Source organism: Pleurodeles waltl, chromosome 2_1 (assembly GCF_031143425.1).
Source record: "Pleurodeles waltl isolate 20211129_DDA chromosome 2_1, aPleWal1.hap1.20221129, whole genome shotgun sequence".
Taxonomy (NCBI): Eukaryota; Metazoa; Chordata; class Amphibia; order Caudata; family Salamandridae; genus Pleurodeles; species Pleurodeles waltl.
Window position 1 is genome coordinate 652,693,892 of NC_090438.1, and position 72,089 is coordinate 652,765,980.

Here is a 72,089-nt window from a genome sequence, read left to right on the forward strand (position 1 = left end):
TTTATTATGCCTGTCTTCTTTGCAAACAGAACCAACTCTTACAAAGTTTCTTGCTTTGCCTTGAGGATGTTTGGGGGTCAGAACTTCTAGAGAAGTGCTTTTCAGATCAGCTGCCTTGGTGTTCCTGTGTGTATTTTCTCAATTGCTAACAGGGCTTTAAATGTGATGAAAAAGGTGGGGGTTTCTAAAAGGGACATGAACTATGTAATTAAGGGAATGGTTGAAACACACACAATGTCTATGATTCTCATTATGTACCACTCGCCCTGTATTTTGGTGTCGCTCTGAGTTTCTACCTACTGCATCCATATATATAACACAACAACTGACAGACATCTAATACAAGCCAGAACACTTGACTTTATCAATGATTGTTGGCTGTTTAAGATAAACGAGTAACGGTGATTTTGTTGGAGATATTATGAAAATGTTTACGTTCTGAAACTGAGACTGTAAATTAAGCATTACTTAAGCATGTGAAAGGGGTATTGCCCATCAGAGCGTCTAAATCATTCCAGTTATGTTCACTCTATGTTAGCAATACTGGTCTGTAGAGGAAACTTAGTTCATAGTATCCATTCTACAAGTCTAATATGATACACTAAAAACATACAGAAACACAACATCCTGGAAATAGCTTACTTAATCTTGCATTCGCTAACAGTGTTAATCATGTGCAATACAACCAGAAACTAAATCGCTGACATGGATTACTTTGACGTTATTTACATTTACCTTTCAGATGTCCATCACTGTTTTTGCCAGTTAGGTTACTGACTTGAAAGTAGGACTTGATAGGAACCTATTTCAATGTCTGTTTTTAATTACTACCGGATGTGAGGCCTGGACAGATCCGACCCAATTAGAGCCCTGCCTGCAATCAATTTTCAAAGTTCTGCAGCAGCACAGAAGTAGCCATGGCAGCTTAATGATCCAGATTTTCCAGCTTTGTGGTTCTCAGCACTATTATCTTAAAGCTGTGCACTGCACTTGCCACAAGAAAAGTATCTTTATTCGGTTCAAGGAAGCCAGGCTCATCACCCCTACTTGCAATAAGTGCTTAGACGTTGTAGTTTCTAGAGGGCCTGTTTTTGTGCAGTCCATCATCATATTCATAGGTGCAACCACATACTGCTATACCATGTACCCCGCCATTAGGCCCTAGGTTTGGATTTTATGGTAGTCACTGGAAACTAAATGAACTTCCAGAATCACAAACCTCCTCCCGAAATGTATTGCCCCATAACTCATGTGAATTCAAGTTCTTTACCTGGAAGATTACTTATTCATGTCCATCACTCAGTAGAAGGATTATGAAGCTCTAAGCGCTCTCTGCTTCTGAGTCTTGAACATTTTTTCAAAACCTTCTACCCAAATATTGCAAAGTTCTTTCATCTTTTTTAAGCAGCAGAACTTCCGGTCTTTTCCCTACACCTTTCCCTAGGACCTGCCTACCTAGTGCCAGTAAACTCGACATTATTTCGATAGAACATTTCCTCGGAAAGAATTAAATAGTTGAAAATGTATCTGTATCTCTTGGAGACGTGACTCACTTGTGGTTATAAATAGAACACCCCAAGCTGATAGGCCTCAAGGCATCGAGGACAATGTGGAGTGTTTAGTGCGCAATGCATTCAGGAGTCACAGGGGCCTGCATTTCTGTTAAAACGTAATTCATGTTTCACCAGTTCTGAAGTCAAATCGGAAACTGTGTGGGAAGGCCACATCGTCAGCTGTTCATACTTTCTGTATATATTGCCATGCAGAAAGCACAGCAGAGATGATGATTGTTTTAAGGCTGTCACCTCAGTATTTTTTCTTGGTGCCTGACGTATATATATGGTGGCTCCCCTCACTTATTTTCTGACTATCAGTTTCTCCCTGATGAATGAGAACAACATAGGAAGTGATATAAAACAACGTTGAGTGACTCTGGTTGATTGCACTTATACATTTTGTCTTGGCTGCCTGGACATGTGTATTATCACTTATCCATCACAATCCGAAGATTCTCATTTTCTCCACATTTGTCTCTCCTAACCTTGCTTGCCAAGTGGCTTATGGCCAATCTATTCTTAAACACATAGCCTTTGTTGACCACATTCTTTTAAACAGCTGTGATGTATGGTGTTAAGGACTCTTGTTTTGACCTACTGTTCTTACTATAGATACCTTTTAGCACCACTCAACACTGGCAAATGGTCCAGTTTACAACACCTTTAGAGGTCTATTTACTAGGTTTTAGTGCCATGTTTGCATCACAAAAGTGACTAATTTACACGTTTAGCACTGGAATTTCACTTGAAAGTAGCACAAAGCAGTGCATAGCACTGCTTTACATTATTTACCACCAAGGAGACGTACCATGGGTGGTGCATGGGTGTTCCTATGTAACCACCCAAAGTTTCTGATGCTAAGTTCCGTTTACTTATAAAAGTAGACAAGGTTTAGCATCAGAAAAAGTGCCCATTTCAGACAGGCACTATGAAGGAGAAATGCTTTTTTCCTCCTTTATTTTCCAACTTTGCATGTGTGCTGCACTGTACAGCACACATACCAAGTGGGAAAATGTTTAAAGTTAGTATAAGTATAGTATTTTGTACTGGAAGGGTATCTTTCCAGTGCAAAACCTATGCTAGACTCTCTGAGACACCCTTGCACTATGATGCAAAGGTGTGTCCATGACGCACGTCTGCACATTTCTGCGCCTGAGTTACGGGGAGGGGATATTATGTAAATATGGTGTTCTTCTGCTCTCTCTTTCTCACGCAGTTGCAACTGCTATCTGGAAAGTAATCGGGTTGTAGAACAACTGTGAGCAGGAAGACCAGCACTGTGGATATGCATCCACTGTAATATCATTTCCATGCTACTGAAATTTGAAATAGTTTTCTGAAGATGTTTATGGTTGTCGGCATCACTGTTTCAATGATCTGCAGCAGAGTGTCCGGTGTATACGAAGGGTCCATAGATCCATGCTAGACTTCATGATAACCACTGACTGTGTATGGGAATCTCATGTAGAATCATTGAGAGCTAGTGATTTTTTTTTTGACTATCTTATACTCTGGCATTGGTTGATACCACAAAATCTGTGCTGAATAAACCTGATCTAAAGACAGCATATACAAGAGTCACCACAACGGTGAGGTTTTTTAAGGATGTGGCTTGACAGCACAGCTGTCGCCAGACAGTTATGTGAGAACCACCAGTCTTTGGCTCTGCCCACATGTTGTGAGCCAGGAGTACAGGTTTTGAATGGGCAGAAGTTGTCAGCTTCCACCAAAAAGTGCTTTCCCTCCAAATCTGTGGACATGTTGCTTATTTATCCAGCTACCTGACCTTGAACCTTAAGGGGCACACACATGCTAATGTAATGCTATTAAAATGTCTTGGAAAACTTGATAATGTATGCTGTTTTTCTCTGATAGCATCACGGATGGGTGGAGGCAGTCATTACCATACATAGATTGTTTTGTCTGGCTTGACATTGCATTCATAAACTAGACCTTGGCTTTGGCAATGTTGGTATGCATCGATATATCCGTATTATGCCTCTAAGACATAGCAAGGAGTGACTGTGAATAAACTGAGGGGATTGTCTAAGAAAGTTTATGGCACTCTATCACATGAAGACACTGGAGAGCAAGTAAATATGCCCCCTCTTTTGTTAAAAAAAAAGCACACTACGGTAGCTAAATTCGGTCTGCTTTGCAGGATGGCAGTTTTAGATACCATGCTTTAAATCATGGACCAAGCATCAGGAAAGGCAACTCGCCCAAAAACAAGTTAGCCAAAAAGTGAACTACAACCGTTTAGAGTAGTTTCCCCTGAACGTGGATTCGTTGCCAATACATTGCGCCACAGGTGAACATTTGAAAATGCTGGTTGTGCGATTTTAAAACTGGCATGGATTAAGGGGAGGCCGTAAATATAAACATTGAGGAGAGAATGAAGAAAACGCGGCAGAGAGAAGGGAATGATCGCGAGACAGAGAGAGATATGGAGAGGGGGAAAGCTGAGTTACAGAAAGATGAGAATTAGAGGATGTGAGGGAAGGGAAGGGCTATCAACGAGGAGAGAAAAAGATAGAGAAAGAAAGAATGAAAGAGTGGGTTGTGAAGGGAGTAACATGGTCAGGTGGGGGAGAAGCTGAGTGAGAGAGACACGGTGAGGAGAGATGGAGATTGGGATAACAAGAGGATCTGAGAGAAAACAGTGTGAAATTCAGGGGGTGAACAGGTGGAAAGTTGGGGAGAAAGAATGACAGACAGAAAAGAGAATCAGGGGTGAGAGGACGACCGAGAAAGTCAGTGGGCAGAGAAAGAGGCGTGGGAGTAGAGGGAGAAGTAGATCAAGGAAGTGAAAGAGAAGAGATGGAGAGAACGAGAGATGGGGGAATGAACGTGGCATAAACCATATTCGAAAGCTTCGCGACAGAATGTATGCGCATTTCTTAACAAGCATATGCTTAAAGACACATATCATACAGCTTCTCTGAGCTCAGTTAGTGCTATTTACGATCTGAACTCGGGCCAAGGTCTGGCGCCTTAAAGTTGACCGTGTCAGACACGCCTCGCAGGTTGGATCTGCTTTCACTCAGCTGCAGCGAGCACCCGACATTTCAACCTGAGTCCAGCGAGGCACTCCCCGCCAGCTTCCTCGTGAGCCGGATCCCTGTGCCAGTGCCAAAGGCTTTTCCCTCCCTGGAACAAACGCGAGAGGAATGTCGTCTCTTTTATGACTCCACCGCCTTTTCTTAAATTGGTGTTCCTGGAGGTCCGCGCGAAAGCAAATCAGGAACAAGGCAGCCCCCAACCCTCCTCTCCCATTAAACCGAAACTTGGCTTTGACACACTCCCCCTGCAGTGGCTGCCCGTGTTCTGCATTATTCATGTTCCGGGGCGTGCCTTCCGCAGAGCTCTATATTAAACAGCACTTGAACTGAACGAGCGAACAGATGGAGAAAGGGGTTACAGAGAGTAGAGGCAACAGAGAGAACCAAAGGGAAAACCTAGGAGCGAGATTTTTTTCCCTTCTTAGCTAGTTATTTATTTTTTTAATTGCACATATCTTTCCTCTAAGACATTTTAAGCTATTTCCTCACATCTGCAAAGGCGTCTGCTCGCAACTCGGCGTTTCTAATTCTGTCCCCTTCTTGTTTGACGCCTGTTGAGAGTGACTTGCACTTTGGAGTGTGTGAAAGCTGCGCGACTGCTTTTTTTTTCTTAGAAAGTAAGTTGTTTGTGTTTTTTTTTTTGTTACTTTGCTAGTTGCATTTTGCACGTTTTGACAGCCCGCCGGAAGCCTGCAAAGGGAGCGCCTGGCCGGCCAGCAGCTGTGTGGATCTGTGCGTGCATACGGCTCCCCTTCTCTCTGGTCCTCGGTTTCTCCCTCTGTGCTGGGTCTGTGGTACGCTCCCATTCCCTCTCAAATGCATCAGGTCAGTGGCTTTAAACTGAGGCACTAACAGGCTGTGAGGTGCTTAATCTTAGCAGGACCTGCCACTTCATTTTTTCTACCTATTTTGCTACTTTTGCCTACCGAGTTTTTTCCTGGCAGCCACAGTGTGGCTCTGTGACTTCAGTGTCTTGTAGAGCTGACACTCTCTCCTCTGTAGCGTGCCAGTTTCTGCTGTGTGCCCCTCTCTTCTTCCGTCGAAAGGTCAGCTTCTGCATCCGCTTTTCATCCTAGGTCATGTCTGTCGCGTCTCTGACCCTTCTCTTTCTTGTTAAATGACCCTCGTTTCCCCCCTACCACTTTCTTTGCACGTTCTTTAAACTGTTGTTCACACCTGCCCAGTACTTCTCACTGGCGTTTGTGAAATCTCACCTTCTTTCCCGTCGTCGCGTTCCCCTACAGAGTTCTTCTTGCCTGTCTCTTCTATGCTTTCAATAATACTTTCTAGTTAGTTTGTTTCGGCCCTGCTTTGGCGGGCATTGCCAGTCTGTCTTATTTGTGAGGTGTTTGCCTCTTCCTTCTAGTCGAAAGGTTTGTTTCTTCTGTACCTTCATTTCATCTTTTGGCCGCACTCCACAAACCTATCTTGACCCCTCTGCCCGTTTACTCGTTCCTGTTCACCAATTGCCTATGCACATATTTTCCCTACAACTGACCCTCCACTCTGTCCTTGATTGTGTGACACTCTGTTGCCCTTGGTGTAGTTTCTCTTCCCACTCAGTGCAGCCCCCTTTCTCCACGCCCAGCAGACTCTTCCTCTCTGCCCTCACCATTTCCCGGCTTGTCATGGACCAGCGGCAGTGTGTGCGGCTTGGCACTGCGCTGCCCCTGTGGATGCCACTGCTGCTCGCACTGCCAGCTCTAGCGGTGGGGCCAGTGGTTCGCTGCGATCCGTGTGACTCCCGGGCCCTGGAGCAGTGCCGGCCACTGGCGGCGGAGTGTGCTGAGCTGGTGCGGGAGCCAGGCTGTGGCTGTTGCCTGACGTGCGCCCTGACGGAGGGGAGGCCCTGCGGCATTTACAGCGAGCGCTGTGGCACTGGTCTCAGCTGCCAGCCCGCTCCTGGTGAGCTCCGGCCCCTGCAGGCTCTGTTGGAGGGCCGTGGCGTCTGTGCTAACAGCTCCAAACCCGGAAGAAAGCTGCTGCCATCTACAGGAGCGCCCTCTGCAGGTGAGAGCAACAACACTGCATTGTGTGTATTGGAAGTCCATGAGAGATACGGAGAAGGGGAGGAGATTAGAACTAGAGGGAATGAGAGGACTTAGTTTGTGTGACTGATATGCTCTCCAAGGGTGGAAGGGGATGGCACGGGAGCACTCCAGAATGTGTCCACGAGTTCTGTACCAGGAGCAGAGTATCGAAGTTTTGGTGCATGCGGTAAAACTTTCACAGTCAGTGAACTGTCGGTGGAGAATTATCATAGCAACAGGACATCAAGAGAAATGTTAAAATAGGGACAAAGGGATGGTGAGGGAGAAAACAACACCAAGTTGGATGTTCAAGGGTTAATTGTAAAATTATTTTTTAGCTGTGCTAGAACTGTCATGAGTGAGGTCTCCATGGACAAGAAATGTCACAATGAGTGAATGCTCAGTGAGTGCAAAACACTGGATTGAGCCGGAGTGTGTAGGAATGAATGAGGTGTACAAGAGAGAAGTATTAGAACAAATGCATGTGTAGGAAAGAAATGTCACAATTGGCCGGATGCCCAGAGGGAAAATGACGTAGCCACTGAAAACTGATCTCAAATGCCTGCACCTTCAGCACCACAAATGACCTCCAGCATCTCTAGAATCTCTCACAACCACTGACCAGAATTAACATAGAATAACAAACCCAAAGTGAACCATCACCACTTTCTCACCATTATACCCTCCCTCCTTGCTCTCCTTGCACAGAATTATGGGGTAGTTTAAGAAAAGTGTGCAGAATTAGTTAGTCAATGTCAAATCAGGGATGGAGAAATTCCTTATGTGAGCCCAAATGCCATAATCAGTTGAGCGAATGAACCCTCATCTTGTTTTGCGGTCCCACCAAGGCATGCACTTTTGCAGGGAGTAATCAGGAGGCAATTTCAGTGAGCAGTGTATTCAACAGATGGTGGCATTTGATTTGGGCTCTCAGATGAATGATCACAAGAATCTCATGCTGCATCTTTGAGTGTGAGAGCTTGGGATAGATGCTGGCCAGAACTGGAGTACTGGACTAATGGAGATATGCCTTCAGGAATGAGACACTAGAGGTAGACATGCATGCATTATCAGGTACAGGAGACAATATGACAATAAAAATGGGGTTCTTGAGGGGATATGTCTTCTGATCTACAGAGGGCAGGGATATATGTAGAATTAGTTGAGATAATCCAACTGAAACAAGATGCTTGCCAATTTATGTCACTTTGAATTGAATGCTTTAGAGTTTAAAAGGCCTGGTTTCAATCTTAGCAGAGATCAGTGATTTGTTAGAAGGCTTGGGGAGGACTAGAGCTCAGAAGAACATTTTCTGGTGAAAATAAAGTGATTGTGGTATATTTCTGCTCCAGTAGCTTGAGAAACCCTGGGGCTGTAGAGCTCTAAAGCCCCAAATGTTGGCTAAGCTGCTTATTTAGGTGAACGCTACATATGGGTTACTAGGACTGCTTCAGGTGATGCCATTGCTTCTAGCTTATTTTGGACATTGTTTTCAATAATGGCATTTTTGTGTGATAGTCTACTGCATACTGGGTGTGGTAGAAATCTTGTTTTGCTTCCATTGAATTAATTAGACTAGCTCATTTAACATCTCTCATTTGTAGGTAAAAAGTTCCAGACTGGAGACAGTATCCAGAGAGAGGTGATCGCCCTAGTCTTGCTGAATTGCATGTTGCTACTGAAATAAAAAAATGAACACACAAACACAATTTGAAGTACATTTTAGACTTTGTCACCCATATCAATCCATATAACAAATGTTTCCAAATAACATTAAGCGAAGCACCATGGTGGTAGCATTAGGAGGGCTTGTATGTAACTTAGCCACTCGGGGCTGCTGACTTCCACATAGAACTTTGAAGGGTTAAAGATGCTTGCTTCAGTCTCTTCCTCAAGGAGACTGAGCAAAGGCATTTCAGTGTTCACACTCACAAAGGTAGAGGGGGTGAGAGGGCAGAAAAGGGAGAGAGTTTGTTTTAGGAGGATAATGTTAATGTCACTGCAGAGTACGTTGTATATTTTCAATTTGATGTTGGCCGCTTTCATCGCACACCAAATTAAAATAAGCATATAATATATAAGAAATCTTGCTTGTGCCATACTTGTTTCTAAGCACACTCTAAATTTGTATGTGCAGTTAGTACAGGTTAGTGGGTTAACATCCCTGTTATAGATCTGTGTGCAACCTAGATTTGAATCCTGACAGATTTTCTAACTTTTCTATCCTTCTAAAATTGATAAGAATGTCCATATTAGTGCCCCCACCAACGCGTTTGGCCCCAGGATGCACCGAAGCTTTACTAGATGTAGTAATGCCCATAGGGCTCCTCCCTCCCCCCTAAATATCAAGTGATCTAACTTTGTATGAAGAATAATAGCAATTGAATCCCAGAGCCTGGACGTTCGCCCCGAGAATGCTTGTCAACGCATGCACTTCTTTGTAGAAGTTTGTACTTCCAGGGTGGCAGACGGATGATTGAGTCGAAAGCACTTATCTCACCAAGAAATCCAACATAGATTGAGTCACCGACCAGACAAAGACTGTCTGGCTTCCATAAGCCTCTTGTGTGCAATAGATCACCTTCATTCCCTGCCAAAAGTAACAATATTTGCTCGACAGTTTCCGTGTTAGCCATTTCTGTTAAACTTGTGTTACAAACACAAACTAATCATGTGTTGGACGCACTTGCCAGGACTATAGAAGAACCAGTGTATAAATAATAGGATCATCTTTGCAGAGCAGTGATGGAAGGGATGTCCTGTTGGAAAACGCTGCTGCCTGCTCTCTGAAATGCAGCAAGTATTTCCTGAGCTAGAGTTGCTTAGCTTAGTACAAGGACTGGGGAGTCACTCTACAAGTGCCTTTGCAGTCTTCGTCTGGCTGCGCTGAACAAAAATCCCTTTCTCTGGCAGCAGCAGCAGACGCAGCAGCACACATAGGCTTTCATTTTCCGTCAGGATGACTTCAGTGAGCAGTACGTCTCCTGCAGGTTCCGCATTGAAGCCGAGCTCCCCGAAACGGGACACACCGACGTTTAACGCAGGCCGTTAGAGTCCCTGCAGGGTATGGAGGGCCGGGCAGGTGGGCTCACACGTCAGGGTCCCCATACAGCTTATGACCCAGTAAATCTGCACGATACGAGGGGTCCACTCTTCACATTCTGCAGAGGGCCCCATCATTTTGTGTTATGTCCACTCTGTTCAGTAAGGGCCGTTCAGGCAGCCTTTACACTGACGGGGCTCTTAAACTGTTAATCACTGCATTTGTGGAAAAAACACCAATAACTCTATATATTGAGTGCAATTAGATTTAAGTGGTCCTTGGTTTTGCCTAATTAACAACTGTGTATTCAGGGGGACGCCTAGATGTACATCGAAATTAAACGGCCACATGGGCTTCCCCCAGGGAATGTGAAGCTGGTCCCATTAAGAGGGAATGGGACCCCACTGTTGATTGGTGGTCTTTGGTGTGGAAAGGGCCAATAGAGAAACGTTGAGAATTCAGTACTTCTTCAAACTCAGCAGTCTTTTTAGTATGAGTGGCTGGACTTTTATGTAGAATGTGAAACGGCAGTAACAGATTAAAAGAAAACATTTGTTCACACCTATATGGAATTAGGCGGTTTGGAATCCTCCAAAATTCTGTGTGCTGGTTAAAGACCCCAATCAACTAACGCTCTACCGCCTGTGACAAAGAGCGACTAGAGAAACACAACACCAGCAATATTAGAGCAGGCGTGTAAAAAGCCCATTGCTGCCAAGAGTAACCACAAGGGAGATGCGGTTTTCGAAGCAAGAGACGGAATTATAAGAAATGTCACTACGAATGAGCGAGCCTCGCTTTGACGTGTAATGAGTCCAGCGGTGTGGGATGGCAGGAGGGGCGGATTAAAAAGTGCCCTAGCCAAGACTGAGTTGGAGTTTCTTCAGTGTAGGATTTGCATTTTTTCAGTAGTGAAGGAGCAAATGTTGCCTGACTGACGTTTTTACATGATCTTTAACTTGAGATATAATGTAATTGACATTAATAGAAGTACATTTCTATCACAAGAACACATATCTCAAGTGGTATCTGTCTTCTCAGATACAGCCTTACAGTCTACATATTTCAGTGCACTCCTATTTACATAGTTATTTGTGCTTATAAGTGAAGCTTAAGGAACAGTACTGCTCTGTGGGCAAAAATACCATTTTCATGTTTCACATTTTCATGATCAGCAGATATTTCTATCCACAGATCGGATTTTTTGTTACAGAGAATCCACCAGTGTTATTTATACATTTCCCATCCAAGAAACAATATCTGGTCGGAGATAAGAAAGGGCACTATCCATGATCTTTTGCATCATTTGATATTTTTTGGACGTTTTTTAAAACAACATTGACATATTGTCTTACCAACATCAGTCAAATGCATGGAACATTGATATTTTGCAGTTGAATTTAAATCGCCATTACTGCATCTAAATGAAAAATATAAGGCTGCTTTCTAAGAGCAATAGTGATTTCCTCATGTACGCCTTATACTGTTGTCTATGTTGCTAGTGAATGTGTAGTACACTTAAGGTCTCATTTTGAGCATTCTTGTACTAATTCATATGGGCCGGTAATCACAGTAACCAGCTCACTGAGGATTGTGATAACTATGGTAACTCGGTAGGTCCAGGATTTTTCACCCAAACACGTCAGCTGCTGAAAGCAGGAAAACTGTTCTTTGGAAATTCTTTGGGAAGATGGTGACTAACCAAGTGATTTGAGTGCAACACTGTTAAATGCACTTGTAATTCCCCTCTTCCTTTTGGGGTCATCAGGGACCAGCTAGAACCATGGGGTAACTCTTCCACCTCCAATTTAAATGCAGTTATGATAGCTCCGGTGGGTTTACCAGAAGTTTTCCTACACACTCGCAATGATTCCCCTACCGCTGCTCTTTTGAAGCCACAGTATTGACAAATTTACCATTATTAAGATTATTTAACTGAAATTATGGAAAGGCCACCTACTTTCGATGGAATAAATTCATTTTTTTGAGTTTAGTAAACACAGGTCTGGATTAACGTGCAAGCGATCCAAGAGCAGTCGGCAACAGGATGAGCTAATCTGGCTATGAACTTGGGTGGAGATGTACTATCAGTTCTTAGTTGCACTCTGGTTTTGCTTTTTGGAACTTTAGCATGCTTATTAATCCACAACGTGGGCAACTTGGTGCTCCCAGACAGTGCAATATCACACATGACCCTTTGTTTGTTATATGTGATGTTGTTAGGAATATGGATCACTGTTGGATTTTCCCAAGGTCTTCCATAGACACTCCCATGCCCTGTATCTTCCTTTGGCGACTATTTCCATGCATTCTTTACTGCCCTAGTTACCTAAAGTTCACCCTGCACTCCGTCTTCCATAAGTTGTACTTAACCATGGGAATAAGTTGCTGCCCCTTCCGTAACTTGCCTAACGTGTTCTCTATTACTGTCCTAAAACACTTATAGTTCAAGCTATATTGACAACGTAATAACTACATTTTGTTTGCGGAGCAAATTTATTACTCTGAAGAGTACTTTAGGACCATCCAGGTCCAGTTCTGTTATAAGCAGAAGGCGATAGAGTTTGTAAATGAAATTTAAACTGCTGGGGGATGAAGTGAGAAGAATATCCATTTAGAGTAAACTAAAAACGGAACCACATCAAGTTGTTTCTGTGGATGGTCAAGCAAAAGTGATCTTAAAATGTAATGTGACCATGATATTCCTCAACTCGGCGTCCACTGTATTACCCTACCAGATACCTTAGATTTATACCAACTCCTGCCAATAAATTGGGCCCGGTAGCCAAATTTAATGCAGGTATGTATTTCTGAATCACAGAAATATTTTGTAATGGTAAAGTATAAGTGAGTTGCAAATATAATTAGATGCCAATAGAGGTCAGCCTGCATGGGAAACAAAATATTCTATAATCACTTTTAATTTTCATGAGGTCATACTCATGAGAATGTTAACATTTTATAAACCCTACAAATAAAGGAAGTGTTGGGCAAAGATTGAAGGGTGCATCCTGATTCAACCCCAAGTAAGTGACACTGCAAATCATGAACAGGTTGTCACCCTAACTAAAAAGGGAAAATAACCATAAGCATCATGCTTGATAGAATGGACTATATTACTATTAGTGGTAGGTAAATGATTCTGCTCCGCTGGTGGAGTTTGCAGAGTCTTGCCCACAGCGAGGCGTTCCATCAGAAATCTGCCAACTGCTTGATGGAGTTATTTCTTGTGTGCAGCTCTTCAGCATTATGTTGGCGAGTGGTAGTGATAATTTGCATGACCTACAGCAATTTTTGCGTGCTAGAACGATTCCAGCAGTATTTCTCAACACAGGAGGTTGCAGCAGTTCTCAACTGTTCACATTGAGAAAGTTGCCGCTCGAGTAGAAAGCAGCAGCGCCCTCTGGTGTGCCACATGGTGCCATTCGCTCTGATTTTACAGCGCAGAAAAAGTTCTAGGTACTAAAAAGCAGCATGAGCAGCGCAACATGCCTGAATTCCTCCAGGTCGTGAGAGTCCTTGGAATCCCGCAGGCTATATGTAACCCCGCAGAACTCCACTGAGTGAAACTCTGCAAGTTGTTACCAGGCCTAATTACTATCTTTGTAATACTGATAGTGAAGTAAGACCAATATATTTGTTTTTATACTTTGAAACATATTTTGATCACACACTAGCCTATTTGATTAGGAGAGTCGAAGTTAACACCTCTTTGCCTCACTTATGGGTTGAGTTGAACATCCTGTTTTTTAAATACAGAGGTTCAGAAATCTGACTCTCCTACATTGCTGACTTCAAAAACACTTAGATTGAATTTTTGCACGTTCTAGGTTATCAGAGCAGTGCACTCAAATCTGTATGTCTCTGAATTAGGATGCTAGCTTGTGCACCTGAGTGTAAATACATCTACTCATAGGCAAGTGTTGAGTGAGTGTAAGTGGTATAGAACTGTTTCATTTAGACCCCCTATTTTTATATTATCTAGGGGAATGTGTTTCTTCACAAGAAATCTTTGCTCCATGCAGAGAGGAACGTTGCATGTGCCATTTTTATTATGCTTTCTAATGTAGATGCCATACCGTGTAGTCTATCTAGTTAAGTCATTATGATGGGGTCAGATATTCCATGGAAATCAATTTGTAGATTTCCAGGAGTTCCCCCTTGATTGTTTGTGAATCAAAAAAAAAGCCAGAAATATACACCTGCTGATAACAAAACAAAAACATATGGCTATTCATTTCTGATTATTTTTCTCTCAAGGGCTTAGCTAAGGGGACTCTATGTATTCCCAGGCATCCTCTCCTGATCTGCAGATAGTTCATCTTCATGGTTTACTCCACTGTGACAACTGTTACAATCAAAATCTATTTTGGTGATCATGATCTTGTTTGGTAGTACTTACTTATGCCCAGTACCCATCCTAGGGTGTAGGCGGTCAACCAGGACTCTCCAGTCATCTGTTCTCTGGGCTTTTCTTTCAATCTGACTACAGGTGTAAACCACTTCCTTGTAGTCAGCCTTGAGGCATCAGTGCCAAGTGTTTTTTGGCGTTCTCTTTTCATTTTCCCTTGAAGGTTCCAGGTCAAGGCTTGTCTTGTTTGGTAGTTGTGTGATTAAATTCCTGTACTTAGTGAATGATGACCATTTCCCCTACATTTATGTCCTCTGCCTCTCTACCTCAATCAAGTCTGGTTTCAAATGAACAAAGATGTCAATTGAGTGGCAATAACTTACTTATTCATTTAGAATGAGTTTGTGCTTTAGACCTTAGAGAAGAAATGGTAAATAACGGTGTCTACCATGCTGTTTCCTTCCCGTGTCTTAAAGGGAGCTTCTGTTTGCGTTCGATATACAACATCTCATCCTCTGACATCATTTTGAGGATGTTTGCATTACACTCCTAAAGAAAGAGTTTTGTGCAGATTTAGAACCATTTGTTGAGCGACAGGCCCTGTATCTCTAAAGAAAGAAAAGATCCACCCAGGTAGATTGCATCCCTACAGTGATTGTTTCTCTTTAGGCATGCATTATTACTGCGGGAATTATGTGTTGCATATTGATGTGTTGGTTCCTTCTCATTGTGTGGTACAAATGTGATCATGCTGCTACTTTGAATAGCAGAAATGCATTAGAGAACTGCAGCTTTCAAGAGCTGTGACCTGTCCTGGCCAGCGTCTAGACCTCCATTTCTGGGGTTGTATGATATTCAGAGCCCCATCCACATATTGAACAAATAGATAATATGTAAGAGTATTTGTCAGTTTTTCAGTCAAAATAGGTACTAAGTCCAGGGTACTTTCTGCTATCCATATGGATCAGGCCAAAAGGAAAAAGATTCCTGCCTTAGTATCACCTTACAAACCCGTCATTGCTATCCCTGGATTCCACATTGAATTTGGTACTTCTGTTAGAAGTTGTGTCTTGTCTTCTCTTCCAACGTAATTCTCCTTAAGTTACCAGACAGAATGTAGAGTAGCTCACCCTTGAGTAGCCATTGGTGCAAATCGAGGCAGCGATGCTTAAGGAATCAGATGGTTGCAGCCGGGGAAGAAATAATCATGTATATAATCTTTACATTTACTTATTGTACAACTGTTTACACAAAAGTTATCCCATAATGTGTAATTGTTTCTACATTTTTCTGTTAAAGGAAACTCTAGTGAATCGGACGAAGATAAGAACGCCAGCAGTACAGAGAATACAGCTAATTCCGGTGCACAGAGAGTGTCAAGTCACATTCAACACCACACCAAAATAGACATCATCACTAAAGATCAAGCCAAAAATAGTCACCGCTTTAAACTGACGTATGATCCACAGAGCACAGATACACAGAACTTTTCTTCAGAGTTCAAACAAGAGACTGAGTATGTAAGTATACACGGTTGCACTTTAACTGTGGAGTCATATCTGTCTTTAGTGTTAGTAAACCTCGTGCTGAAGAATTTACTGAACAATTTATAAATTACTGTTTACAAATCATGGCTATCAAAGAGCGTGAGTGATGCTTTCATGATTTCCTCCACTTTGTAAACACTTTGCATAGACATCCGAATGAGTTGTGGGGGCTTGGATATTTTACTGTTAGAGCAAAGGTATATGACTGTGTTCTAAGAGGCAAATTATGTAAGGCAGTCCTAGACTGTAGGATTCATTATAAGTTTTTTGGCTGACTATCAAATCCTTCTGATGAACATGTGAAAACTCTGTATGGAGTAATGCTGGGTGCCCTGGCGCACAGTGAGGCTGGATCCACTCTCGAGATCTGAGTTGCCACTGTTCTGCATTCCTTGGACAGTATCCGCATGCCAACTCTGCAGAGAGGGAATTTGAATAGGCAATATTGTGGTCCATGTACTGCTCCTTGCAGGCAAACCTGGTTATTCTCAAGCCAGCACAGAAAAGGAGCACAAATCGGTGCCCAGAATTCCTTCGCAACACGCTGAAGACTCACAGGTGATACAGATGCAGCATTTATTTCAAGGTACTTTTTTTTGGGAGAGGAATTTTTTAGCTTACAAAGCCCTTGTGTTTTGACCAACAGACTTGTACCAAGCCAGGGTGGCTACCATACTAATGCCACGTGATCAAATACTTTATTAAACTAGAGAAATGTTAAAATAGGATTCATGTTACACATTGAAAGGTATGGTATTTTATAAAATAATAGAAACATGCTAGGCCTTTCAATTCCAATTTGAGTTTTCATATAAAACAGCATCCAACAGCCAGTCAGTCTGTTTTTCTGACTATGTTTCCCAACCGAGGATCGAAAGTACACCGAAGAGAACTCGAGTATCTCTGACATATTGAGTATTTCATAGTTGAAAGAACGCATACTGTCCCATCGAGCTGAAACACTACCTCACCTCTTCTTCTCCATTTTCAATCTTCACTAAAACTTCTTCCTCAGAAACATCACCCATATATCCCTCCTATATGCCCACCATAAGTCTTATGACATTTTCTCCAAAGTCTCGGGTCTTTAAGCTTCCATAGTACACTCCTCAGTAACTCTCCACCTCCATAGCATTTCAAGAGCACAATTTTAGCCTCCCCACTAGCTTAGCATTAATTATTTGACTCCCTAATTGTCTATAATCATAGCCACTGGAATTATGCAGCAGGGTTGAGTAAACTATGCAGCAAAAAAGGTAAATTATGCTGCATAACGGGGCACATTTTGCAATAGTATTACTTCATTATTTTGACATTTATACACTTGCTCGCATTGTCAGGTCATGGGTTGTACCTCATTAGTATCAGTTTAATACCCAAATATATGAATAAGCAACAGAAAAGTGACCAGTCAACCTTTGTAAATGGTCTTCCACTACACAGCAACACATGTTGCTGCATTTTTACTAACTTTTGAACTGTTTGGGCTAGAAGCTATTTTTTTAAAAATCTGCATAAACTGATGATTGATTATGTGGTAAATGTGGCAAATCTTCAATTGTGTGAAAAATGCTGCAGTCGCACAATCCCATAATTCCAGTAGACCAGTTCATAGTGACTTTAATCATTGCATCCTTTTGTCCAGGGGCAACTCCTCCGTTAAGGCGGAGGAGCATTCCCCCGCCTCCCCTGCCAGCAGCAACAGCTGCAAAGTCTTTACAAGAAAAGGATAATAAACTGTGTTTATTATTGTTTTCTCATAAAGGGGTGGGGCATTGGGGGTGATGAACACTGAGGGCCGGCGAAACACACATGCTCAGTAGGCTCTCTCTAGCCCAGCAACACAGTTGCCAGGCTGCAGAGAGCCTGCACAGGCTCCCAGATTGCCAGGGTGTGCCCTGGCTTTCAGCCCATCCTAACGCTGCTTTGAGGAGCATCAGGATTGGCTGCAGAGCAGGCTGGGAGCCTGTGCCTGCAGCCTGGAGTGAGGAGGGTCAGAACTGCGGTGTGGTGGCAACAGAGGAAGTACGTTTTTCTTTCTTTTTTTTTTAAATTAAATGTCCCCGTCCCCCCACATGCTGCACCCGCCTTGCCCCTTCAGAGAGCAGTAAGCCGTGACTGCTTTTGTCCCATTTGGAAAAGCACATTTTCCCTTATGTGTTCTATTATCGCATGCCCTTAGATGTAAATCTGAAAAATCCCATTTTAGCTAAAAAATATCAAATTATTTTGAGGGGTCATAAGGATTTGTGAAAAGAGATTTTTTCACACTAAGTAAACAAATCCTCAGTGATCTAATTACATTTAAAAAGACTAAGCCTGAGAGATGTGACATGACTCTATTTAACTCGCAGGGCGAGCCTATGCCAGAGAACTGCAAGAACCTAGGGAGTCCTTGACAGCCGGTCCCGTGCTGTAGCCACAAGACCACACCTTCACTCGAAGACATAGAAAGCACAGGCATCAGCTCTGCCGCACTAAGAATACAACGCTGTGGATCCCGACAGTCCCTTGTGTACTCAACCATTCCAGAAACATTCCAGGCAGCTCTGCTTCTATTCTGAACTCGGTGGTTTTAGGTACTCCTGACAACCGTGACCGCTGACTTTAGAATAGACCTACAGTGTCGTTTCTGAACTTGCTGTTGGGAAATGACATTTGCAGTCATGTGGTATTCACACCTCATTAAGAGTTGAACCGCCAACTCTAGGCTCTGAGTGACCACTGTAAAAGGCTGTTATGGCATCTTCAGGCTCCTGCCCAAGCAAGGCAAACAATCTTGGAAACCTTTTAGCTCCAAACACGAATATGTAAAAGTTAAAGGAGAAACGATGTGACTTTTGTGGTAGAAGTCTACATTAAATCAATATTTTTGATTGCCCTGTGTTTCCCAGTTGTATATCAGAATGTCATAATAAAAATCCCATCTGGCATACATGTTGTGGCTACGGAATGATATTTTTGTAAACGATATTTATTGCACAATCGTTTTGTCAGACGAATGTTATGCCATGCTATTGTGAATATTGTCAATAGAACATCGTTTTATTAAAACTTTACTCAATCATAGTCAGCTGCATTACCAGAGCAATTGAGCCACACAAATCTTTAATACAAATATAATTTATTTAGGTTTATGTGATTTCCAAAATACAAACTATCACCCTATACGGGTTTCTTAATAAAGGGAGTAGCTAGGCAAATAAAATAATCCCCACTTTGAGCCCTATAGTATGAAATAGAGCAACATGAGCATTCCCAAAGTTATCTATGAGTGCTAATGAGAATGTTTCACCCAAGGACAATTTGCAAAGAATCATTATTAATAATAATGCATGGTTTTACAGGATTTGTTAAAAAACTGCATCTACCTGTATTGACTTCATTCAAGGGAGAGGCTGTAGTACACCGGTCAGAGCGACTGCCTTAGGTGCCGGATATCCGTGTTCAATCCTTGGCGTCAGCGCAATATCTTGTGATTCTGGGCAAATCACTTAATCTGCCCATGGACAGTGCCTTGAGACCCTCACGGGTGATCGTCTTTATTCATTGTTTCCTTTCTATCCATCTTTCATTCCTGCTTCCTATTATTCTTTCTTTTTTTTTCCATTCCCCTTTCATTCATCTTTCAGTCTTTCGTTCCGTCTGTCCATCATTCCTTCATCCCATCTCTCATTCTTTCTATCTTTCTTTCCTTTTTTCTATTCCTATTACATTTTCTTTCCATCTTTCTTATGTCAATTCTTTAATTATTTTCTTGCCCCATCCTTTCTTCTTATGATCCTCTTTTCCTTCATTCTCGCCTTCATTACATCATTTTTCATATTTCTTCCATTTGTTGTTTCTGTTCTTCCTTCCATCTCCCTTCCTCATCTCCCATTTCTTATTTCCATTATCTCAATCTGTTTTCCTGCTCTCATATGTCTTTCCCTCCTTCTAGTTTTCATTTTAGTTGTTTATTCCTTGCATCTTTTCTTCTTGCTGCTCTTCTTTCCATGTTTCATGTTAGTTTGTTCTTACTATCTTTGTTCCTTCCTTTCTTTTTATTTATTTCCTTATTTCTATTTTGCATTTTTTTCTTTTGTGCCGTTTTTCAACCTGCTTCCTTTTTGCTTTCCTTCTTTCTCTTGTCATTTGCGTTCTATTCTCCTTCCTTCTTCGTGCACTCTCACTTCATTTGCCTACTCATGTCTTTACTATTCAAATAATGTATCTTTCTGTTTCACCTTTTGGCTTCTTTGGCAATAAAACATTTTTTTTCTTCAGTGGCACAGCTGCTTAAGCCGATGAAGCAGATGCTTCAATACCCCTTGATCTTAGTGCTTGATCTTAGTGCTCAGATCTTCAAGACATAAACGAACGCCAAAAAACAAACAGAAACCTCCCCACCCCTAAATTAAGGTGCTAGTCGTATGTCCATTAAACTTCCCAAAGTCTCCACTGGAATTGATAGCCATGTCTTGCTTCGAACTCCCCAAGTTCCCCAGTGAAAATGGCAAAGAACATAATGCAGCAGAAATCAGTTTTCATCTATCTGGAAAGGATCAAATGTTGGGAAACTGATTATAAAATGAAAACCAAAAGATACCTTGAGAATAAAAAGAAAATAAATGTAACCGAGAACTGTGATGGAAGAACATGAAAACATATTTTACATATGAATCAGCTATCTCAATGCTACTGGGTAGTCTTGTACTTTAAAGCCCACCTAGAATAGTGTTCAAACACTTACATGGATTCCAACTCGTGTTAACATGTTCAGGGCTCAACGTGCAAGTGTTCTGGCCTGTTGTAATCTCTCTCTGGGATTTTAACCATGCCCACTCTTGCTATTCATTCTCTGTTGTGCTTGTCTTAAATGTTTCATTTTTACTGATGCGTTTTGTGAAATGTCCCTCCTATGTGTGCTGAGTTCCCTCCCAGGCGATTTCACTAAGTGAACTTTTTTGTTGGCCATCACACTATGTCATGCTTCCTCTGTTACAGTGTGTGATGGCCCCTCCTCCGGTTTCGGTTTGCCTTTTCTAGACGTTCACACAGGGAGCCAATAACTCTCACGCTCATGGTGGCTGTGGAGCTTTGAATTGACTTGCTTCTGTCAACTGTTTTACTTTTCATTTTCAATTTATGTGGCAAAAAATGTCCAGTTAGGAATTTACACACTAATAGCTCTAACTCGCAAACCCATTGCATTGCAAATGCTTGATGTTTGTTGTAGCCGCCATTATCAATGGTTTTACTAGTGAATTAGTGGTCTGACAGAATGGTTTATTGCACATTATCATTCCATTTCCCAATAAACCTGTCATATACTCATGTACTGAAATCTTCCCACACCATTGTCACTTTCATGTGTAACCCCAGCCGAGAATACAAGGGTTGTAGTGGATTGTTTGCCGAATTAACATTGTTCCTTCAAAGGTTTTCTTTCAGAACAAATTGTAGGTGCATTACTACATACATTTCTCTGTACTCATTTCAAAGCAGGACATCATTCCATATTACGTAGAAATCACAGTTCTCTGTCACAGAACCTCTTATCTAGGCTTGGCTGCGCTGCCTGGCCCTTCTCCCGGATACCTTGCTCTTCATTTTGGGTGGCATGAGGCTGCATCCCAGCTCTCTCCCAGGCAAAGACATTTGTACCGGGATCCCTCAAAAGTGACCCAGGAGGGTGCCTGGATCTTTCATTGCCCCTGACAGGCGAGCGATGCTCCTCCGCTCTTTCATTGACCCTGTACTAGGTAGTGTTCTGCCATCTGTGAGATCGAAGAACATGTGCAACCCTCTCAAGATGTGTGCACTGGAATGAAAAGTTTGTAATGGAGAAATGTGTGTGAAGGTCCCAACTTGACATGGGTAAATTTTCTATGCAAATGTTAGAATGTCCACTTTTGAATATGCATACACTTTATAAGGACCCTTTCATTTAGTACTACGGACAGGGTGAGGTTACCATAGGGTGAAGTAAGGCTGTTGCCTCCATGACCCACATAGAGGTGGTGTCAGATTGATGAAAGAAAGGCAGAAAACTGTGATTTTGGTCTATGGGCAGTACTCTTTCTGGCAAGATTTTATTTTGCCAATACTACTAAAATCCTTGCATTGTTCATGACTATGAAAGAGGTCTAAGGATCCCTTCTGTAAGGACAAATAGCTATGACAATGCATAGCTGCATTAAGTCACACTGCTCAGTTTTTGGAACGTTGGGGTTTCTGGTGGTTTGGCTGGGAAGTTTATACTACCACTAGTGGTGGCCTGCAGGTTTAAAATATGGTGGGTGCCATGGTGCCAAGCTCACCATATTTGAGGCACTATCCAGTGCAGCACTTCTCCCCTGCATCCATGAGAAGGTATGGAAGGACTTCCTTCCTGCTCGGTGGAACCGGATTCCAGCCAGCCCTGGAGCACGAGAGCAGCTCCAGAATTGGCAGGAGCAGGCTAACCCAACCCTCATTTTGAGGCTCAGGGCCTGTGCCAGCAATCCCTTGGATGTTTGACAGACCCAATATTGCTGGGTCTATAAGTGCACATGTCAGGCTGGCCGTAGCGAGATAGCCAACCAACCCAACATGCACACTTTGTCACTAAACATTCCGAAATTATATAAGCAGCTGTGATGCAACAACTTTTATTTTAATAATTTGACCAAATACCTATAGTAAAATGTTAATTTTGCATTGGTTATTCAATGCACATGACTTTCTCAATCTTGTCATGCATTACAAATGTTCTTTGAGAAGCTGTGGGGAAATGCAAATCTGTGTAACTCAAAATTGTGGTTTCTCTTACACGTTTTGCCACTGCTGGGCTGGAAATTCAATGTGGGCCTTTTGCACAGACAAGTGATACCTTTCACTCGTGGCCAGGTAGCAGTCTCCCACCAGACTTTATGGGCCAGGAAAAGTTTCAGGTTCTGGCTTGTAGCTGATTGCATGGGGATGGAAGAATACAAGTCATGGGGCTTACCAAGCATTGTGCACTTATAAAGACATTTCATGGGAAAGCAGCTCGTGGGATTTGCTTCCTGGTAGCTCATATGACCAAGTGAGCTGAGGTTTATTATAACAATGAGGTAATGACTTGAAGGTTATCATGACTTATGTTATGTTGTTGTAAAAAACAAAACGTATCTTAATTTCCATCGTCTTCAGTTCCTGCTTTTGCAAAAACATGCTACTTTGCTAATCACACTTAATGTGTGCTGCTCAGTTAATAGCTTTAAGATTCATCTTACCCGTTGTCTTCTCTTTCTAATCACTTTGACAGGGCCCTTGTAGAAGAGAAATGGAAAGCATATTAAACCAGCTAAAGATGATGAATAATATAAGCCCGAGGGGGTTTCATCTTCCAAACTGTGACAAGAAGGGATTCTACAAGAAAAAGCAGGTGAGCAGAATGGACTGGCAGCTCTTTAAATGACTTATTGTGAGTTCTTTCTTGGCGATAGATGTAAAATCAAATTCCCAAGCGTCAAATGTTACAATTTCGAGTAGATCAAAATAGCATCCTTTCACATTACTGCGAATTCGTGCAGTGCATCCCCTGCTGCAAATAAACCTATCAGTCCTTTGCAATGATGGGACAAAACGTGATTTTGCAAGCTAGGCAAGTGGGCATGATAATCCTAAAAAAAAAAACTTCGGGCCCAAACACCAAAGCCTTGCCCTCTTTTGCTGTTATAGAACTTCTAATTTACTACTGAATTTTCGGCGTAAGCAAGTAGTACTGCACGTCTAAGTCATGCCTACACCTATATAAATATCTGCAAATTGGGCCCATTGATAAAGGCCACTTTCATATTATTCCAGATTACCACTAATAGATGATCTAGCACTGAGGGCAGTCCAGCGACCATTCGATGCTGGGGCCACTACGAACGGGTTACCGACATACTTACCATTTATTGTACCCCCATGCTGATCACTTAAACTAGGACTGGGATGATACTGAGTACCTGGTTTTAAAACACGGCTTACGCGCACAGATGAATCCCCACGTCATCGAGGGAGCTCCACACACACAAAGGCATAGCAATTCTAGCACCGAATGTTTAAAGATAAGGTACTCCATTGTTTAAGAATGTTACTGTTTTCTATCCATTGTTATTCCAGGATCAGCATTTATATGCAAATGCGCAATAGTGTTCACAGTCAAATAGAAGGCCAAAAGAGCGGCATGATGATTGGTGTTCTGTTTTTAGACCCAGAGATCCATCTATTTTCTATGCGCTATACTCCTACTTAGGCTTAGTAAAATTTCACTGACTCTAATATGTGATGCACAAGCTTGGGTCATTAGCCTATTATCCTTACTGTAATTGTTACACATATACTAACTGTTGTTGGACGACCTACGAGATTGTGAAATGTACAACCGTTGTAATTATCTACTGCGCCAATATTATAATGGCATTAAACTGTATTGATGTAATTGAAATGACAATAAAAAGATCCCTGAACAAAAAAATACAGATTACCACTGATATATTTCAGTCAACAATAGTAGCAGATTTAATTCAGTGTTATTTTCTTATGTTAACATTTCTGGAGTTTTTAAATGTTTTATTGTTTACGAGTAAGCCGAGAATTGGGAAAGATAATAGTTACGGCTTTCATGAGCTGGTGTGATGGAAACAAAAAAGAATAAAGAACGGAAAGAAAAAGCATTGGTAATGTAATAGCCAAGCAGTGCTGACACAACAGTGCACCTCTGTATAGAAGGATGTGCTCATGTGATCAGGAAAAATTCCTCAAAGTGCAAGACTGCCAATAGCTGAACTTGGCTCATGCATTTCTCTATACTGTATTCTGTGGTAGGCAAAAGCAAAACACAAATAACAGCTGAAAGCTGAAGCTTTTAAATGGAGGAAGAAGGCTTATACAAAAACCCTCTGTTTATGTTCATGTATGTGTATTTTAGTAACTTTTTGTATTTATGATGCTGATGGAACACCTATAGACATTGTAGGAGTCCAATTTTCATTTGGAAGGTAGAGCTTGTACAGCGGCACCTGCTGCATTAGATGCTACCTTCTGGCAATAAGCCTGACTTGCTATGTTATGTTATGATCTGCTATGTTGTTATGTGAATTTGTATAGTGAGATGATCACCTGTGCGGATATCTAGGTCCATTGCAAGTGGCAAGGCAGCTGTCACCTTGGTGAGGTTGCTCGAAGAGCCAGGTCATCAGCCTCTTACAGAACTCGAAAAGTGACAAGGCGGCTCTGATGTGTTGAGATCAGTTATTCCAAGCTTTGGGGTAGATATAGGAGAAGGCACGGCCTCTAGATGTGGCTTAGCAGATGTGACTTAGCTATAAGTGAAGTATGATTGCCAGTAAGAGTCTGGCTGAGTGGAGGTGCCCAGGTGTTGGGAAGTGAATGAGGCTGTTAAGGTATGCTGGCTAGAGCTCTGTAGTGCCTTGTGTGTGAACAGTTTTAACTGGGTGCATTTATGGATTGGGAGCCAGTGCAGTTCTCTGAGATGTATGGTGGTGTGAGTCTGACGATGTAGGTTGAGGATGAGTCTTGTTGCAGTGCTTTGAATGGCCTGGTGCCTGCTCATGAGCATCATAGTAATTCTTGCGTAGGGTGTGTTGCCGTGGTCAAGTCTGTTGGTGTTCAGAACATTTGTAACCATTTTCCTGGTTTTCTCTGGTAGGCATTTGAAGATCTTTCACAACATCCTAAGAAAGTGGAAGCAAGTGGAAGTCACTGCATTTACTTGGCTGTCATGCAAAGCTTGTCGACCAGGATGATTCCAAGATTTCTTACATGGGCAGTAGGGGGGGCAAAGTCAGTTGGCCAGCAGGTCGAGTCACAAGTGAAGGCTTTCCTTTCAAAGTTCACCACTTCAGATTTGTTAGTGTTTAGTTTGAGACAGTTTAATTTCATCCATGTGGGTACTGCAATCATGCATGTGGCAAAATAGTTTTTTGAGACAGGCATCTTGTGTGGCAGGGAGACTATCATTGGGTGTCATCTGCTCACAAGAGTATGTTGATGTTATATGATCTGATGAGGTCCACCGGTAAAGTCATGTATATGTTGAATAATGTTGGACTGAGAGATGATCCTTGGCTCCACATATGAGGTTCTCGACTTCTGACATGTAGGGTGGCAGGTTGACTCTTTTTGTTCTTTCCGTGAGTAAGGAACAGATCCAGTTGGGAATGGGTCCTTGTTTGCCTGTTTTATGTAGTCTTCTCATCAGGATGGAGTGGAAGAAAATGTCAAAAGCTGTAGAGAGGTCAAGCACTATAAGGGTCGCTGTTTCTCCACCGTCAAGGATCAGCCTGATGCCATCAGTTGCTGCAATGAGGGCAGTCACAGTGCTGTGGTTGGGCCAGAAACCTAATTGTGTGGTGTCTAAGAGCTGGTGTGCATTGAGATAGTGAGAGATTTGCTTGTTCATGGCTATTCCCATGACATTGGCCGCGTAGGGCACTAGGGAGATTAAGACGTAGTTTGCTAGCTGTATTGGGTCTGGTGAGGATTTCTTTATCAATGCGTTGACATAATGCATTTCCAGGCATCCAGAGGTGATGGAGCTGTCCAAGATGTGGGTGAGGACCTCGCTGATAGGAGTGGTACACATAGTAGATGTGGTGGAGATTGTCCTCATTATGTCAGCTGTTTCCCCCACGGTGAGTGTTTCGGAGGCAGTCAGGATTTTCCCACGGGTTTTATTTGTGAGAAGATTTTGGTTGAGGGTGCAGAAGTTGGGTTGGGGGTCGAAGTTGTAGATGTCTTTGATTTTGTTGCTGAAAAATTCGGAGAGGATGTTAGATAGTGCTTGTGAGGGGGTGATGCTGTTAGTGGTGGTAGCTGATGATGTGAAGTCTTTGATAATTGTAAATATTACTTTGATGCTGTTGGTGCATTTCTCAATAGGAACCAAAATTTGTGATTTATTGGCTTTGCTACATATAGTACTTTCACCTCTGACTCATCACTTCTATTATACAAGGGGTACCGGCATGTGTACTTGTTTAACTGGTAGGTCCTAGAAATGTTTACAGTACTTCTAACCAGCAATATCATGAAGGTGAATACTACTTCAGCAAATTTGAGGATTCACAATATTTTCATATTGGGCAGTTCCTCGGCTTGAGTAAAGTGCTTATTGCACCTTTCTGTGACTGGCATGGATATTAGAAACATGCATGCCATGTTCAGTACTTAAAAGGAAAAAAAGAAAAAAACATGAGGCCTGATTAGCAAAGTACTCTGTGGACATTTTGCCTTCTTTTTTTGTATCCTTCAGGACACATCCTTATTGTGAAAGGAGTAGAAAATGCATACAGGTCCCCTTCTGTTATAGTCAATGCACAGCGGTACATTTCATGCCTGCGCAATATTGAAGAGACGTTCACTCATATGAATATATCATGGCTCATGCAAATGAGGGAACAATTTTTCTATTCATTCACACCATATTACTAGGCCTGGGAAAAATGTAAAGTATGCCGGTGAAGCTTGATTAGTTTTGTAAATTTTGTGTTACTCTCATTTCGCGAAATGCTCAAAATTATGTCATGATACTACTTTGCGTAGTTGTACTTAATTCGCTCTAACAATGAACCATTAAATGTGTCATTTTTTACTGGGGGCTAACATGAACAACATAACACCAAGGGCTGTTCTTCATGGTGCTTTTTAAAAATGCATTCTCGCAACAAAAATGAATATAAGTATGCATTTTGTGCTAAAATATAGAGGAAAATATGCATTTGCGTTTTCGCATAACTACACCTAATTTCACATAATTTTGCTGAAATTTCACATATTTAAGTGGAAACAGACTGTGAATTTCACACATTCCTGCTTATAACCAATGCAGTGACGAAGAGGGTCTTTCAAACCATCCTACCTATGCAGCATCGAGAACGTAATGTTTAGTTAGGGCATTGCTATGAAGTCAATGGCTTCACATGGACAGACACATGGAAAGTCACAGAAATTCAATGGTTGCAACCAGCACAGAGGGTTTAGAACAGTGTCTGCCTGAAGGGTGACAGGGTATGGCCACCACTTCAAAAGCAGGCATGGCCTCGAGCAGTAAAAGATGGAGCAATTGTTTGAAGCTGCTGTCTCTCTTTGACTGCAGGGCTCCCTCCAGCTAGGCATACATCGTTAGAGTTTGCACCTAAAATGAAAAGAGCCAATTTTTTGTGGTTAGTTGCACGGTCATAGTCTGTGCCTGTGTGCGCCTACCACAGTCTGGCACCTTGCACTTATTCCAGTAACGCAACACCCAGTGCACTTTGTGTCACAGTGTCACACACACACAAAGCAGGTTCTTAAGTGCACTGCAGAAAAGTTCCAGTTTGCATGTATTTTTTCGGGAAGTGCTGGCAAGGAGTTTCCAAATGTTTGAGAAACTTCCCAAGATGTACTCTATTGTCCCATACACCGAAGAGAAAAATAAGGAGCGTTCATACTAAAAGTTTGACAGTGCCTGCCCATTTAAAGCTCTGGCCCGGAGGAAACAAGGTTACTGTGCGAGCTAGCAACCCTTTTAGCACCATGTATGCTTGTTAAACAGAGCCAAGTATTTTTATTTGATCCAGTGTCCCTTGCAGCCGAGTCCCAAGTCTCTTGATCATGTGATGTTAAACACGGTTGGCAAGAGCACCAAATGCCTCCGTGCAGGTTAAAAAAAGCAGCGCGCCTATGTAATAAAACACAGGGATGCGTGTCTCAGTTCCCACGTGACTGTGATAGGTAAGCATTTTGAGTTGTAAATAGCCCTTTAAGAGTTCCTAGAAGACCTAGATGGCTTCCTATTCCAGGCAGCAATTTGAGAACGCAATATATCTCTCCCAGGGTTGAGGCTGGCTTTTCATGACAGTGACAACCGCTGTGTATTCACGAAGAGACATTTAAAGTGTGAACTTACTTGGATGTTTTTTTTTATCTTCTCCAGCAATGTGTATAGATTAACTTTGCCATTTCTTGTGATACATTATGGACGGGATTTCAACGCCACTCTTAACGCCTAGGGATGTGGTGGTGGCTGTTTGTATAGAAAGGTATGCTTTGATATGCATCGTAGCTAAAACAGTGATCAGAATGGAAGGCAAGGAACGGAAGCAGAGTTATAAGGGGCAACCAGTGCTTGAAATGGAAACATAGAAGTGCTTGTTTCTGAGAAGTGCCGATACTCTCTAATTAAAAGTATTACGTTTTTCCCAAGAAGTGCAGGTACTTCCCCTCTCAAAATAAAAAAGTGCCGGTACTCAGGACCGGACAGTACCGACCCATTTAAAGCCCTGGGGGCAACAACAACAAACTATGCACATCCAGCAAACCTGGTGATAGTGGTGCTTAATTTGTACCATTGATTGCAGATGGTGGGCCTGACATGCATTTTTGAGGACCTGGATTTATTGTTGATCTTCAGACTTTGATTCAAAGCAAGCCAGAGAAAGGCTGAAAAAGAAGAAAGTAGGAGGTCAGGAAAACTAGGAACATATTGACAAAGGGAGGAACAAGGAATGCAAAAGAACCTGCAAACAGCAGATAACAAGGTAGAACGTGCAGGATGCTGGAAAAATGTAGGTGTAATTTGCAATTCACTAACATTGCAGCATGTGTTAGGCAGCATTGGTACTATGCAACTTCAGTAATTTTACATATTAACCACAGCTTGATGTACATTTAGTGCAGTCCATACCAGACACTCTCCTACTCACTCTTACACACTCTTTTAGTGTCACATCTTCCACTGTGTTCCTTACCTTTCAGATGTTGTTCATGGTGTACAAAGCATTTTCTGTTTGAAGTAAGAGCAAAACCTGTTGCCCATACTCCTCTCAGAACCAACATGGCTTCATTTGGGCTCATTCTGCATACAACAAATAACACACTTTCCGAGTAGTTTTTGCTCAAAATTAACAAGGGATACTTCATAATGTTACAAACAGAGTTCACTGAAAATAAAAGTAATTTTCGTTACTCTGCTAACTACTACTTTTAAGCATGACCTCCAAAACCATATGGCATTGCCAGTGACACATGACAAAACTTACGCAAGCTCATGGAGTTTTTGAGTGTCCCACCATTCGGATTGTACCGCCAAACCAAAAGTATGCTGATTCCTTTCCCCCTCTGAAGAATGTCCCTCAATTAAGGGCTGTGGTGTTCCTGTCTCATTCTAGCTTAGGGGGTCCAGTGAAGAAGCTCTCTAATCATGATCCCCTCTTTGCAAAAATATATGCAGGTGAAGCTGGAAAAACTAAAAGGCATTGCCATTGTGAGACTGTTATGCCAGAAACCTCCACCTCTCATTTGGAGATAGGTCAGTTGTCAGGTCAAACAAATGCAGTGTATCATGCACTGTACACAGATATTTGATTTGGAGTGCACACCGGTATGCTGGGGAATTCTGAAGATTCCAGTATGTAGACATTAAGGGGCAGATTTAAGGAAAGTGGTTCTGCACCCAGTGCAGTGCCAGTTTCCTTGCACCCGTTAGCCCTCCTATAGCACCATGACACAGGGTAGGAGGCAATAGCATCAGAAATGGTTACTTTATTGATGTTCTGTTCAGGGTTAGCAACACAATGTTGGTGCTAACCCTGAACAGTACATAGGGGCCTATTGAAAACAATGGTGTGCCCCCTTTTAACACCTGCTCTGATCAGCCATTGAAAGTGCCTGTTAGACCTGACAGCCTTAGGGTGGTCATCCATAACTTTTTGTCTGCCTCCCTCCACTTTGTGGACAATGTTTTTGCTGGTTTTAGGATTCTTCACACTTTACCACTGTTACCCATTGCTAAAGTGCATATGCTCTCTCCCTTCAAACATGGTAACATTGGTTCACACCAAATTGGCTTATTTAATCTACTTATAAGTCCCCAGTAAAGTGCATTACGTGTGCCAGGGCCTGTAGATTAAATGCTACTAGTGGGCCTGCAGCACTGATTGTGCCACCCACATAAGTACTCCCTTAACCATGCCTCAGGCCTGCCATTGCAAGGCCTGTGTGTGCAGTTACACTGCCACTTCGACTTGGCATTTAAAAGTACTTGTCAAGCCTTAAACCCCCCTTTTTCTACAAATAAGACATCCCTAAGGTGTGCCCTAGGTAACCCATAGGGCAGGGTGCTGTGTAGACAAAAGGCAGGACATGTATCTGTGTAGTTTACATGTCCTGGTAGTGTAAAACTCCTAAATTCGTTTTTACACTGCTGTGAGGCCTGCTCCCTTCATAGGCTAACATTGGGGCTGCCCTCATACATTGCTGAGTGGTAGCTGCTGATCTAAAAGGAGTAGGAAGGTCATATTTAGTATGACCAGAATGGTAATACAAAATCCTGCTGACTGGTGAAGTTGGATTTGATATTACTATTTTTGAAATGCCACTTTTAGAAAGTGGGCATTTCTCTGCACTTAAATCCTTCTGTGTCTTTCAATCCACGTCTGGCTAGGCTCAGTGACAGCTCGCTTGTGCATTCACTCAGACACACCCCAAACACAGGATACTCAGCCTCACTTGCATCCATCTCCATTTTGAATGGGTCTTCCTGGGCTGGGAGGGTGGAGGGCCTGACACTTGCAGGTCAAAGGACAGTAGCTTGTCCTCACACAAAGGACTGCCACACCCCCTACTGGGACCCTGGCAGACAGGATTGAACTGAAAGGGGACCTTGTGCACTTCTACACCACTTTTTGAAGTCTCCCCCACTTCAAAGGCACATTTGGGTATTTAAACAGGGCCTCTGCCCTTACTAACTCAGACACTTCCTGGAGAAGAGAACCTGAATCAGAACCTGCATCCTGCCAAAAAGACCTGCTTGGCTGCTCAAAGGACTCACCTGTCTGCTTTCTGTGAAGGACTGCTGCCTTGCTGTTGCACTGCTGCCTTGCTGCTCTCTGGCTATGGGGAAGAAGTGCTCTCCAAGGGCTTGAATAGAGCTTGTCTCCTGTTCCCTGAAGTCTCAGGACCAAAAAGACTTCATCTCTACAAGAAGGATTCCTTGTGTGGCGAAATTTGACACACAGCCTGCCAGAAATGACACACAACCTGCACCGCGGTGAAAGTTCACTGCACGCCAAACCGGAACGACGCAGACTGACTTCGCAACGAGAAGATCAGCGCAGCTCCAGCGTAGCGACCAGAAATTCAACACACGGCCTCACCGGATCAACGCACAGTTGAGCTGGAACGACGCAGGCCACCTTCCAGCGAGGACTCGATGCAGCGTCTGCCATGCGGTAGAAAATTCGACACAACGCCTACCGGATTGACACAGCTCCTGTGACTTCATCCTAACAGCGCCAGAAATCCACGCATCATTCCCGGGGTGTCTGAAAACCCTGCAACACGAAGAGGATCCACAACAGCGTGCCGGAAATCAACGCACAGCCATCCCTGCGTGAAAACTAAATGACACATCCTCGTGTGCGGCCTGAGAAATCGATGCACACCCCTTTGTTTCCACGCATCTCCTGCTCTGCCGTTCTTTGCAGAGATTTTTCACGCGAACCAGGTACTTTGTTCTTAAAAGAGACTTTGTTTTGCTTTTAAAAGACTTAAGACACTTTATATCACTTTTCAGAGATATCTCAACATACACTTATTGCATTTTCATCGTTTTGACCTGCATCTTATCAGATAAATATTATATATTTTTCTAAACCCTGTGTGGTGTATTTTTGTGGTGCTATATTGTGTTATTTTATGATTTATTGCACAAATACTTTACACATTGCTTTCTAAGTTAAGCCTGACTGCTCAGTGCCAAGCTACCAGAGGGTGGGCACAGGATAATTTGGATTGTGTGTGACTTATCTTGACTAGAGTGAGGGTCCTTGCTTGGACAGGGGGTAGCCTGACTGCCAACCAAAGACCCCATTTCTAACATTGGTGATTAGCGGTGAGGATAGGACTTGTATTTGTGCAGTGACATAGAGTAGCTAAGTATTCACTACCTACCCACAGTTGAAGGTCAACTTGATTTTATTTCCTTTTTCTACAGTTTTGTTTTTCTGCCTGAGTTTTAACTAAATCCTCACTCAACATGTCTCTGGCTGGGTCTCAAGCAAGTGCTGAAGGTTTTGACCTAGCCAAGCTGGAGACATATACTGTCAAACAGCTGAAGGGGTTCTGCAAGGAGATGGGAGTACCCACTCAGGGCGCCTCCCGAAAGGAGGAATTTCAAAAGGCGCTGAGGGCCTGGGCAGAAGCCCATTCAGAGGAGGATGTTGACATAGAGAGTCCAGAGGATGGACCCTCAGAGGATTTTTTGCTAGTAGTGGGGAGTGTTCAGGGAGCAGTGTCTCTGACCGTGGCCTGACCGCAGAGGAAAGGAGGGAGGAGAGAGAATTTCAACTGCAAATGGCAAAGTTAAGCATTGAGGCAGAGCAAAGGAAAGCTCAAAGAGTGGCAGAGGAGAGGAGAGCTGAGGCTGCAGCTGAGAGATCCTTGGCTGAAAATAAACTTTTGTTGCACTATGAACTGAGTCTCAAGGAGCTGGATCTTAAGGCGAAGCGGTCTGAGTCCAGCAGTAATGGTGGCAGCATACAGGCAGGACGTGCTGGAGAAAAGAAGGTTCGGATACTCAAAAATTTTGTGCCCAGTTTTGTGGTGGGAGATGACATTGATAAATGGCTAGCTGCTTATGAAGTTGCACTAAGGGCTCATGGGGTTCCTGAAGAGCAATGGGGTACAGCTATGTGGGAGTATGTGCCAGCAATTGGGAGGGACACACTCCTCACATTGGACCCAAAGGATCAAAAGACATACTCACACATGAAAGCCATTTTACTTGCCAAGTTTGGGCTGACCCCTGAGAAATACCGTCAGAGGTTCAGGGACAGTACCAAACAGTCCACACAAACATGGGTAGATTTCTTTGACTTTTCCAGTAAGGCACTGAATGGATGGGTGCGGGCTGCAAAGTAAATGATTACACAGGATTGTATAATTTGATTCTGAGAGAGCATATGCTCAGTACTTGTTTTACAGAGTTGCGCCAGCACCTAGTAGACAGTAAGCTGACCGATCCCAGGAAGCTTGCTGAGGAGGCGGACCTCTGGACTAGCACCAGCGTGTCCAGAAAGGTTTCTGGGGGGGACACTCACAAAGGTGGTCAGGGTTCCCATCAGAAGAAGGAGGGGGGAAAAAAACGTAAAAACAAGGAGTTCTCAAAAGGCCCCCAAAACAGTTCCCACGGTAATAGTGGTAACCAGTCCCAGTCTGATTCCAAAAGGAAAGGGTTCATTGACCATAAGACAGGGAGATTTGTACCCCAATGCGCAGAGTGCATTAAGTATGGGCACTGTGAGGGTGACTCCAAGTGTCCCAAGAGGGCACATCCCCCCAAAGGAGGGCTGACACCTGTGTTGGCTAGTGTAGCGCTCAGGGAGGAGGTAGTCCCAGATACTTTTGGGGAACAGATAGAGGTAACCCTAGTGTTCCTGGGGGATGCAGAGATGGTGGCAAAAGCCCACATGCCTACCAATACTTCCAAGTATAGGCAGTGGGTCATCATCAATGGGCAAATGGTGAAGGCTCTGCGTGACACAGGAGTCAGCATGACCACTGTCAGGGGTCAGCTGGTGTCAGCAGAGCAGGTACTCCCAAATACATTCCATCAAGTCATAGTCGCCGACAATCATGAGAGCCACCTATGAGTAGCTCTAGTTCCCTTTGAGTGGGGGGGTCTGTGGTACTCTAAAAGTAGCTGTGAGTCCCGTCATGCCTGTAGATTGCCTGTTAGGCAACGACCTTCAGCACACTACCTGGAAGGAGGTAGAGCTAAGGTCTCACTTGGAGATGTTAGGAGTGCCTTAATAGGTCTGCATGACGACACTGTCCATGGCTGCCCGGGAGGGAAGTCAAGGGCGTCTGGAGCCTGGAACAATGGCCCAGACAGCTGCCAAGAAGAAGGGCAAGGGATGCGGGAAACTGGTCCCAGTAGTTCCTGCGGTGGTTGACTGGGTTCCCGATGAGGAGGCCCGAGCCAACTGGGGAAGACATTGCCGCCCTAGGTGGCCTACCTGAGCTTGCTGGTTGGCAAGTTGAGGGTGGGCCCACCAGGGAGGAATTCTGCAAGGCGCAGAAAGAGTGTCCCATTCTTGAGGGTATGAGGCAACAGGCAGCAGGTGAAGCCTCTGGCGATCACCATATATATTGGGAGAATGATCTCCTTTACAGTGAGCCTAAAGTTCCGGCCATTGGGGCAGCACGTGCGCTGGTGGTCCCTTAGTGCTACCGGACCTTCCTACTGGGTCTGACTCACAACATTCCCCTGGCAGGACATTTGGGGCAAGACAAGACCTTTGCCAGGCTTGTCATCCACTTCTATTGGCCCCGGATGAGGACAAACTCAGATGCATTCTGTAGGTCCTGTCCTTCCTGCCAGGCCAGTGGGAAAAAAGGGAAAAAGCTAAAAGCCCCCCTGATCCCACTCACTGTCGTTGGCATCCCCTTTGAAAGGGTGGGCATCGACATTGTTGGTCCATTGGACCCCAAAACTGCCCTAGGCAACAGGTTCATCCTGGCTTTGGTGGACCACGCCACCCGTTACCCAGAGGCAATCCCTCTGAGGACCATAACTGCACCGATGGTGACCATAACTATAATGGGGATATTTACCCGTGTGGGATTCCCAAAGGAGATTGTGTCTGACAGAGGCACCAACTTCATGTCTGCATACATGAAGTCCATGTGGGATGCGTTTGGTGTAACCTACAAGTTCACCACACCCTATCACCCCCAATCTAATGGTCTTGTGGAGAGATTCAATAAGGCCTTGAAAGGCATGATCACAGGCCTCCCTGAGGCCCTGAGGCGTAAGTGGGATGTCCTCTTACCATGCCTTCTCTTTGCTTACAGAGATGTACCCAGGAGCGGGTGGGGTTCAGTCCCTTTGAGCTTCTCTATGGGTACCCTGTCAGGGGACCCTTAAGCATTGTCAAAGATGGGTGGGAGAAAGCTCCCAAGGCACCCCCTCAGGATGTGGTCAGCTATGCTGGCCCTCCGCAACCAGATGCACAGCTTCTGGAAAATGGCCAAAAGTAACCTTGAGGCCATTGAAAAGGTAATGAAATGCTGGTATGACCAGAAGGCCACCCTGGTGGAGTTTCAACCTGGAGACAACGTGTGGGTAATGGAGCCAGTAGATCCTAGTGCTCTCCAGGACTGCTGGTCTGGCACATTTGAAGTGAAGGAGTGTAAAGGGGAGGCCACTTACCCAGTGGACCTCCAATCTCCTAGGAACCCCCCAGGGGTGCTCCATGTCATCCGACTGAAGCCTCACTTTGAGAGGACGGAGATCAACATGCCTCTGGTGACAGATGAGGGTGTGGAGGAAGAGAGTAAACCTCTCTCCCACCTCCTCTCTGCCAAGGAAGGTGATGGGTCAGTGAAAGGTGTCATTCTCTCTGACTCCCTGACCCTAGACCAGAGAGGGGACTGCTACCAGTTACTGGAACAGTACTCCTCCCTGTTTTCCCTCACTCCTGGACTTACACACCTGTGTGTCCATGATATTGACACAGGAGACAGTCCCCCTGTAAAGAACAAAATTTACAGGTTGTCAGATAATGTGAAGGCCAGCATCAAGGAAGAAGTCTCCAAGTTGCTGGCTGTAGGGGTTATTGAGAAATCTAGTAGTCCCTGGGCCAGCCCTGTGGCGCTGGTACCCAAGGCTGCTGCACCCAGTGCCAAGCTACCAGAGGGTGGGCACAGGATAATTTTGATTTTGTGTGACTTATCCTGACTAGAGTGAGGCTCCTTGCTTGGACAGGGGGTAACCTGACTGCCAACCAAAGACCCCATTTCTCACAGTGCCCAAAAGAATTACGCAAAGAAAACTCTTTGATTTCTTTGTGCCATTTTTTCAGCCCCTATTAGGAGGGAACATCCCCTTTGCATACATTTTGCCTGGTGCAGGCATAATGTAGTGAAAATGTTATAAAATGCCACAATGCATGCATTGTGCCACTTCGTAAATATGGTGTGGCGAAAAGGCCACCTGAGCACCTCCTTAGCGTCAAAAAATGATGCTAAGGTGGCAATAAAGTGGCGCTAGGCCCTCATAAATCAGGTCCCAAGTCCCCTATTTTTCATGTTTTGAGAAAATCGCAGCAAATACACTTTCACATCTCACCTTCGAATGTAAAAAGAGTGATCTTCTGCAAGGACAAGACTGAACTTTTACTTCATATGATTATCTCTTTCACTGACATAAAACAACGGTGGCAATTTTCTATAGAATAGACGGGAGAATAGGTCGATGCTAAAAGAAAAATGTACGTTATTGTAAGTATGTTATTAAAGCACAGCTGTCATGATTGTAGGTCTCCTTAATTATCGCCATTCTTCATAGTTCGTTGAATTCCCTGTTATCGTTAGAGGGAGGTGTTGCCTACATGTGCAGGTCATAGCCAATTAAATGAAATGACACACAAATAGACGTCGTGAGAGCCACTTCTAATGATATAACCCAACATTAGGGCCCTCAAGGTCATTCGTTGACTCTTGCCTTTTCCTAGTAGGCGCTACTTTCAGGGGAAGATCGGCTGCTCCATCAAAGGGAGGGATGGCCCGCAGGTGCTCTGCATCACTGTGTCAAAGCCAATTAAAGGGACTCACAAAAAAGTAGGTATGCTGAGAGCGATTCTAGCTGTATGACCCAACATCAGGGCTGGCCAGGTCATTCTCCCCCTGTTGCATTTTCCTGGTATGGGCTGCTTTCAGAGAACTGGCTTCAATTTCGCAACGATGCCCCCGGGGCCCATATACATGTGGGTTGGATTGAACATTTTACCAGGGCCCATTTTGGTTTTCAGGCTGGCCAGGCCAAACATGTGACATGCATGGCACATGCACCTTTGTTCAAATAATAAGGAACATGTTGCTGCAAGGAGGACAATCAATCTGAATTCATGGCGGTAGAAGTTTGAATCAGACCCCAATCCAAGGCATGACTTGTGTTCCAGGGATGCCGTTTGTGCATTAGACCGGCTTCTTTGTTGCAAACGTGATGCTTTGATCGCGAGAAACTTAAAAGACAGCATCTTGTTCTTCGGTCATCTTCAGTCCTGCGCGCCTAAGAAGAGAATTATGTCACTGAAACATTTTTAAAGCATTACAACTAAGTTAGCCTCCCAGGAATGCAGCACTCTCATGAGCATTCCTCGGCAGCTGCCCGAGAGTTCCTTCTGTCTCAGCTTCTTGTACATAACATTCCATCCTCGACAGTGTCACTGGTCAGAATTCCTTAGTTCTTAACCCTTGATTACTCCCATCCACGATAGGAACAGCTTACAAATATCCCTACCAACTTGTTTAACATGCCAGTAGGTTTTTGCCAGGCAGTTTTTCTACAGAGCAACCTTTGTTCCAAATAGACACACTACTGTCCACAAGCAGTAAACAAACTTGGCTTCTTTGATGTCCTGCCCAGCCAGTGGTTTGGATGAGATGCAGGCCTACAGCAACAGGCCCCTGAACAACAACATAATTTAGCTTATGTTGGAGTTAATATTAGAAAATGTACAAACAATGAGCATAATTTTGTAAACTGTACGAAGGACACAATATGTATGTCAATAATTTTGTAACGTGTATTTAGGACACAATATGTACGTCAGACGACATTTCTGTAACTAATATTCTGATATACAATTCGCCCTTCACACATCAATTTTTTCATGGTCATTCATCAATCCATACCTGCCCTCGAGGTGTTCTAGGCCAGGTTTATGTTACAGCCCAATTCCCGTGTGATATCCCTACCTATGGTTCTCATCGTAAACATCGTCCTTTAAGCAATCAGCCCTTAGTTTAAAAAAGGACACCTTAGGACACTAAGCTGGGATTTCCAAGTTATCAATGTCGCTCACATAATTTTACGAAATTGAATAAACTTGAACAAAGTTATAGCTTATTATATTCGAAATGTTAAAATTTATTTATATAGCTATTAATTTTAATATCTTGTATTTTTTCACCAATCAGACTGTATGGCCCATTGAGCTCATTGTATGGCTCAAATTTTTTGTGAACTCCGGTGCAATTTGCTATTGAATTTTATATATTGTAACCTTTCCTGATCAAGGATGTTTCCCTGTGTATCAGTTATCAATGTTGTGCTGTAGTAAAGCTGTTGTATTGGATCTTTTGTTCTGTGCCATACATTATAAAACACATTTTTACAATTATATACACGAAAGGAAAAATATACAGACTTCACATTGACAAAATACAAACCATTGCCAAATGGTGAATGTATAAAATTATGCAGTGATATACAAGGCACACAAATAGTTGAGACTATCAAATTTCTCCACTATGACGGCCTATTAATTTATCTGAACATGCTAAAAAAGTAGCATATACGACCTATACAATTGTCCTTCATGCTCTATAAAATGTGTTTCATGTGAGCCAAAAAATTGTGAACATGAAGCATAATATTATCTCAAGCTAACGATATTGCTAATATATCTAAACTTCACAGACAAATAACTTGATAATGCACACCATTAAACAGTGAGGTATCCTCTTATTAACTATGAGCCTGGCTCTACAAAACTATACAATTGCTGCATATTCTCATGAAATGTGATTGTGATTTATTGATATGTCCCTAGTTAACTATCTATTTACAATCCATGGAATAGACATGTTCATTCCATTTGCTTTTTTATCCAAGTAAATGCCCTACTTAAGTCTAGAAACAGCTCATATTTGAACCATAATATCAGTCTTAATATGCCCCAGGATTAGAGAAGTTGACTAACTTGATTTTTTTTTCCCAGACACAACATTTGCTATCCCAACCAAAAAAAACTAATTAGTGATATCCAGGGCTGGATAGGCCTTTTTAATCCACCAGGCATTTCCCCATTGGGCTGGAGCCCTTGGGATTGGTTTTGAAGGCCAAGGGCTGCTTTTAATGCCACTTTCACTTTCCCCATCTCCCGAGGTTAAGTTCAGCAGGCACAGAGAATCCTACAAGAGAGAGAAAGAGAGGGAGGGGGGAAGGTAGGGAGAAAGCAATCAGTGAAGGAGATGCGAGAGAGGAGACAAGAGGTGAGAGACAATGGATGGATAGAAAGAGATAGATTATGTAAAAGGAACAGGGCTAGTTTGGATTCTTTAGCCAGGACTGCTGTTAGTTTCTCAGCTCTGCTCTCATGATATCAAACAAAGGACACAGTGACGTTAACTGTCTTCATCAAAGTAGGTATGAGGATAAGGGCCAGTTTAGGCAACACTCTGCAAGGGCGTGTGCAGAGTGTTGCCCTCACCAATCTATAAGCTGAAATTGAAGAATGAACATGGTGCTTCACCCTTTCACTCCAAAGCAGAATTTATAACTCCCAAGAAGCAGTTATCCAGAAAGCAACACCTATACCTGAATCCATATTTTGATACAAAAAGGTCGTAAAAGGTGCATCGTTGAAGCCCTAACAGCAGGAAATGACATTTGGAACATTTGGGGCCATGAGTTTATGCTGATAAAGTAAAGCCCAGGCAAGGGAACACAATATGAAAAGGCAGGAGGACCAGAAGATGGGACAAAAGTAAAAAGAAACTTAAAGTCTAAAAAAAACACTCTTAATGGATAATTTCAGTTATCAATTAAATACCCCAAGCACGAACACCGTTGAAAGAGCAAAAACGGTGTGCTGCAGAAAGAGAGACCATATAGGTGTTTTTTCCCCAATTGATTCGATATGATACATTTCATGAGCAGTTCATCACACAGTGGCAAAATGGGCGATCACTCATCACTAGCCAGAATAGGGCACTTACAAACTTTTCAACAAGAGAATGACTAAAATAGGTAGATGGTTCTTGTCATTTTTAGAACTACTTCGTGGCAGGGAAGGACCCCACACCATGCCCTAACTTTCCCTCACATACATAGGTCTGAAAATTTGAAAAAACTTCGCTCGTCACCACAAGAGCTAGTTTCTGAGTTTAACAGCAGCGCAAAGACAATCATCTTCATTGTGGCTTTTCAACTTCACATCAGGCAAAGCTGTAATCAAAAACAGGAGAGGAAAGCCATATTCAGCAAAGTTTACATGTAAACACTTTTCGTCACTTACTATGGTCTGGCATGGAGATCTTTCTGCATGATTTTGTTTCACGTCCCTCTCCAGAAATGAATATATTCACAATAGTTTTCTTTTTAAGATGCTTAATTTTTTACAAACTCGTATGCGTTCTGGGTTTCACACTTAAAATATATTAATAATGTTGCAGTATACTCTGGTACAATAAGTTTAGAGGGCCCATCTGACCCACTTTTCTTTAAGTGCTGCAGGTTGTTGAAATTAAATAAAATGAAATGAAAAAAAGTGCCTCTCATCTCCACTCTTTAGAAGCTGACATACAAGGGGCCATCACCTTCCCATCTGCTTGCCACCAACCCCCTAAATTGCTATCTGTTTTTTTTTTTTTTTGTGATGTGCTATATTTGCCCCTCCTGTTTCCCTCTGCTCTGCTTGCAGCTCATAGCATAAACTTTAAGTTCTATTATTAGCCAGATCCTTGGTGGTCTGAAGCAACTCAGGAAATAAGCTCTCAGACCTGACCATGTGTTAGCAAAGCCGGTGTTTATGGTTTACAATAACTAGGGCAATCGCTCAAAAGGGGAGCAACAGGAAACAGACATTTTTTCTGCCCAAAATATAGCTTGGAACGTTTTCCATACATATAACCTAGTCCTTTGCTCGCCCTGAATTGATAGGTGCCTGCTGAGGGTATACTGTTTTTCAGAATAAATGCTTTTCATTTATTTCCCACAATGATTTCTGTGTATTTATCTGATATGCAATATGTTGGATCGGCTCACATTAAATGACGCTGTGTATAGCCTAAATATACAGGAATGCATAAACTGCATTCGTTCCAATATAGGGGATGCTGGCCCGTACATTAGGTTCCCTTGTTTAGCTGGCGCCCTCTGAGAACAGGGGACAGTGCAGTAGTTGTGACATCACGATTTTGCCACTAAGCTGGCTGAAACTGTACTCAGCACTAAACGTATTTGTCGGGAGAAGGAAACACAGTGTAGATTTATACAGGTTTGGCAACTGTGTACAAATGGCAGCGCCCAATGCTTGTGAGTCTAGCCTATTCAGAAGGCACTCAGACAAGGTCGAACTGGTGTGAAGGGGGCGTTGGGTGTGAGGGGGTGGCAATCTTGCAGTGCCCTAAGGGAAGACTGACTGATCGGTTTATGAGCTGTTTTTTTTTATTTGGCGGGGGGGTTCACTGTTTGTGGATCTGTTTCCGCCCAGTCCAACCTTGGGGCACTAGAAAGTGAAAATTCATTTCCCATAGATAATTCACTCTTATTTTGATATTAAATATATTTAGCATGCCGCATCTAGAACGTTGACTTTCCCAAGTACCATTGTTCAGGCGAGCATGCTCATTTGATTTTGTGATTCCTTACCAATTTAGAAGTATTTATGCGTAATTATGTGGTGGCAGCAACTGGAAATACATTAGCAGTGTAAGCGGTACACCCAAATCACGTACTTTCAGAGCTGATTTAGCTGACAACTAGGTAAAGATTACTGGATTCTAGCGGGTGGGAAAGGGACCGGACTTTCCAGGTGCACGAACATTGAGACTGGTTTTACTGACTGGGGAATCTGGCTGGTAAAATCATGTGCACGTTGGGAAAAAGCTGCCGAACAAGCGCAGTCCGGCCCTTGCTCGATTTCCTCCTAAGGAATGCTGCTCGTCCCCATTCCCTGGACAAACAACTCAACATAACTGGATTTGTGTGAGAAGATACTCACGGAAAGCATTATTTCTGGCCTCCAAATATCTCTTCACCTTAATCCAGGTCACACATAATTGGGACCACAATCACAGGAGCGTGGTCCTTCTCACAGAAATACGTCTCCACTTGACTCGGAACCGGGCATTAGTGGTCCAGACCATTTTTGTGTATCCGTGTGTGCCATTTATTTGAGTTTCTGTCACTATAACCTACCCCGTTGGGGATTCTGTTGCTTTACATTGCAGGCATATGCTAGTGACTTTAAACAGGTTTTTAATTTGAAATATAAACAGCAGGTTGAGACAGGTAGTTGATTACTCACTGCTGACATCTAGAGTGCTTTGTAGGTCATGAGTTCAATAATGCCAGGGTCAGATTTTCACTTCATGCTTCTAAGGCCAGTAACTTGACTTTCAGTACATTGTGTAGTAATAACACGTTTTACACAGCACTTGGCTATGACAGATTTATGCTATCAAAAGTTAAAACATGTTAATAATATTGCAGGAATGAGTAATACAGTGTGTGGCCAACATTTATGCCAGTGTGACTGTAGCCTCTTCCCATGGCGCATGGCTTTTGCATTTTTAAGTGTTGCTGTTTATAACGAATGTAGGTCTCTGACTACCATGACTGATTAGCTTATTTTTCTGACACTGTAAGTATACAGATTAATATTAGTACCTGATTATCAAGTATATTGTATTAATTGAAACTAACAAATGTCTATAAAGGAAAGGAAGGAATTAAAGTCTGTATGTGGTAGCCAACGTTTTAGATAGTTTGCATCCCTAAAATGGAATGGGCTGATACCAACAATGATCGACAATCCCTTAAGCCAGTGCTAAATATTGCAAAACCACAATATCCAAAGCCAGAAAGCCCTTTCAGTATCTGTTTATATGTATGTTTATGTTGTGTGATGTGTGTGTTGTGTACTGATGTAAATTCTTGCTAATGCTATCTGTATGGGAGAACTTAAAAAGACATCTAAGCATCCTTGTTTGCTGTTTGACACTGTTGGTTGCTTGATAAAGACACTTATATCCACATTTATACTTTTGTAGTGCCGCATTTGCGACGCTTTTTGACGCAAAAAAAGCGCAACCTGAATAGTATTTTGTAAGTTTGCGCTGTTTTTGAGTCAAAAAGCGTCGCAAATGCGGCACTAAAAAAGTTTAAATATGGGTCTTAGATACATTAAGCTCCGTTGACTTCATTGGGACGTTACTAGATAAATATTACTTTGTTTTAAACCATTGCAAATTATGATGGCTTAAACACTACTGTATTGGCCTAGTGTTTATTTGGCTAAATTGAAGAAGTATCTACATTTCCCTAATTGCGCCTAAGTGCACGAGGGAACAAATTGCCTATCATACTGATCTACACAGGAGCTTTGTACAGTAGACTCCTAAACACTATCTTGGATTAATCAAAATGGCATTCTGCTCAAACCGTATGGAGACACATAACTTCACAATATCTGGCTTTTTTCCGGAGGTAAATACATATGTACTTTATGTTAAGGACATGCCTGTGCTCCTTATAAGATTTGTCATTTGTTTAAACACATTGAAAGAAAAGCACATTGATGATCACCTGAATTCATTCAGTGAAAAGGGAACTTTCGATTACACTTCCAAATAAGCGATTTACTAAAATTAACATTGTCAGGATGATGAGAAAAGGTTTGTGACTTATTGTAAGTGAAATCGAAATTTCCCTTTTCACTGAATAAATTCAGGTGATCATCAATGTGCTTTTCTTTCAATGTGTTTAAACAATTTCCATCTTCAGGAATATCTGACACTTTCAAAGAGTAACATTATTGTTTTGCCGTATTTTCTCTTCTACAATGGACTATTTACATGTGATAATGGGTATTCGTGGAGAGGGAAATTGACAGCAAAATGTGTTGACATTTTAAGTTGAAGTCGATAGATTGAGTATTTTTAACAGAGTTAGAGAAGACGACTAGAAGAATGTGGTTCAAAAAGAGAATGATCATGCCTACCCAGCCAAGCTTGGAGCATCCATCTTCAAAGTCTGGTAGGGAAAATAGATACCAGGAGCCAAGCTGTATTACACTGAGAGCCGTAGAAGAAGACTGCAACATTACTTCATAATTAAGCTAAAAGTCCCAGTAGTTCGGATAAACACATACAAAAATCCCACTGTATTAATCAAAGACGGTGTTATAGAGAATGGGGCATCAAAAGCTTTGAAATGCTTCGCCACTGAAACATTTCTGAAAAGAACCCACTAGTGATGGGTGAGTTTCATTGAAGACTAAAAATTCAGGTTTTCTGAAACTTCACACGTTAGTTTAAACAGTAAATAAGCCTGTTGAAGTTGAAGTGATTGAATGATAGCAAAAATATAGTTTAACGATAGAAAAACGCTGCTTATGATAACCTAGATTCAGACGAGGCAGGCCTGTGTTCAGCAAAGGAAGGTTGAGGGATATGCCCGATCAGTGCTGATAAATTGTCTTATAACTGTTATGTGAAGTAGTTATTGAAAGCAGGGCAATCAAGGTGGAACATTTAGGTTTCAGAAAGCCTTGGATACTAATCCTCACAGATGATTTATACTTTCATACGCTTAGATTACAGGAGAAGTTAAATTAGTTGTCAAAAGCAAGAACGCTGGATTGGAGGATTCACTGTAATGAAAAGTAACTTACAAGTAGGACTTAAGGGAAGAAAAGTTTAGAGTCGCTGTTCCTGAGTGAATTCAGACATGACTTTGTAAAGTATTTGAGAAGCAAGGAAGACTGTTTCAAATTGTGTATAATAGTTTTGAGTCCCTAGGGATCGAAAACAAATAGAAGAGATCTTATGAATACTTGAAAAGTGACTGAGTTTGGAAGAACCATTCAGTTAAGTAAATACTAGAAACTTGAGGTACTTGTAATATGACTGTTGTGAGGAGAGTGTCCTCTCATGGTGAACAGAAGTGTTCCCCTGCTAGAGAGTGCACGATTGGATCTAAAACTGCTATCCTGACTTTTGCTATGGCCTTTGTGTAATACTAATCAGGAGTGTGCTCAGAGGCCTAAACTGTCCATGATAAAGCAAGGTCCACAACCTGTTCTGTGACCTGAGATTACTGTTTATTGCTTTGGTGTATCAAACAAAATTGTGGTGCAAACATTGTGCAAGTGTACGCTGTTCTTTCAATCTGTAGATTGACCAGACATTTTTCTTTTTTCCTGAATTAAATCGAGGCTAACCTAAAAACTAGTTTTGTGTAAAGTTAAGGATTTATGGGACACCCCAAACCTTGTGTTAGTATCCTGTATGCATATCAAGTTTGTGGATATGCCGTGAGAGTTTAGCTCATGTATGGTAGTAGGAGTATGTGTGTTGTGGGAATCTGAGCAGGAGTGTCCAGTTGAATCCATTATGGTTGCCCCTGGTTTTAGCATGTGGTATGATGGAGAATGAGGACTGCTTACTCCAGGAAGTCGAAATGTATTGCCTGAATTCCTGTAGCTGAGGGTTGAAGACCCAGAAGTGAGCGCGGTTGGAGGTGGAGCTACCTTAAAAAAGTGAGGGCCTTGGTAGGAAATGTGAGGAAGTATTTAGGAAAGGGCAGGTCCTTTTGTATGGTGCTGATTACTGCTTTAGGAAGTCCAACAAGACTCAGTTACCGAGATCTCACACTTCATTGTGCTAATGTTTTGGGCACCCCTGCTTGGACCCTGTCCCATTGCTGCCTCCTGTAAAAGCGACCTCTTCACGCAAAAGCTGCATCTGGTGAGGAGCCTGTGGAGGACATTTAAAAGAGAAACAACCCAATTTGGTTATAAAAAAGTAGGTGATCTGTATCTTCTGTTGAGAAAATGTGTATAAAAGTGGCATCCAAACCAGCCCACTTTGTTCCTGCCTCAAGTTCTTCATGACCCAGGAAGATAGTGCTCTGGAGAGTACTTGAAGAGCAGTGGTGCAACCAGGGCTGGTGTGTGCCTGACAGCCAGGCTACCAGAGGTTAGGGAACATCACCTGAACTCTGCACTTTCTTCTGGAGGAGCTGAGAGTCTGCATGAAGTGCCTAGAAGCCTACCTGACTGCTGAGAGAGGAAGTGGGTTTGACCTTCCCTGCAGGAGGAGACATGGTCCAGGAAAAGAAGCATACATTGTTCCCAGTATGACGAGCTCCAAGGCAAGCTCATTTGTACAGACAGAGAAGGCAGGAGTGACCTGTGTTGTTGAGGGTCATCTTTGGTCCCTCTGCACTTTTTCCGTGTGAGGCACATATGACAATCCAGGAACAAGTATCCCATGTCACTAAGAAATTTATTGAAAACTTAAGAGACTGATGCGGCTGATGCTTTGAGTGAAAGCTGTGTCTCCACAGAATCAGTAAGGCATGATTGGCCTGGTGACCACAACTGGCAGAAAGACACCACTGCAAGGCCACAACTGCAGCAGTAGAACTCCTGTCTGTTGCCTGCCTGCAGGACTGCTACTTTAGGGGACAAGTGCTGCCCCAAGAGTCTGTCTCACAAATCACCCTAGAAACTTCATTCCAAGTAAGGCTGCCAGTTTGTCACTTGCCAGAGTGGACCCACTGCGTTGAGCATGGAACTGGACCACATCTGTTGCACAACCCAAACTACTACAGTAACCCACAGGTACATTTCAGGGTTTAACCTGTACAAAGAACAACAGACTAAACACCTAGGGTCATATTTAAGAGCCCTTACCTCCTCCTTGTGCCACATTAGTGTGTGTCATTTTTCTTTACACTAATCTGGCCCAACAAGGCCAAAATCACCACGCCATATTTACAAAGTGGCGCAAACCATGCACTGAGTCATTTTGTAACACTTTGAGCTACATTATGCCTGCATCAGGCATAATGTATGCAAAGGGGGCGTTCCCCCATTAGGGGGGCTGAAAAAATTGTTCAAAGAAATCTAACAGATTTCTTTGCATAATGTTTTTCAGTACTTTTAATGCCTGCTCAGAGCAGGCATTAAAAGGAGGCACACCATTGATTACAATAGGCCTCAATGAGCTTTTCAGGATTAACGTCAACAATGTTGACACTAATCCTGCAAAGCTCCGGAGTAGCGTCAAAAATTCTGACTCTAGTCCCCTAACTACCGCAATGATGCACCATATTTTAAATGAGGCACACACATGGTGGTGTTAGCGGGGCGCTAAGGGGTGCGCGGAAATTGGTGCTGCACTGTGTGCAGTGCCACTTTTCTTAAATATGCCCCCAAGAGATTGATCAGCAGCACTCATTTTTTTTTTCAGAAGGAGTAAGGAGACTTTGAACTGAGTTGCACATTTGACCTGTAGAGTATTGGAGCCATCTGCTCCTGTCTCTGATCTTGCCTAAGCCCATTTGCGTTGGGGACTGTAGTTACTGGATCTTTGCCATAGCAGGAGTAAATAGAACACCAGCAGGATACTAGGGCGAAGGGGGTGTAGTGCTTCACAGTTTAATGTGGATTCTTTTTCAATGCTGTAAGCCCTTTCCATTCAGTTTCTATAGAATATAGTTCTGCTGTGTGATTAATACACTTACATTTATATAAAAGAAATGCATTGAGCTGGTCATAATGTTATTCTGTCTCTTTATTGGCTGCTGAGTTCTGAGACTTTGTACCCTCATTACTTCCCTGAGAAGCATGTGACTGTTCTCCTTCACTACTCAGGGAGACAAGTGTGAAAAATGTTCTGCTTGACTCAATTTGCAGGGCCTTAGTAGGGAAGACTACTGTGCATCAGCTGCAGATGACCTCAAGGTCCACAGTCGGGGTGCAGTAGCCCCATGAACGGGGTCTGACAATGACCATAAGCACCCTAGAAAAAACAAAATTATAAATTACTGTCAGGTCTAACCACTTTGTAGATCAAGGTGATGATTTTTCTCAGTCAGGCTAGGTGAAACAAATAAGCTCTTTCCAAGCTGTCAGCTTTATGTACCAAAGATTTAGGCCCTGATTTATTCAAAAGTGGTGCAGTGTGGTGCTGCACCAAAAATAGCCATGCCATGCTGCGCCACTTTTGAAACGCAGCAAAGTGCCATATTTCCAGGAATACGGTGCACCCATGCATTTCCCCCTCTGCAAGTGCTGAATTAAGCTGCCTGTGGCGACGCAGGCATCCTTGCACTATAGTGCAAGGGTGTCTGCGTTGAGGAGATAAATTGTTTATGTGCAGGAAGGGACACGTTCCTGCACATAGACAATCACCCATGACATTTTGCTCTTTCTATGTGTACTGCAGAATGCAGCACACATGGAAAAAGCAAAACGAGGAGGAATAAAAGCATTCGTCCTTGTTTCGTCATGCTAACGCCACTCCTGGGGTGACATTAGTTTTTGGTGCTGCCACAGGTTTACAATTACTTGTAAATCTGGGGAATTCTCAAAAGCAATGTGTGTTGCAGTGGAACACCCACTGCAACACCCAATGCACGCCCTTCTCATGAAGAAAACTGCATTGGAGGGACCCATATTTATGAGGCGTAATGCCACAAAAAGTGGTGTTACACCTCCTTGTAAATATGGAGCAGTGGTTAATGCCACCGGAGCGTTGACGCTCCGGTGGTCCTAGGGGCTCTTAAATCCAGTATAACATTCAGGTTTCATACATGTGATCTAGAGCAGCACTTTGATCGAACGAGCACTCCCTATTTGGCTTCAGTGTTTTCACCTTGTCTTTAAACCATTCAAAAATAACTTTTTCCTCCATTGAATTTACTCAAGCATCGATATATGCATGTTTCCACCTATTTTAGAAAAGCATGTAGCACACCTTGATTCTTGGCTGCCCCCGCACTCCCAACATTTTATTAAGTATAACCAGCATAAGAGTGTACAGAGAAACTTTGCCCCTGGCTGATATTCGTTAAAGATCTTAGATCTATCTAGATTAGAGTAGGTGACAATGGGGATCCTTGATGGATGCTACAATGACATATGACAAAGTTGATACTAATGGGCCCAACCTAATACTTTGAGTTCAGTTACTCGGAAATCACATAAAGTATTTCATGCAGATGGGTTCACTCCAGCCACAGCTTTCATAAGGGGGATCATTAACTCTTGAGCCACCCTACGAGATGCAGCCAAGATATAGAGCAAATCCAACATTAACCTGCCAGTGTTATCCTAGACTTACTTGCAGCTGCTCACAACCATCACATCTAGCAATGCTGTCTCTCTTGAAAAAGCTCTTATATTGAAGGAGAAGAGATGGAGTGGCCAGGGTGGGAAAGTAAGAGAATGGATTTCATTTTAGGAAGAATAACATTATTCTAGAGAAGAAAATACGCTTCGTAGAGCAAATGCACTTATGCTGCCGAGGTAGTAGTTACCCTTGCACAAATGCAGACATATTTAATTTGAACATGCAAAAATAGTTCACAAGAGCATAACTTCTACTCCTGGGAATCTATGACTGCCTCAGATTACCTGTAGGAGTCCTAGAATCCTTTGCAATTTCCATTATAGGCTACAAATGCAAGTATAAACCTGGAAAGACTACATTTCTATCTGTAGTTTGTGAGTCACTGTTTTTCCTTGTGCCAATATGCCATATTGTTTTGAGACGTTTTCAAATCAATAGCCTCAAGTCATGCCTTGAGGCAGTACCTATATGTAAACACCGAGAATGTAAGATCATGAGTTTATGTCTGCTGTGCCTAATATTGGTTGGTCTAATTTTTTTTTTAATCCTCTATCTACAGTGTCGTTCATCGAAAGGCCGGAAAAGAGGCAACTGCTGGTGTGTTGATAAATATGGGGAACCATTACCAGGCTATGATGGCAAGATAAAAGGAGATGTTCATTGTTATAACTTGGAAAGCAAATGATGTGGGAAGGTAATCTTCCTGAGACTTTGTGAGACAGATTGACCCATCAAAATCTGTCGTCTGACTGGAAGCAAACAAGGACTGAGCTGACGCGGAGCAGCAAGTTCCTTCTCTTGCTCAGATTGGGGCAATTATGGACCTTACAGACTTTGCACATGTGCTCTCCTGCCACAGATACACTTCCAGCTTTCTATTGAACACAAAGGGAGGAGCTCCGAATTCCCAAGTAAATATGCACTAATGACCCCTATGAAGAGAGCGCGCGAGAAAAGGGATAAAAAGGCACTTCAGAATGGATTCAGGGAGTCTCCACTGACTTTAAGAAAATCGAACGGCCTGTGACCAATTTGATCCCGAAAAGATGCTGTCTTTATGTTAAAGAATTTCTAGATTTTATGCTCGTAAAGTATAAAAAAATAAGGAATTTAAGTGTAAGCTTTTTTTTACAGGTCTTACGGGAAACTTATCTTCACGGGTAAAAATGTTTTATAAGAATTTCAAAGACTTTTTTTTAAGACACGTGTTTCTAAAATAAAGACATGGTTATTTTTTCTGTAAAATATATTATGATTATTCTGTTAGTCTGTATTTAATATAAGTATGTTTTTTAATAAACTTTATTTAAATGTATTCAGTTTGGTTTTTGGCCGTGTATTAGTTGACCTGTTCTTGTGGCAGAGGGCAATGCGCTTAAATAACAAAATGTTATGATTGTAACATTTCAAATTCGTACTCTTGACCGCACCAGGATTATCTGTCAAGGGTTGGCGAACGTTTCTGGATTCTTGAAGGGGAGAGAACCCCTTCCGGAGGAGATCAGTTTGCACATCTGAAAGTGGCATCCTGGTGGACATGGTGATCATTTGCGGATCACTGACTAAGTTTAACCTTACAAAATTCTTCTCCGCAAGATATATTTGCTCGTACAGTCGCGCGTGTGCACACACGCGCTCAGAGCACACGTACGCAAACATACACTCTTAGATAATTCATACATGTGCCTTAAAATGCAATCTACTCTAAGCACTGGAACATATTTATTTGCTCCTCTCCTCAACCCAACACCCTTCTACTAAAGTATAATATAGATGTTCTCTTTTTGATTACCTTCTGTTTAACCTTTTAAACACTGCTCTAAAAGCAGCGTGATGGTATTTTCAACAGTGTTGGATTTCGCAGTGGTCACCCGTGGGTGTGCTTTTCCTAATGAAATAACCAACCCTGTAATAATTATACAACCGGTATTTGGCCAATTCAGGCCTTTATGAGCTGGCATGTAAACTGCTTTCTTTTCTTAAACCAATCCTAAATTACTTCAGGAATGTTCTGCAAAAGTAACTAAACGCCATCTAGTAATTTGAGGACCACTTTATTATTCGTTAGCCTACACCAGTGCAGAAACCAAAATAGCTGTATTGTGCAAAGGGGTGAAAGAGGAGAGGAGCCATACTGCTGCTCACTTCTCTGCGGGGATGCTCAAACAGGCTGTCTAGTGCCACAGACAATACAGGAAATCAACTAAAAAGTGATGCGATGCTGTGCAGCCACCAACGTTGCTGTGCTGTATTACTTCAAATGGAGAAAGGATAGAAGCACCATATTTAGTGATGGCCCAATATTCACTGCTTTTTGCTCCACACACACCTATGCAAAATAGCACAAGTGTGTGCATGATGTCTAGTATAGGTTTTGTACTGAAGGGCGCCCTACCCGTACAAAATACTGTGTGTAGACATAGTTAAAAATGTTCTAACTTTGTACATCACAGCACACATGCAAATTTATAAATGATTGGAGAAAAGAAGTTTCACTTGTTACGCATGCCTTGTGGAGGCTCTGTTTTTAAACTCAAGTCCCTGCCTACCTTTTTGATTAGATACATTTGCACATAAATCCACAAGTTGGTTGTATTCGAAATTCCAGGTACCACCCATGGTACACTCCCTTGACACAAAGTAGTGCATAGCGCTACATTACCTTACTTTAGTGCTACTTTCCAGTGCAAAATAAGTTTTGCACTGAAAGTAAATACCAAAACACCATTTGTGCCACTTTGTGTCACTTTTGTAATGCAAACCTGGCAAAAAGTTTTAGTAATTCTGGTCCAAATTTTGCATCATGGTGCAGAGATGTGTAAATGCTGTCTAATACAGGATTTGTACTGGGTGCATAGCATTGAAGAAAAAATCCCTATGCCAAGATAAATTCTTATTCATTCCATAAACTTTGTGTGTGTTATTCAATGCAGTACAGGTACAATGGGTGGAATACTTGGAGGAATGACGCAATTGTTCTTTATTAACGCTTGCTTGAAGGATGCATTCTTTTTAGATGAAAATCCCAGTCTAGCTAGTTTAATAGATCAGGCTTTGCATCAAAAATTATTGGTGCTTATACTGACCTGCTCACATTATGCCGATGTAACCACTTGAATCAAAGTGACACAAAGCAGCACAAAGCTCTGTTTGCTCAATAAAAACTACATCTTTCTAGTGCGAAATAATTTTTGAGCTGGAACATCTACACACTTGCCAGTGTTTGTTTCACTTTTATTTCACCTAGATTTTCACATGGGTTTCAAATTGCAACTCTGTTAGACCTGACAGCCTCAGTGTGGTCATCCCCCAACCTTTTACCTGCCTCCCTCCATTTTTCTGGCACTTTTTTTGCTAACCAGTGCTAAAGTGCATATGATCTCTCCCTTAACCATGGTAACATTGGTTCATACCCAATTGGCATATTTGATTTATTTATAATTCCCTAGTAAAGTGCCATGTGCGTAAGGTCTGTAAATTAAATGCTACTAGTGGGCCTGCAGCACTGATTGTGCCACCCACATAAGTAGCCCCTTAACCATGTCTCAGGCCTGCCATTGCAAGACCTGTGTGTGCAGTTTCACTGCCACTTTGACTTGGCATTTAAAAGTACTTACCAAGCCTTAAACTTCCCTTTTTCTACATATAAGTCACCCCTAAGGAAGGCCATAGGTAACCCCTATGAAAAGGTGCTATGTAGGTAAAAGGCAGGACATGTACATATGTGTTTTATATTTTCTAGTAGTGAAAACCTCCTAAATTTGTTTTCCACTACTGTGAGGCCTGGTCCTTTTATAGACTAGCATTGGGAATGCCATTATATACTTTTTGAGTGTTAGGTTATGATATGAAAGGGGTAATCAGGTCATATTTAGTATGGCCAGAATGGTAAAAGAAAATCCTGCTTATTGGTAAGGTTGTAGATTATATTACTATTTTAGAAATGTCACTTTTAAAAAATGAGCATTTCTCTGCACTTAAAACCATCTGTACCTTACAGCCTGTCTCCAATCAGCGTCTGGTCTGTGCAGGTTGACAGCTCTCATGTGCATTTCCCCCAGACGACCACAAACACAGGACACTCAGTCAAATTCTGCATTCATCTCCATACTGAATGGGTCTTTCTGGGTTGGAAGGGTGGAAGGTTTGACACTTACATTTCAAAGGCCAGTGGCCTGCCCTCACATAAAGAACTGATAACACCCCACATGGACCCTGACAGACAGAACTGGTCTGAAAGGGGAACTTGTGCACTTTAAAACTACTCTTTGAAGTCTCCCCCACTTCAATGGTATTTGTGGGTATATAAACTGGGTCTCTGACCCCACCAACTCAGACACTTCTGGAGATACACCTGCACCCTGTCAGAGAAAATGCCTGGCTGACTAAAGGGGTCATCTGGACTGCTTTGCTGGGAGGGCTACTGCCCTGTTGCTCTAGTGGCCTCTGACTTTGCTGGAAGGACTCGGCCTTCCCCAAAAGTGCTCTCTAATGGCTTGGATTGAGCTTGCCTCCTATTTCTGAAGTCTCAGGGCCAACAAAGAATTCACCTCTTCAAGAAATGTTTTATGCATAGAAAATCGATGTAACAGCTGCAGAAATTGATGCAAAGCCTGCAGTGCGGCTGAGAAATCACTGCACAGTCAACCTTTTAAAAGTGAAATTTCAACATGTGCTTATTGAATCTTTGTCATTTAGACCTTATTTTATTCAGATAAATATTATCTATTTTTCTAAACCTGTGCGGTGTATCTTTTTGTGGTGTTTTCACTTTGTTACTGTATGATTTATTGCACAAATACTTTCCACACTGCCTTCTAAGTTAAGCATGACTGCCCAGTGCAAAGCTACCATAGGGTGGACACAACATAATTTGGATTGTGTTGTGACTTACCCTGACTAGGATTGTTATCCCTACTTGGACAAGGGTGTATACCTCTGCTAACTAGAGACTCCATTTCTAACAAATGCAAGATAGAGATAACTTTAGAACAAGGAAGAACAAATTACTTCTACATAATTGTAGGATGCTGGCTCTCTGTACAGTGTACTAAATTGAAGTACATTGTGCAGGGAGTTCAGTGGATCCTCAAACAAGTGCAGAGGAAGAAATAGATAGGTCTAGAGCTCTATTTGTGGTAGTGCGGAATAGCAGCTAGGCTTATCAAGAAGTCATGTTAAGCATTTGTTGTACACACAGAGGCAATAAATGAGACACACACTCAATAAATAAATTCAAGACCTATTTAGAAAACTACCAATTTCTTTTACATACGCTTTGAACCAAAGAAATTCGTTAGAAGGTAAGCAGTTTTTAAAGTAAAAATATGTTTCAGTTTTAAAAATTGACAGTGCAATTTTCCGAGACTTCAATGTTAACCTATGGAGGGAAACAAAGATTCAGTTCTGCAGGTAAGTACACAACTTACAATTCCAGTATTGGGGGTTTTAGGTCAACACCAGAGGACATTCAGATAAGCACCAAGTGGATATCCACAGTGACACAGGGGTGGTGTGGTGTGGTGCAGAGGTCGAATTTAGAATCGCTGCCCAATGTTAATCAAGGGAGACTGAGGTGAAGATGCACTGCTCGCATGTGAGTAAAAGCAACGTCAGAAGTTAGTCTATGGGGGTTAAGGTAAGCACAGGGGGGGCACAAGGTAGCACCAACCTTCCACCCTCAGTATCACAGGGGTGGCCAGGTGCAGAGTACCAACACAGTGTTGGCACCCCAATGTTATCCTATGGAGACACAGTGTAACTGAAGATGCACTGCTCCCAGGTGAGTGGAGTGAGATAAGGAGTCGATCTACTGAAGTTCAGGTAAGTAAAAGGGGGGCACAAGGCAACTCCAACCTTACACCCTCAGCGGCACAGGGGTGACTGGGTACAGATTACCAACACAGGGTTGGGCTCCCAATGTTATCCTATGCAGGAGATCACTTTCAGAAACAGGCTGCAGGTTCTGGCCAGGGGGCCAGGAGAGGTCAACCCACAGATGGCCAGGTAAGTTAAGATGCCAGGGGTTGTAGGGACACCAACGGTCTAGCTCAGGGGGAGCCCTCGGATTTAGGCTGCAGGTGTTGCTGTCGAGTCCGACAGGGGTCAGCCCACAATGGACTCTGGGTCAGAAGCACTGGGGAACCTTCACTGGACTGGTGGGCCACTTGGACTTGGGCCATGGGAGTAAGGTGCAGAGGTGGCTCCAGGTGGCGGTTTTGCGATTCCTCAGGCAGACTTTTTTCTTCTTTGGAGATGTTTTGACTGGTCTGCTGTCCACAGGAATTCCTGTTCTTTATTGAAGTCAGGCAGTCCTCCCAAGGCTTTGGAGGTCACTGGGCTGCAGGACAGTCATCTACTGGGCTCAGGTTTCTTTTAAGGCTGCAGACAAGCTGTTAGGGTTGGGGCCAAGTCAGTTGGTGTCTTCAGTCTCTCTGCTGGGCGACTTTTTTTTTTCTGGCTTTCTTAGGTGACAGGAATCTGATTCTAGGGTTCAGGGGTGCCAGGTGGTAGCCAGGGACTACTCACCTTCAGGATAACTACACCCTTCCTATGACCACTTCCCATGAACACTATTGGCCACATTCTTTCCATGCCAGATGGAGGAATTTAAAAAGTAGAGTCCACTTCAGCTTGTCCACCCTAGGAGTGGGACTGGCACGAAGCTGGCACACCTCCTAAATTAATTAATTTTCCCACCAGTCCTGCCTCCAAAAGTGGGGTCAGGAGCTGGGGGGTCAGCCTCTTCCACCATTTGGAGATACCTGGGACGCATTTCAAAGGTGGCAGGGCCTTTGAAGCTCCCTACCCTGGAATGTCTATCCTGACAGGGAGTGGAAGTCACACCTCTGCTCATGGCAGGCCTTTTGTCTGAGCCCTCAAGAGCATTGGCAATCACTTCAGGGGGACAGAACTCTGTCTTAAGATGGCTCTACTAGTTTTGACCAGCCAGTGCCCACACTAGGATTTGGTAGGTTTGCAGGGGACACCTTTAAGGTGCCCTCTGAGTTCATGCATTAATAAAACCATCACTGGATTCAAATGGCTTCACTCTTCACGTACTATGTCTGAGAATCGACAAAGACATAGCAGAGTCATATCTGTGCATGCAGGTATGCTTTCTCATGCATTATAATGCACCCTGTCTTCAGGGCTGGAATGCCTGCCAGAGTGGTGACATACACATATTGCATGCAGTGTGCAGGGGAGAGGGCACACAGGTTGTGTGTCATGTCGTGTTTTCATTTTAGGTCATTTTATGTCTGCTCCAAGGCACGCAGCCTATGAAAGCAACACTGGGTGCACTCAGTCAGAGGGTCCCTGAGAGTGGCATAATCCCTCCAGCCTTCAGAGGCCTTCCTTTAGTAACCCATCCCCTAGGTACCAGGGGTATAATTTACTAGGGACTTACAGTGGCAACTAAAGGTTTGCCAATTGGGAAAAAAGAACTGTGCAGTTTTATGGGAAAGGGGTCTGGCACTAGGGACCTGTTTAGCAGGGACACAGTGCATTTCCAGTCAAAAGTGCACCAGAAACCGAGCAAAAAGTGGGGGGAGACCATGTCCAAAAAGGCATTTTCCTACAATAATTTTGAAAAAACTGAACTTTACCAAGGTTTACGACTGTAGCACAATATTTGTGATTTTTCCTTTCAAGAGTTTTACTGTAACAGTCTAGTGTTAGGGGTAATGAAAGTAGTTTGCAGCGCATAAGTGCTCTAAGTGCCAAGTTGTATATTTTGACCCATAGTCGGAATTGTTTGGATCAAGATAATAGAGTAGGGGAGGGATGGATTTGTTGTTTTCACTGAGTTAGGAACATGGGATGGGGGACTGCTGGGAATTTGAACTCAGCATTGGTGGGAGGCAGGGTTTAGGGACATCAGAAAACAAAAATGCATCCGTTTTTTTACATGACTGCTTAGTCCTATGCATGCGAAACACAGGACATACACATCCAATGAATATGATGATACTGTATTAGCAGGGGTTAACATGTACACCTTCGTATGATGACATGGATTGAAAGAGACCTCAATGATAAGATGAAGATGCACCATGCTCTAACATACTCCATAAGGCACATTAAAGACGTTTTATAACTGCAAGAGGCCCATCTCGTGACAGAGAAATCAGACAGAGGCGCGAAAAATTGGAGCTCTTATTGTTACTTTGTGGGATACTGTCTATTCTAGAGCGGTAGCTGTACTCTTCCGTAGGAGCATACCATATCAGCACACAGCAGACTCCAGAAGTCACTATCTGATTGTTCAAGGGTTCACATTCATGCCTTCATAGTAAATATAATTGTTCTGAACCGTGACATCCCCACTTTTTCACTGATGTTATGATGCAATGCAGTAAACTGAAACCAAGATCATATGGGAGAGGTGACCACAATACAGTTTACTGCCGCTACATTTGCATTGCAGATAGCGATATCACATGATTTTAAGACAGGTAACAGACTCATAGAGTCAGAGGAGTGAATCTGTTGCACCTCCAGGGGTGTAGTAAAGTCTAGTTCCCCCTTGTGAAACTGGATGACCGGCCGATCTCACCACCTTGGGTCTCTCCATCCTCAGTACCAATTCATATTCTTCTTGCTGGGAGGAGGACCCATTTTGGTCCTTGACCTCAAACTTAACCCTTCTTGGGTTCTTTTTAGAGATCCTCCTTTTTCTCTGTTTTTTCCCTTTAGTATTATGTTTTTTTTCCCCTAAAATCTTTGGAGATTTTACAGCTAGGATCCCCTCTTGCTCCATCAACAATGTATCAGGGTATATTTTGGGCAAGATATTGGGAAAAGGGGCCACTGGAAGATTTGACAAATTTTTTGGCATAGCAGGTTCGAGATCGATAAGGGCCATATTACTTGTAGGGTGTAGGACTAGAAAAAAGATATTCCAGAGAATAAACAATACTCTCTTGCGTGGAAGGATCCTGTGTGTTTAAAGAATCCCAATGGACTTGTGGCTTTCCCACCTGTGTACCCTGTTCAGAAAAGGAAAGCCAAAAAGGCAAAATCATGGGCATGCAGGGGGCTGACAAGCACAAAAACGATTGCGAGTCTTGGCACCCCAACTTTAGGGGAGCAACCTTAGTAGCTCTACTGGACTTCCCATCAGGTCCTAATTTATGGGCACTTTGGTCTACCAAGGTTATCAATATAGATAATAATAATAAGTCTTGGGTATGATCAGAATTGGTGATTGATTTTTCTAGAAGAACCATGATCGAGGACAAGATTCTTTCAAGACATTTAAAAGACTCAGAAAATATTAGAGTTTGCTCTGGGGCGCCCCTCAGTAGATTCAAATAGGACATAAGATGTGGCATCAGGGAGGATAGTTGTGGGTAAAGAGAATGGTCAGAAGGCGTACTACTAAACAGCCTTAGACCTGGTGTAGTGAGTCCGAGGTTACTGTCCAGATACATTTTTGGATGACCGAAGGAAGAGATTCTTCTTCCATGTGCGTAGTTTAAATCAATATCGGGAAGAGTAAAATCCTTTGCTCCCACTCAAGTTCCCACAACACCCTCCTCGTTCGCTGTCAAAATTTGCATTTGATTTTCCTGGAGAAGCATTTAAGGAAGCATTTGAGTCTCCAAACCCCCTCAGAGAGGTAGAAACCGCCTCCTTTCCCCTATCCGTAGCACAGCGAGCTGCTAAATCAATCAGTCATTAGGGACTGATTCTTCAAATGGCTCCTTTTGAATGAAAGGCAAAATGGAATTTATAATTTTTATATTCAGGTGAGGAATGCTCTTGTTCCTTAAGAGGTTTGACTTAGTCTTTTTAAATGCATGACTAAGAAAAGTCCTGCTCCTTAAAAAATGTTTAGCTGTCATTCTTATCCTTGGCTGCACCCCTTGTCGGCATCCCGAACTTCACTATAAACACCAGACAAGTGCAGCGTTTTTCACCTCTTACTGCAGCTGCTAAATACTGCTCCTTTACCACTTATAGAAACAGGTGCAGATCCAGAGGCAGTCACAGAGTCACAGGGTCCAGGTCTGGGGACTAAGAGCAGAGGGTGGGATTGAGTACTAAAGTCTACATAAGTTCAGACAGAGGCAATCTGCAGCCGTACGGGTCACTTTTCCTCACCCCCTCTTTGTCTCCTCACCCGTTCTCCTTCTCACCCTCCTTCTCCTTCCTCCTTCTTCCTTCCTACCTCCTACGTTCTCCTTCCTCCTAGGCATAGGTAAAATTTTAGCCCAAGAGGCACTACAGGGCACTACGGGGTTTTTATCTTTCCACCATACACTGACCAGGTTTTTCCTTCTGCCCCACACATCTTCGTGCCACTACTTACTGGGCGCCAGGCTGCTAGACTGCGGGCAAAATCAAGCTACTCTTGGTAGTCATGATAGTAGTCCAGAGGAAAAGTCACAAAAAGGAGGTTGAGGGCAAGTGGTACCACGTAACCAGCTCAGCTCCACTTCCCCGTCTTACCTCGTCTCACCTTGCCTCTCCTCAACGGCGCCTCCCGGTGGAGTGCATCTCCCGGTGGAACGCCTCCTTCCCGCCCTCCGACCACCATCCGGCGGTAATGGGAGAAGAGGCCTCGCTTCATCTGGCCTTTGGCGTCTCTCGATGGCGCACACCTCTCTCATCTCACCTTGTTGATTGCCACCCTGCGCTGCATCTGCTGATGGCTCTGCTTCTGCGTAATGTTTGCCAAAACCTCAGTACAGAACCTGGTAAGAGCGCCACAAGTTACCTCATCCTAAGTTCCCCTAGGTGTCTAGTTTTAAAAAATGCACAGGTTTGGTAGGTTTTCTGAGGTACCGGCTGAGCTAGAGACGAAAATCCACAGGTAGTCCCTTTCCAAAAAAACCGTCAGTTTTTAATGTAAATATTTGATGTGTCTATGTTACGTTTTGGGTGTTTTTTGTCGCAGGCACTAGGCCTACCAACACAAGTGAGGTACCATTTTTATCAGGAGACTTGGGCGAATGCTGTGTGGAAGGAAACTTGTGGCTCCTCTCATGTTCCAGAACTTTCCATCACCGAATTGTGAGGAATGTTTTTTTTTTTTTGTGGGTGAAATCTGGAGGTTTGCAAAGGATTTTGGATAACAGAACCTGGTAAGAGCCCCACAAGTCACCCCATTCTGGATTCCCCCAGATGTCTAGCATTAAAAAGTGTATAGGTTTGCTAGGTTTCCCTAGGTGCCGGCTGAGTTAATGGCCAAAGACCACAGCTAGGCACTATGCAAAAACAGGTTAGTTTTCTTTGGGAAAATGTGATGTGTTCATGTTGTCTTTTGGGGTATTTTCTGTTGCGGGCACTGGGCTTACCCACACAATTGAGGTACCATTTTTATCGGGAGACTTAGGGGAATGCTGAGTGGAAGGAAGTCTGTGGCTCCTCTCAGATTCCAGAACTTTGTAGCACCGAAATGTAAGGTAAAAGTATTTTATTTGCCAAATTTTGAGTTTTGCAAAGGATTCTGTGTAACAGAACCCGGTGAGAGCCCCACAAGTCACCCCATCCTGGATTCCCTAGGTGCCTAGTTTTAAAAAATGCACAGGTTTGGTAGGTTTCCATAGGTGCCGGCTGAGCTAGAGGCCAAGGACCACAGCTAGGCACTTTTGGCTGTAACATATTAACTGCCAAATTACCACCAATACGGCACAGATTGATCCTACTAAGCCAATCTGGGTTTATACCAGGCCGTTCAACAGCAGACAATTTGAGAACCCTCTTCACTGCTGCCCACCAGCTTAACCCTGAACGTAGAGAGGAGGCAGTCTTCTTGAACACCACCAAGGTGTTTGACTCGAGTGAGTGGCCATTTATAATGGCGACGCTCAATAGAATGGGACTGGGAACTGGCATGATGCAATGGATAAGCTTCCAACAAACACACCCAACAACACAAGTACGTTGTAATGGACTAACATCTAACCTCATAGGAATATAATGCAGGATGTGGAGATGTTCACTATCTCCACTGATTTTCACATTGACAATGGATCCTCTAGCATGGATACTACGAGAACTCCATGGACATAGGGATATACAATTTGATACAAAATGACTATTAATATTCCTATATGTTGATGACATCTGTGAGAATTTGCATTTTTGGTTGACTGGGGTAGGAGCCCTGGTCAAGCAACAGAAAAAAATCCCCAGCAGGGTGAACCACAAAAGTCACTTAATTAACCTGTGCTTAACAACACAAAAAGCAGTCAGGCTTAACTTAGAGGCAATGTGTAAAGTATTTATGTAGCAAACAAACAGTAATGCAGTGAAAACACAACTCCAGAAAATCCCAAACCAATTTAGAAAAATTGAGGGCCATATTTATACTTTTTGACGCAAAACTGCGCCCACGCAGTTTTGTGTAAAAAAAATAGCGCTGGCTAACGCCATTCTGAAGCACCATGCGGGCGCTGTATTTATTGAATGACGTTAGACGGCGTTAGCCGCCGGCGCTGTCTGGTGTGCGTTAAAAAAAATTACGTACACCAGGCAGCGCCGGCGTAGGGGAAAATGGAGCTTGGGCGCCGAAAAATGGGGCAAGTCAGGCTGAGGCAAAATTTGCGCCGCAACCCGATTTGCGCCATTTTTTTTTACTCCCAAACCCCATTGACATGACTCCTGTCTTAGCAAAGACAGGAGTCATGCCCCCTTGCCCAATGGCCATGCCCAGGGGACTTCTGTCCCCTGGGCATGGTCATTGGGCATAGTGGCATGTAGGGGGACACAAATCAGGCCCCCCTATGCCACAAAAAAATAATAAAAAAAATACTTACCTGAACTTACCTTAATGTCCCAGGGATGGGTCCCTCCAGCCTTGGGTGTCCTCCTGGGGTGGGCAAGGGTGGCAGGGGGTGTCCCTGGGGGCATGAGAGGGCACCTCTGGGCTCCTTCTGAGCCCACAGGTCCCTTAACGCCTGCCCTGAGCAGGCGCTAAAAAACAGCGCAAAAGCGGGCGTACGTCATTTTTTTTGACCCGCCCACTCCCGGGTGTGAATTTTGCCCGGGAGTGTAAATACGGCGCACATGCCTCGGAGTCGATTTTTTAGACGGGAACGCCTACCTTGCATATAATTAACGCAAAGTAGGTGTCCACGCTAAAAAATGACGCTAACTCCATGGACTTTGGCGCTAGACGCGTCTAACGCCAAAGTATAAATATGGCGTTAGTTTTGCATCGGAATTGCATAAAAAAAAACGACGCAATTCCGGCGCAAACAGAGTATAAATATCCCCCTGAGTATGTTATTAAATTATTTGGCACCAAAATGACAAAATTCCAATCAGTAGAACCAAAGTTATGAATTTTTAATGCTTAAGGTTTAAAATACCACCTAAAAGCCCCACCCATGGACATCTGGTCATGTTGGATCAGGTCAAAGTGAAATATTATGGCCGACTGCGATGGAGCAGGGTTCGGATACATGAAGTGGATTGGACCTGGTCAGCGCTAACCTTTAGACTTAGAACATTTTTGGAAAAGAAGTACCTGAAAAGGTAAAAATTCAGTGGGGCAAGGCGGCAGAAGTGTCCAAGGAGGGAGTGGTGTCACTGGATCGTTGTTGAGCAGAGCCACAGTAAAGATTTTTACCGTCAGACTTAGTTGCTGAAATGGAAGTCGGAAATCTCCAGTATGATGAAGCAGAAGTCTGTAGCAAAAAGACAGTTCCAAGAGGTCAGATACCCCTTTGGAGAAGGACCAATGAAACTGATTTGCTACTGTGGAGAAGAACGTAGCGGGAGAAGCTGCAAAGTCAATTTGACTGGCGTGCCACCACAGGCAGATAGCCAGCCAGGCTGATCTTGGTCTCCTTTGGGGTATCAGGCATTTTTTTCTCAAATTTCGTCAAAGTCATCTTTAGCACCACAACCAATGGTTCAGGAGAGGATGGAGACCTCTTGGGGGTTTAGGGCTCACTCAGGATGGGTTCAGGTGTGGCTTAAAGATGGTGGGAGGCTGTTATATCCCCATGGCTCTGAACAGGAGGCCAGCAAATTAGCACTTGAAGTCACTTCTGGAAGTCCTGGGTGCAGGTGAAAATGCAGGGCTCAACATGAGGGCTGGCCTCTGAGGTTTCAAGGTAGGCTTGAGGCAACAAAACAGACCTTCTAGGTAGAGCAGCAGTCTAGCAAAGTGCATAGCAGGTCACATTAGCAGGTAGTTCCCTCAGTGTCCTTCAGCAAGTATGGGTCTGAGAGACTTATTTTTACACTCTGGCGCCCTTCTCTTAGAAGGAGGATGATGTTTCTGGAAAGGATCTTTGAAGTTTTTGGAGTTTACTGCCTCCCCTGCACTAGCTCCATGCTGGCTGCACTTAAAATACTGGATTGTTAAGCCCATTGTGAGGAGACAGGACACAGCCTATTTGGATGCAAGTGGGGCTGTGCTCAACTCCACCCCCCATCCTGCCAGCTGATCCCACTATTGTGTGGTTGTCTGAGAGGAAATCACAGAGCCCTAACTGTCAGTTACACCCAGTCACATAACCTAAGACAGGGTGCAGGCACAGAGGGACAAGGACAGGAAAATATTAACTTTCTAAAAGTGGCATTTTTCAAACTTGTAATGATAAATGTGACTTTACCATTTAGGAAGGTTTATTATTAAAAGTTCATAGCTACAAACATTATATATCTACTACCCCTCATTTAGGAATTACAGCTTTTAAATGTAATAAGGAATCTCCAATGTTATTCAATGAAAAGGGTAGGCCTCACAGTAGTGAAACACATATTTGGGAGTTTTTCACAACCAGGGTATGTGAAACTTGGAAGTACATGTCCTACCGTTTAATTACATAGCATCCTGCCCTATGGGCTATCTAGATCAAACCTTAGGGATGTCATGTAATAAAAAGGGAGTTTAAGGATGGGGCACCGCATTAAGGATGCAATGGCAGGCATGGGGCATGTTTTAAGGTGTGACCTATGTAGGTGGCCCAATAAGTGCTGCAGGTCCACTGGTAGCATTCAATTTACAGACTCTGGGTATATGATATACCACTCTACAAGGGGTTTATAACTAAATTAAATATGTTGATCAGGTATATGCCAATCATGACATGTTTGGGGAGAGAGCACAGGCACTTTTGTCACTGGTGAGAAGTGGTAAAGTGGGCAGAGTCCTAAGGGCAACAAGAGTTAAAATCCGGCAAAAATAGGAAGATAAAATCTTTGGGGTGACCGTGAAGAGAGGGCCATTTCCAACAGCATCTTTTCACTAGAAAAACCCAGACATAAACTTGCAACCTTTTAATCAAGAAAATTGTGGAGTTTGGTGACAGGTCAATCCTGACTATTAACAGGTCCAAATACACTATGGTGTCACACACAGAGAACACCCACAAACCAGCAACGGCACAACTGCTGTGTTGGCAAGAAACACCAATTCACTACTTGGCTGTGCAATTTCAATGGGACTTGGCAGTGGTAGTTAACGAGAACTATGGTAGAACAGTGGGCAAAATTAAGTCCAACATAGAGAAATGGATAAAATTGTCCCTTACCATGGCAGTCAGAATTGCAATAATGAAAATAGTTATTGTGAGAAATTGGGTTATTTGTTGACTGTGTTTTGAGCCCTGGTGAAGCAGCAACCACAATCATAGTCAAGGTGAAGCACAAGCCAACCCTAAAGAAACCTGTGCCCAACACTCTGGTAGCTTGGTACCGAGCAGTCAGGCTTATCTTAGAGACAAGGTATTAAATATTTTTGCAATATTTCAAACAGTAATAAGGTTTAAAGACCACACACAAAGGTTCACCCACCATGTTAGAAAAATAGAAATCCTTTTAATAATTAAACAATACCAAATGACAAAAATACAATCATTGGAACAGGAGATTTGCAATTTTACAGATTTAATTACAAATAGTGGCAAAAAGCGTAAAGCACCAAATGTGGAAACCTAGTTGCATCACACCGGGACAAAGTCACAAGTTCAGGCCAGCTGTGATGGAGCACGGGCCAGCTACATGACCCAGATCAACCTGCTGAACAAAGTACCTTATATCTTGGTTTGCAGAGTGTTGCGAGGAGAGGTGTCTAAAATGCTTAGAACAGCTGAAGCAATACATCAGTTCTAAGATGCAGCAAGGCTGCAATGTGAAGGCCTGAATTATCATAGAGGATCCTGTCAATGGGTCTTACTATGCCAAATCTGGTGTCAAGGATGCTACTCACAGTTGGGGCAATGCATCAGTGCTGAAGAGCTGAGAGGCTGCGATGCGGAGTCTGGCATCGTCATCAAGGCTGCCGTCGAGGAGGGATGTGTGGGCCTGTAGTGAAGACTAGTCACACAATGGTGGTTCTAGTGGCAATACAGGTCTTTGTGATGTGTCTAATCTATGCAGGAGCAGAGATGCATTGGTTCTGCTCTGGGTTGTGCAGTACAACAGAGGAGACATGTCAGTTCCACTGGATTCACAGAGACTGGAAGAGCACCTTAAGCCCACTTCCATGGGTCCAGGTGTCACTCTTTGTAGGGTAGACTCACAGATGCAAGTGCAAGGTTGTTAGAGGCCTGTTGTGTTCCTGAGGCTTCGGATCAGGAGGCCAGCCAGATAGCCATAGGAGTCCCTCTGTGGTCTGGGTTGTAGAGCTGTAGGTCCAGTTCTTCTGACTGCCAGGCAAAAAGGCAACAGGCAGCAGGTCAGCACAGCAAAGCAGGAGTCCAGCAGAGTAGCAGCTTAGCAGAGTGGCAGTCCTTGTAGCAGCACAGCAGTCCTTTGTCCTGGCAGAGTATTCACAGGTCCAAAGGTGTACTGAAGTGTTGGTGTTTGTGGTCCAGTATATATACCAAGTAGTGCCATTGGAGCAAAGAAGCTTCTAGAGGCATGGCTTTGAAGTGGACAGGTGCTTTGCCTGTCTGGACCTGACTGCAGCCTAACTACCTGGGGTATGCAGCCCTTTGTGGAAACAGGACACATGACACAGCCTATTGAAGTGCAAGTAGTACTGAGATCAGCTCCTCCCTTCCATCCTGCCAGTGATATCCCACCCAGTCACACCTATGCTACCATTGTGTGTGGCTGTCTAGGAGGAATACACAAAGCCCAACCATCAACTACACCCAACCATGTGACCCAGAGACAGGTGGCAGGCACCAAATGGCTAAGGAAGGAAAAGCCAACTTTCCTAATGTGAAATTTTCGGAATTGTAATTTAAAATCCAACTTCACGTAAGTTAGGATTTTAAATTGCAATACCAGTAACAGCAAAAATGAAGGGGTTACCTGTTCAGAGTTAAAAATTACACTTATAAAACGTAATAAGGCAATTCCAATGTTGCCTCAGTGAAAAACAACTTTAAGAGTTTTTCACTACAAGGACATGTCAAACTTAAAAGCACTTGTCCTACTTTTTGAATACATTGCACCCTTCCCTGTGGGCTGTTCAGGGCCTATGTTAGGGGTGACATATGTTTTGGAAAGGGAGGTTTGGGCCTGGCAAAAGGCTTACTTTGCAAGGTTGAAATGGTAGTTTAAAACTGCACACACACACACACACAGGATCTTCAGAAGAAGGACTGAAACATGTTTAAAGTGCTACTTAAATGGGTGGCACAATCAGTGCCACAGGCCCACTAGTAGCATTTAATTTTCAGGTCATCGGCAGAGGTAATGCCACTTTACTAGGGACTTACAAGTAAATTAAATATGCCAATTGGGTACAGCCAATTTAACATGGTTTAAGGAGAGAGGAGAAGCGCTTTAGCACTGGTTAGCAGTGGTAAAGTGTGTAGAGTCCTAAGGCTGGCAAAAACAAAATCAGCAAAAGCAGAATGTCCGAGGGCAAAAAGTCAGGGGAGAACCATGCCAGGGATGCAAGATCTAATTCTTGTCTATCCCAGCTTAAAATTAAAATAACTACCCAACCCCTTAAGAGTTCTCTTCCCTATATGGGTGGAACTTGGAGAGAACATCAGAACTGGCATGGTTATTTCCAAGATGGCATTTCACTGTAAATTCCATTCCCCGTAGCGAGATGGACCACTTCAACAGTTTAGGAATTTCACCCCTCATCTGCATTAGCTACCTGAGGGGTCTGTGGTCTGTCTGAACCCATAAGTGAGCACCAAACAGATATGGTCTCAGCTTCTTCAGTGCCCAGACCAGTGGAAAAGTTTCCCTCTTGATTCCACTTCACCTCTGTTCTCGGGGAGTAACCTCCTAGTAATGAAGACTACAGAATGATCTAAGCCATCAATATTTAGCTGTGAGAGATTGTCCCCTGTGCCATGCTCTGAGGTGTTCATCTGGACGATAAATCCTTTGGAGAAGTAGGGGCCTTGAGCATGGATGATGTGCACATGGCCTTCTTCAGGGTGTCAAAAGCATTCTGGCACACCTCTGTCCAAATCACTAGACATGGCTGTTTCTTGGAAGTCAGCTCTGTCAAGGGTGCAACAGTGGTGCCATTCCCCTTTACCATTGTCCTGTAGTCACCAGAGAGGCTTTATAAGGCTCTCATCTCTATCTCAATCTTGAGGGGTTACAAAGCCAGTTTCAATCTTGACCCATAGGGGTTGAGCTTTGCTTCTTCCCACTTGGTGACCCAAGTAAACCACTGAACTCTGCCCTATTAGCACTTTCTTGCTTTGATAGTCAGGCTTACCCTCTGTAAATCCTGAAGCACCATACTTGAGGTGGCACAAGTGGTCGTCCCAGCTTGAGCTGAGGACTAAAACGTCACCCAGATAGGCGACACTGAAGTTCTCCAACCCAGCCAGGACTTGGCTGACCAACATCTGGAAAGTGTCAGGGAGCATTTGTCAATCTAAAGGACATTACCTAGAACTAGAGGTGCCCTCCCCGAGCTAGAGAATGCAGACCTTTGGTTAAGGCAATCTGCCACTACCCAGATGTTTGATCAAACATTCTGAGGAACGTGGCAGCTCCTAGCCAATCTGTGAGCTTATCATCTTGGGGTTGGGGTGCACACCAGCCTTGGTGACCTCACTGACCCCCCCAGTAGTCTGCACGGAACCTAAATTGTGGGTTGGCACATGGAGGGGCAGCCTTGGGGAACAACAGCACTGGGCAGGACCACCTGCTGTGCGAGGGATCAATAACTCCTAACTCCAGCATTTTAGAGACCTCTTCCTTGATGCTGGACCTCACCTTATCAGACAACCTGAACATTTTACTTCATACAGGTGTGCTGTCCCTAGTATTAACTTCATGGGTACACCATGTAGTGAATCCTGTGATAAGAAAGAATAAGGAGGCACACTGCCCCAAGAATTGACAGCAGTCTCTCTGTTACTCTATGGTCAGCATAGGGGAGTGGCTGATGTCCTACACTGATCACATCCTGGACTCTTTCTGAGACTTCCTGGGACTTGCTCCTTTACCAGAATGAGAGGTTCTCACATTGGGTGCCCATTGGGAGCTCAAAGGGGCTGAAGCCAGCCCCCTTCTGTGGAACCTCCCAGTACTCCAACAACAGGCATGGCAAGAGGATATGCCACTTCTGCCTCAAGGGGTCTGACGGGCCCATGATCATGCCTTTAAGTGTCTTGTTGAAAATGTCACTAAGCTCATTGGCTTGAGGGTGGTAAGGAGTGGGAAATGTGTAAGTTACCCCACACTCTTTCCACGGGGCCTTTGTTTATTCTGACATGAAGTTTGTACCACTGTGTGACACCACCTCCCCTCAGAACCCCAAGTGGATAACTGTCCCCATCAATGCCCTTGCCACTGTGGTCTGAAGGATAGCCTCTGGATACTGGGTGGCATGGTCCACTAAGGCCAGGATGAACCTGTTGTCTGTGGCTGTCTTGGAGTCCAGAGGCCCAAGAGTGTCAATGCCCATGTAGGAAGGTAGCCTCTTTCTAGCCTTGTTACCACCACTTTTGGCCTGTTTGCGAGTATATGTCAGGGTGTTTTTACTGTCTCACAGGCATCCTGCTAGCCAGGACCCCAGTACTCATAGTGAAGACCCTATTTTCAGTGTGTTTTATATGTCTCACTGGGACCCTGCTAGCCAGGACCCCAGTGCTCATAGTTTGTGGCCTGAATGTGTTCCCTGTGTGGTGCCTAACTGTGTCACTGAGGCTCTGCTAACCATAACCTCAGTGCTTATGCTCTCTCTGCTTTTAAAATTGTCACTGCAGGCTAGTGACCATTTTTACCAATTCTGATTGGCACAGTGGAACACCCTTATAATTCCCTAATATATGGTACCTAGGTACCCAGGGTATTGGGGTTCCAGGAGTTCCCTATGGGCTGCAGCATTTCTTTTGCCACCCATAGGGAGCTCAGACAATTTTTACACAGGACTCCCACTGCAGCCTGAGTGAAATAACGTCCATGTTATTTCACAGCCATTTTATACTGCACTTAAGTAAATTGTAAGTCACCTATATGTCTAACCCTCACCTAGTGAAGGTTAGGTGCAGAGTTACTAAGTGTGAGGGCACCCTGGCACTAGCCAAGGTGCCCTGACATTGTTCAGGGCAATTTCCCCAGACTTTGTGAGTGCGGGGACACCATTACACGTGTGCACTACATATAGGTCAATACCTATATGTAGCTTCACAATGGTAACTCCAAATATGGCCATGTAACATGTCTAAGATCATGGAATTGTCCCCCCCCATGCCAAATCTGGTATTGGGGTGCCAATCCCATGCATCCCCGGGGCTCCAGCATGGACCCCGGGTACTGCCAAACTAGCTCTCTGGGGTTTTCACTGCACCTACCGCTTCTGCCAACCCACAGACAGGCTTCTGCCCTCCTGGGGTATGGGCAGCCCAGTCCCAGGAAGGCAGAACAGAGAATTCCCTCTGAGAGAGGATGTTACACCCTCTCCCTTTGGAAATAGGTGTTAAGGGCTGGGGAGGAGTAGCCTCCCCCAGCCTCTGGAAATGCTTTGAAGGGCACAGGTGGTGCCCTCCTTGCATAAGCCAGTCTACACCGGTTCATGGATCTCCCCGCCCCTGCTCTGCCACGAAACTGGACAAAGGAAAGGGGAGTGACCACTCCCCTGTCCATCACCACCCCAGCGCTGGTGCCCAGAGCTCCTCCAGTGTGTCCCAGACCTCTGCCATCTTGAATGCAGAGGTGTGAGGGCACAATGGAGGCCTCTGGGTGGCTCGTGCCAGCAGGTGACGTCAGAGACCCCTCCTGATAGGTGCTTACCTGGTTAGGTGGCCAATCCTCCATTGAGGGTCTCTCCTGTGGGTTTCTTGTCAGATAACGAATGCAAGAGCTCACCAGAATTCTCCCTCTCCCTCTTTGACGTCTGCTAAGGATCGACCGCTGACTGCTCCAGGACACCTGCAAAACCGCAACAAAGTAACAAGAAGACTACCAGCAACATTGTAGCGCTTAATCCTGCCGGCTTTCTGGACTGTTTCCTGGTGGTGCATGCTCTGAGGGCTGTCTGCCTTCACCCTGCCCTTGAAGCCAAGAAGAAATCTCCCGTGGGTCAATGGAATCTTCCCCCTGCTAACGTAGGCACCAAAGTCTGCTTCACTGGTCCTCTGGGTCCCCTCTCATCTTGACGAGCATGGTCCCTGGAACACAGGAGCTGGATCCTAGTAACCCCGACAGACCAGTGATCCATCTGTCCAAATTTGGTGGAGGTAAGTCCTTGCCTTCCCACACCAGACAGTAACCCTTTGTACTGCCTGAACTGCAGCTGCTAGGGCTTCTGTGCACTTTTGCAAGGAGTCCTTCGTGCACAGCATAGCCCAGATCCCCAGCACTTTGTCCTGCATTGCTAATTTTGCTGAGTTGACCACCAGCTTCGTGGGACCCCCCTTTGTAGTGTTGAGATGACTGCCATGCTCAGTTTTCTTGAACCCCTGTTCAAGTGCTTCTGCGGGTGCTGCCTGCTTCTGCATGGGCTCTCTGTGCCGCTGAGCACCCCCTCTGTCTCCTCCTCCAAGGGGCAACCTCTTGGTCCTTCCTGGGCTCGGGCAGCACCCATTTCCTTCAACCACGACCTTTGCAGCAAGCTAGGCTTGTTTGTGGTCTTTCCGCATGGAAACAACTCTGCATCTGCCAGCATGCAGTGGGACATCCTCTGTTCAAAAGAGAAGTTCCTGGCATGTTCCGTTGTTTCAGAATTTTCAGCTTCTTCCACCCGGAGGCAGCCATTTTATACCTTCATCCAGAGTTTAGTGGGCTCCTGCCCCCCCTGGACACTTTCATGACTCTTGGACTTGGTCCCCTTCCTTTAAAAGTCCTCAGGTTCAGGAATCTGTCTTCAGTGCTTTGCAGTCAGTTGTTGTCCTTGCAGAATCTCCTATCACGACGTTAGTGTGTTTCTGGGGAAGTAGGGTAACTTTACTCCTACTTTTCAGGGTCTTGGGGTGGGGTATCTTGGACACACTTAGGGGGTCATTCTGACCCTGGCGGCCGGTGGCCGCCAGGGCCACCGACCACGGGAGCACCGCCAACAGGCTGGCGGTGCTCCCACGAGCATTCTGACCGCGGCGGTTCAGCCGCGGTCAGAAGCGGCAAGTCGGCGGGCTCCCGCCGACTTACCGCTGCTCGGGGGAATCCTTCATGGCGGCGGAGCGCGCTCCGCCGCCATGAGGATTCTGACAGCCCCTACCGCCATCCT

General features: G+C 43.7%; 1 protein-coding gene across 1 annotated transcript; it reads left to right on the forward strand.

Moving 5' to 3' along the window:
* Nucleotides 1-4,954: 4,954 nt before the first annotated feature.
* Nucleotides 4,955-50,834, forward strand: IGFBP3 (insulin like growth factor binding protein 3). Its single transcript, XM_069216183.1, has 4 exons — nt 4,955-6,628; nt 15,342-15,562; nt 22,860-22,979; nt 50,079-50,834. Exons 1-4 carry the CDS (start codon nt 6,091-6,093, stop codon nt 50,202-50,204), a joined length of 1,005 nt encoding a protein of 334 aa, XP_069072284.1. The 5' UTR covers nt 4,955-6,090; the 3' UTR covers nt 50,205-50,834.
* Nucleotides 50,835-72,089: the final 21,255 nt, after the last annotated feature.

Coding starts and splice junctions, on each gene's coding strand:
- IGFBP3 (XM_069216183.1), top strand. CDS start 6,091: ATGCACATATTTTCCCTACAACTGACCCTCCACTCTGTCCTTGATTGT. Junction 6,629..15,341: donor TACAGGAGCGCCCTCTGCAG/GTGAGAGCAACA, acceptor TTTCTGTTAAAG/GAAACTCTAGTGAATCGGAC. Junction 15,563..22,859: donor TCAAACAAGAGACTGAGTAT/GTAAGTATACAC, acceptor TCACTTTGACAG/GGCCCTTGTAGAAGAGAAAT.